The sequence below is a fragment of the Ranitomeya imitator genome, chromosome 8 (genome assembly GCF_032444005.1).
Source record: "Ranitomeya imitator isolate aRanImi1 chromosome 8, aRanImi1.pri, whole genome shotgun sequence".
NCBI classification, from domain to species: Eukaryota; Metazoa; Chordata; class Amphibia; order Anura; family Dendrobatidae; genus Ranitomeya; species Ranitomeya imitator.
The window spans coordinates 203,009,327-203,070,274 of NC_091289.1; the positions used below are offsets into that span (position 1 = coordinate 203,009,327).

The 60,948-nt window shown below is 50.8% G+C and overlaps 2 protein-coding genes across 3 annotated transcripts in view; both read right to left on the reverse strand.

The window, feature by feature from the left end:
- B4GALT2 (beta-1,4-galactosyltransferase 2) overlaps positions 1-9,487 on the reverse strand; it is a 51,872-nt gene extending 42,385 nt beyond the window's left edge. Inside the window, exon 1 of one of the 2 annotated variants that reach the window (XM_069735861.1) lies at positions 9,287-9,487. The gene's annotated coding sequence lies outside the window, so the exon portion shown is untranslated. The remainder of the gene's footprint in view (positions 1-9,286) is intronic. The other variant, XM_069735862.1, reaches the window with a different exon arrangement.
- A 25,403-nt stretch (positions 9,488-34,890) lies between these two features.
- ATP6V0B (ATPase H+ transporting V0 subunit b) lies at positions 34,891-51,381 on the reverse strand. Its single transcript, XM_069735863.1, has 8 exons — positions 51,132-51,381; positions 44,644-44,692; positions 38,632-38,715; positions 38,476-38,553; positions 38,336-38,405; positions 38,079-38,130; positions 37,399-37,589; positions 34,891-35,473 (listed from the first exon to the last, which is right to left on the reverse strand). The coding sequence occupies exons 1-8, from the start codon at positions 51,196-51,198 to the stop codon at positions 35,447-35,449; spliced, it is 618 nt and encodes a 205-aa protein (XP_069591964.1). The 5' UTR covers positions 51,199-51,381; the 3' UTR covers positions 34,891-35,446.
- Between the last annotated feature and the right edge of the window lie 9,567 nt (positions 51,382-60,948).

The following is a 60,948-nucleotide window of genomic DNA, read 5'->3' on the forward strand; positions in this document are numbered from 1 at the left end:
TTTTCTCATTAATGTTCTCTCTGCCCCATCCTGACAGAAATTAAACAGAAATGTAGAAATTTTTCCAAACTTGTTTCAAAAATAAAACCTGAACTCTCCCATGGCCATAAGTCTTCAGCCCCTTTGCTCAGTATTGGGTAGAAGCCCCTTTTGAGCTCGTACAGTCATTAGTCTTCTTGGGAATGATACAAGTTTTTCACCCCTGGATTTGGGGATCCTCGGCCATTCTTCCTTGCAGATCCTCTCCAGTTCCGTCAGGTTGGATGGTGAACGTTGGTGGACGCCATTTTCAGGTCTCCAGAGATGCTCCATTGGGTTTAGGCCAGGGCTCTGGCTGGGCCGGTCAGGAATGGTCACAAAGTTGTTCTGAAGCTGCTCCTTTGTTATTTTAGCTGTGTGCTTAGGGTCATTGTCTTGTTGGAAGGTGAACCTTCGGCCAAGTCTGAGGTCCAGAGCACTCTGGAAGAGGTTTTCATCCAGGATGTCTCTGTACTTGGCCGCATTCATGTTTCCTTCAATGACAACCAGTCGTCCTGTCCCTGCAGCTGAAAAACACTCCCATAGCATGATGCTGCCACCACCATGTTTCACTGTTGGGATTGTATTGGGCAGGTGATGAGCAGTGCCTGGTTTTCTCCACACATACCGCTTAGAATTATCACCAAAAAGATCTATCTTCATCTCATCAGACCAGAGAATCTTATTTCTCATAGTCTGGGAGTCCTTCATGTGTTTTTTTTAGCAAACTCTATGCGGCTTTCATATGTCTTGCAGTGAGGAGAGGCTTCCGTCGGCCACTCTGCCATAAAGGCCCGACTGGTGGAGGCAGCAGTGATAGGTGACTTTGTGGAACTTTCTCCCATCTCCCTACTGCATCTCTGGAGCTCAGCCACAGTGATCTTGGGCTACTTCTTTACCTCTCTCACCAAGGCTCTTCTCCCACGATTGGCCAATTTGGCTGGACGGCCAGGTCTAGTAATACTTCTGGTGGTCCAAAACTTCTTCCATTTAAGGATTATGGAGGCCACTGTGCTCTTAGGAACCTTGAGTCCTGCAGAAATTCTGCTGTAACCTTGGCCAGATCTGTGCCACAATTCTGTCTCTGAGCTCGTTGGCCAGTTCCTTTGACCTCATGATCCTCATTTGGTCTGACGTGAGCTGTGAGGTCTTATATAGACAGGTGTGCGCCTTTCCAAATCAAGTCCTATCAGCTTAATTACACACAGCTGGACTCCAATGAAGGAGGAGAACCATCTCAAGGAGGATCACAAGGAAATGGACGGCATGGGACTTAAATATGAGAGTCTGAGCAAAGGGGCTGAAGACTTATGACCATGGGATATTTCAGGTTTTCTTTTTTAAGAAATTAGCAAAAATTTCTACATTTCTGTTTTTTTTTTCAGACAAGATGGGGAGCAGAGTGAACATTAATGAGAAAAAAATGAGCTTTATAAAATTTACCAAATGTCTGCAATGAAACAAAGTGAAATGTAAAGGGGTCTGAAGACTTTCCGTACTACTGTAGTACCATATACAGTCAAGCACGTGTATGAGAGTGACGGACGATGGAGACTCCATTTTGGATTTATGAATTCAGGCCACATAGATTATCCAGGATCTCCCTCCACTCCTAAATTGGCCCCCACCCTTGGGATAAGCACAAAATTCCCAAAAGAACAGAACTTTTGCCAAATGGCCAGAGAATTAGAAGCCACCTGTTAATGGAGGCAACAAGGAGCAGAGCTGAGACCCCCTGCTGTATTTTGTGCAAGTCTGCTTACTTCAAGGGAAAGCTCCAGACTCTTTAGCACCAACACCTAGAGATGAATTATGAGAGCACCGTGCATCTCAGGGTTAAGTCCAATGTACCACCAGAACCCTGGGAGCCTCCTGTAAGCACCCCAGTGTCTCATATTTCTCTAGCGGTCCCGGATACCGAGCTACAGAGACCAGCTCTTCAGAACCACTGAGCCGACCCGAGTTTGGACTCTCTGTATCAATCCAGCCCAACGAACCCACTGAAACGTCAGTCGTCCCGTTCGGACCTCCTTCTAGGAAGCTATGACCCATCCTACATATTGGAAATTATTTCAGCTAGGAGGTCGAGGACGGAGAATTGAGTCCAACCAAGAGGGGCAGTGGCAAATATGGGAGCGGCGAGCTAGGGGTTATAAGCTAGCTACACACTTTTAGGCTTTGTTCTGCCACGGAAGCCACGTCACGTCACGTGTGGAGACGGACCAGAAACTAAGAAGGTCCCTGTGGATACGAGAGCTTCCCTCCACCCACAAGTGATAAGACACGGTAACGTGACACGTACAGCTAACTGCTGTCCCCAACCTGTACCCTACTTTTATCTGTACCTCTGGCTGTAATCTCTGCATATTTCTCTGTATATATTTGTAGTGTCTAGTGCTTCTTTCAGCAAATAAAATATCAATTAATTTTGGGCTGCTCTTTTATCTCGTAAACCGATTTCTTACATCCGTGAGTCCGTCTAGTACGTATACACTACCTGGGGTTGGTTTCTGACCCGATATAAGCTTAATAACGGACCGGGCTTATATCCAACGAGGAACTGGTGGCACTGTACCGTCCTAGTGTTATTGGGGGATCCTGGCAGTGACGGAACAGGGAATATATATATATATTCCCGGCCTGGGACTGGTGATATACAGTATATTCCACCCTAACCGCAGAGGGCCCGGATAACCAGTACGTGACAGGGCAGCCTCTCCAGTGACTACTTATCCTAGGTGCAGATCTCTGACTGACCTGAGGTTAAGGGGGGGCGCCAGAGAGCTGTGATTGTGCAAGATTCATCACAGATTGGTGACGGCGGGTGATATCCATATCCCCAGGCTTCTACTTTGTGTTTGTTTTCCCTTACAGAGAGGAATCTACATAATACCATACACAGCCAGGTGTGCATATGAGAGGAGTCTATATAATACCGTATACAGTTAGATGTGTGTATGATGAGAGGAGTCTATATAATACCGTATACAGTCAGATGTGTGTATGAGGAGAGGAGTCTATATAATACCGTATACAGTCAGATGTGTGTATGAGGAGAAGAGGCTATATAATACCGTATACAGTCAGCTGTGTGTATGAGGAGAAGAGACTATATAATACCGTATACAGTCAGATGTGTGTATGAGGAGAAGAGACTATATAATACCGTATACAGTCAGATGTGTGTATGATGAGAGGAGTCTATATAATACCGTATACAGTCAGATGTGTGTATGAGGAGAAGAGACTATATAATACCGTATACAGTCAGATGTGTGTATGAGGAGAAGAGACTATATAATACCGTATACAGTCAGATGTGTGTATGATGAGAGGAGTCTATATATTACCGTATACAGTCAGATGTGTGTATGAGGAGAAGAGGCTATATAATACCGTATACAGTCAGATGTGTGTATGAGGAGAGGAGTCTATATTATACCGTATACAGTCAGATGTGTGTATGAGGAGAAGAGACTATATAATACCGTATACAGTCAGATGTGTGTATGAGGAGAAGAGACTATATAATACCGTATACAGTCAGATGTGTGTATGATGAGAGGAGTCTATATAATACCGTATACAGTCAGATGTGTGTATGAGGAGAAGAGACTATATAATACCGTATACAGTCAGCTGTGTGTATGAGGAGCAGAGACTATATAATACCATATACAGTCAGATGTGTGTATGAGGAGAGGAGTCTATATAATACCGTATACAGCCAGGTGTGTGTATGAGGAGAAGAGTCTATATAATACCGTATACAGTCAGATGTGTGTATGAGGAGAAGAGACTATATAATACCGTATACAGTCAGATGTGTGTATGAAAGGAGTCTATATAATACCGTATACAGTCAGATGTGTGTATGAGAAGAGACTATATAATACCGTATACAGTCAGCTGTGTGTATGAGGAGAGGAGTCTATATAATACCGCATACAGTCAGATGTGTGTATGAGGAGAAGAGTCTATATAATACCGTATACAGTCAGATGTGTGTATGAGGAGAAGAGACTATATAATACCGTATACAGTCAGATGTGTGTATGAAAGGAGTCTATATAATACCGTATACAGTCAGATGTGTGTATGAGGAGAGGAGTCTATATAATACCGTATACAGTCAGATGTGTGTATGAGGGGAGGAGTCTATATAATACCGTATACAGTCAGATGTGTGTATGAGGAGAAGAGACTATATAATACCGTATACAGTCAGCTGTGTGTATGAGGAGAAGAGACTATATAATACCGTATACAGTCAGATGTGTGTATGAGGAGAGGAGTCTATATAATACCGTATACAGTCAGATGTGTGTATGAGGAGAGGAGACTATATAATACCGTATACAGTCAGATGTGTGTATGAGGAGAGGAGTCTATATAATACCGTATGCAGTCAGATGTGTGTATGAGGAGAGGAGGCTATATAATACTGTATACAGCCAGGTGTGAGTATGAGGAGAAGAGACTATATAATACCGTATACAGCCAGGTGTGAGTATGAGGAGAAGAAACTATATAATACAGTATACAGTCAGATGTGTGTATGAAAGGAGTCTATATAATACCGTATAAAGTCAGATGTGTGTATGAGGAGAAGAGACTATATAATACCGTATACAGTCAGATGTGTGTATGATGAGAGGAGTCTATATAATACCGTATACAGTCAGCTGTGTGTATGATGAGAGGAGTCTATATAATACCGCATACAGTCAGATGTGTGTATGAGGAGAAGAGTCTATATAATACTGTATACAATCAGATGTGTGTATGAGAAGAGACTATATAATACCGTATACAGTCAGCTGTGTGTATGAGGAGAAGAGACTATATAATACCGTATACAGTCAGATATGTGTATGATGAGAGGAGTCTATATAATACCGCATACAGTCAGATGTGTGTATGAGGAGAAGAGTCTATATAATACCGTATACAGTCAGATGTGTGTATGAGGAGAAGAGACTATATAATACCGTATACAGTCAGATGTGTGTATGAAAGGAGTCTATATAGTACCGTATACAGTCAGATGTGTGTATGAGGAGAAGAGACTATATAATACCGTATACAGTCAGATGTGTGTATGAGGAGAGGAGTCTATATAATACCGTATACAGCCAGGTGTGTGTATGAGGAGAAGAGTCTATATAATACCGTATACAGTCAGATGTATGTATGAGAGGAGACAATATAATACCGTATACAGTCAGCTGTGTGTATGAGGAGAGGAGTCTATATAATACCGTATACAGTCAGCTGTGTGTATGAGGAGAGGAGTCTATATAATACCGTATACAGTCAGCTGTGTGTATGAGGAGAGGAGTCTATATAATACCGTATACAGTCAGATGTGTGTATGAGGAGAAGAGTTTATATAATACCGTATACAGTCAGCTGTGTGTATGAGGAGAAGAGGCTATATAATAACGTATACAGTCAGATGTGTGTATGAGGAGAGGAGTCTATATAATACCGTATACAGTCAGATGTGTGTATGATGAGAGGAGTCTATATAATACCGTAGACAGTCAGCTGTGTGTTATAGGAGAGGAGTCTATATAATACCGTATACAGTCAGCTGTGTGTATGAGGAGAGGAGACTATATAATACCGTATACAGTCAGCTGTGTGTATGAGGAGAAGAGTCTATATAATACCGTATACAGTCAGCTGTGTGTATGAGGAGAGGAGACTATATAATACCGTATACAGTCAGATGTGTGTATGAGGAGAGGAGACTATATAATACCGTATACAGTCAGCTGTGTGTATGAGGAGAGGAGTCTATATAATACCGTATACAGTCAGCTGTGTGTATGAGGAGAGGAGTCTATATAATACCGTATACAGTCAGATGTGTGTATGAGGAGAGGAGTCTATATAATACCGTATACAGTCAGCTGTGTGTATGATGAGAGGAGTCTATATAATACCGTATACAGCCAGGTGTGTATGAGGAGAGGAGTCTATATAATACCGTATACAGTCAGATGTGTGTATGAGGAGAGGAGACTATATAATACCGTATACAGTCAGATGTGTGTATGATGAGAGGAGTCTATATAATACCGTATACAGTCAGATGTGTGTATGATGAGAGGAGTCTCTATAATACCGTATACAGTCAGATGTGTGTATGAGGAGAGGAGACTATATAATACCGTATACAGTCAGATGTGTGTATGATGAGAGGAGTCTATATAATACCGTATACAGTCAGATGTGTGTATGAGGAGAGGAGTCTATATAATACCGTATACAGTCAGATGTGTGTATGAGGAGAGGAGTCTATATAATACCGTATACAGTCAGATGTGTGTATGAGGAGAGGAGTCTATATAATACCGTATACAGTCAGATGTGTGTATGAGGAGAGGAGTCTATATAATACCGTATACAGTCAGATGTGTGTATGAGGAGAGGAGTCTATATAATACCGTATACAGTCAGCTGTGTGTATGATGAGAGGAGTCTATATAATACCGTATACAGCCAGATGTGTGTATGAGGAGAGGAGTCTATATAATACCGTATACAGTCAGATGTGTGTATGAGGAGAGGAGACTATATAATACCGTATACAGTCAGATGTGTGTATGATGAGAGGAGTCTATATAATACCGTATACAGTCAGATGTGTGTATGATGAGAGGAGTCTCTATAATACCGTATACAGTCAGATGTGTGTATGAGGAGAGGAGACTATATAATACCGTATACAGTCAGCTGTGTGTATGAGGAGAGGAGTCTATATAATACCGTATACAGTCAGATGTGTGTATGAGGAGAGGAGTCTATATAATACCGTATACAGTCAGCTGTGTGTATGATGAGAGGAGTCTATATAATACCGTATACAGTCAGATGTGTGTATGATGAGAGGAGTCTATATAATACCGCATACAGTCAGATGTGTGTATGAGGAGAGGAGTCTATATAATACCGTATACAGTCAGATGTGTGTATGAGGAGAGGAGACTATATAATACCGTATACAGTCAGCTGTGTATGAGGAGAAGAGACTATATAATACCGTATACAGTCAGCTGTGTATGAGGAGAAGAGACTATATAATACCGTATACAGTCTGCTGTGTATGAGGAGAGGAGTCTATATAATACCGCATACAGTCAGATGTGTGTGTGTATGAGGAGAGGAGTCTATATAATACCGTATACAGTCAGATGGGTGTATGAGGAGAGGAGACTATATAATACCGTATACAGTCAGATGTGTGTATGAGGAGAGGAGTCTATATAATACCGTATACAGTCAGATGTGTGTATGATGAGAGGAGTCTATATAATACTGTATACAGTCAGATGTGTGTATGAGGAGAAGAGACTATATAATACCGTATACAGTCAGATGTGTGTATGAGGAGAGGAGTCTATATAATACCGTATACAGTCAGATGTGTGTATGAGGAGAGGAGTCTATATAATACCGTATACAGTCAGATGTGTGTATGAGGAGAGGAGTCTATATAATACCGTATACAGTCAGATGTGTGTATGAGGAGAGGAGTCTATATAATACCGTATACAGTCAGATGTGTGTATGAGGAGAGGAGTCTATATAATACCGCATACAGTCAGATGTGTGTATGAGGAGAGGAGTCTATATAATACCGTATACAGTCAGCTGTGTGTATGAGGAGAGGAGTCTATATAATACCGTATACAGTCAGCTGTGTATGAGGAGAAGAGACTATATAATACCGTATACAGTCAGCTGTGTGTATGAGGAGAAGAGACTATATAATACCGTATACAGCCAGATGTGTGTATGAGGAGAGGAGTCTATATAATACCGTATACAGTCAGATGTGTGTATGATGAGAGGAGTCTATATAATACCGTATACAGTCAGATGTGTGTATGAGGAGAGGAGTCTATATAATACCGTATACAGTCAGATGTGTGTATGAGGAGAGGAGTCTATATAATACCGTATACAGTCAGATGTGTGTATGAGGAGAAGAGTCTATATAATACCGTATACAGTCAGATGTGTGTATGATGAGAGGAGTCTATATAATACCGTATACAGTCAGATGTGTGTATGAGGAGAAGAGACTATATAATACCGCATACAGTCAGATGTGTGTATGAGGAGAGGAGTCTATATAATACCGTATACAGTCAGCTGTGTATGAGGAGAAGAGACTATATAATACCGTATACAGTCAGATGTGTGTATGAGGAGAAGAGACTATATAATACCGTATACAGTCAGATGTGTGTATGATGAGAGGAGTCTATATAATACCGTATACCGTTAGCAAATACGGGGGGTCTTGGTACAGATGGGGGGTCTCGGTACAGACGGGGGGGTCTCGGTACGGACGGGGGGGTCTCGGTACGGACGGGGGGGGTCTCGGTACGGACGGGGGGGTCTCGGTACGGACGGGGGGGTCTCGGTACAGACGGGGGGGTCTCGGTACAGACGGGAGGGGGTCTCGGTACAGACGGCGGGGGTCTCGGTACAGACGGGGGGGGTCTCGGTACAGACGGGGGGGTCTCGGTACAGACGGGGGGGTCTCGGTACAGACGGGGGGGTCTCGGTACAGACGGGGGGGTCTCGGTACAGACGGGGGGTCTCGGTACAGACGGGGGGGTCTCGGTACAGACGGGGGGTCTCGGTACAGACGGGGGGGTCTCGTACAGACGGGGGGGGTCTCGGTACAGACGGGGGGGTCTCGGTACAGACGGGGGGGGTCTCGGTACAGACGGGGGGGGTCTCGGTACAGACGGGGGGGTCTCGTACAGACGGGGGGGTCTCGTACAGACGGGGGGTCTCGTACAGACGGGGGGGGGTCTCGGTACAGACGGGGGGGGTCTCGGTACAGACGGGGGGGTTCTCGGTACAGACGGGGGGGTTCTCGGTACAGACGGGGGGGGGTCTCGGTACAGACGGGGGGGTCTCGGTACAGACGGGGGGGTCTCGGTACAGACGGGGGGGTCTCGGTACAGACGGGGGGGGTCTCGGTACAGACGGGGGGGGGTCTCGGTACAGACGGGGGGGGTCTCGGTACAGACGGGGGGGTCTCGGTACAGACGGGGGGGTCTCGGTACAGACGGGGGGGTCTCGGTACAGACGGGGGGGTCTCGGTACAGACGGGGGGGGTCTCGGTACAGACGGGGGGGTCTCGGTACAGACGGGGGGGTCTCGGTACAGACGGGGGGGGGTCTCGGTACAGACGGGGGGTCGGGGGGTCTCGGTACAGACGGGGGGTCTCGGTACTCACCGTCCCCGGTTGCTCACCCTCGGTGGCCGTCACCTCGTCTTCCCGGCTCCGGGCTCCCTCTCTCCAGCCCGGCTCTGGCCGCTCCCCCGGGCCCGGCTCCTCATCTCTCCGGCCGATGCTTTGTGTCTCGCCGCAGTCCGGTCACCGCGAGCCCGAAATCCCCCGAATCCCCCGAATCCCCCAGCATCAACTACGGAAGCCGAGGAGGAGAGAGAAAGACCCCCGGCCCCGGCCCCGGCCCGCCTCCGCCAGCCCGCCCCTCCTGTGTGCGACCGGGGCCCTGACCACAGCGGCTGCAGCATCATCACCCCCCATATATCATCACCCCCCCATATATCATCACATCCCCCCATATATCATCATCACCCCCCATATATCATCATCACCCCCCATATATCATCACCACCCCCCATATATCATCATCACCCCCCATATATCATTATCACCCCCCATATATCATCACCCCCCATATATCATCACCCCCATATATCATCATCACCCCATATATCATCACCCCCCATATATCATCACCCCCCCTATATCATCACCCCCCATATATCATCACCCCCCATATATCATCACCACCCCCCATATATCATCATCACCCCCCATATATCATTATCACCCCCCATATATCATCACCCCCCATATATCATCATCACCCCCCATATATCATCATCACCCCCCATATATCATCACCCCCCATATATCATCACCCCCCCATATATCATCATCACCCCCCATATATCATTATCACCCCCCATATATCATCACCCCCCATATATCATCACCCCCCCCATATATCATCACCCCCCATATATCATCACATCCCCCCATATATCATCATCACCCCCCCATATATCATCATCACCCCCCATATATCATCACCCCCCCATATATCATCACCCCCCATATATCATCACCCCCCCTATATATCATCATCACCCCCCCATATATCATCACCCCCCCATATATCATCACCCCCCCATATATCATCATCACCCCCCATATATCATCCCACCCCCCATATATCATCATCACCCCCCATATATCATCCCACCCCCCATATATCATCACATCCCCCCATATATCATCACCCCCCATATATCATCATCACCCCCATATATCATCACATCCCCCCATATATCATCACCCCCCCATATATCATCACATCCCCCCATATATCATCATCACCCCCCCATATATCATCATCACCCCCCATATATCATCACCCCCCCATATATCATCACCCCCCCATATATCATCACCCCCCCATATATCATCATCACCCCCCATATATCATCCCACCCCCCATATATCATCACATCCCCCCATATATCATCATCACCCCCCATATATCATCCCACCCCCCATATATCATCACATCCCCCCATATATCATCACCCCCCATATATCATCATCACCCCCATATATCATCACATCCCCCCATATATCATCACCCCCCCATATATCATCACATCCCCCCATATATCATCACCCCCCATATATCATCACCCCCCCATATATCATCACATCCCCCCATATATCATCATCACCCCCATATATCATCATCACCCCCCATATATCATCACCCCCCATATATCATCACCCCCCATATATCATCATCACCCCCATATATCATCATCCCCCCATATATCATCATCACCCCCATATATCATCATCCCCCCATATATCATCATCCCCCCTATATCATCACCCCCCCATATATCATCACCCCCCATATATCATCACATCCCCCCATATATCATCACCCCCCATATATCATCATCCCCCCTATATCATCACCCCCCCATATATCATCATCACCCCCATATATCATCATCCCCCCATATATCATCATCCCCCCTATATCATCATCCCCCCATATATCATCACCCCCCCATATATCATCACATCCCCCCATATATCATCACCCCCCATATATCATCATCCCCCCTATATCATCACCCCCCCATATATCATCACCCCCCATATATCATCATCCCCCCTATATCATCACCCCCCCATATATCATCACCCCCATATATCATCACCCCCCCATATATCATCATCACCCATATATCATCACATCCCCCCATATATCATCACCCCCCCATATATCATCACATCCCCCCATATATCATCATCCCCCCTATATCATCACCCCCCCATATATCATCACATCCCCCCATATATCATCATCCCCCCATATATCATCACCCCCCATATATCATCATCCCCCCTATATCATCACCCCCCCATATATCATCACCCCCCATATATCATCATCCCCCCTATATCATCACCCCCCATATATCATCATCACCCCCATATATCATCACATCCCCCCATATATCATCACCCCCCATATATCATCACCCCCCATATATCATCACCCCCCCTATATCATCACCCCCCCTATATCATCACCCCCCCATATATCATCACCCCCCATATATCATCACCCCCCATATATCATCACCCCCCATATATCATCACCCCCCTATATCATCACCCCCCATATATCATCACCCCCCCCCCATATATCATCACCCCCCATATATCATCACCCCCCCTATATCATCACCCCCCCATATATCATCACCCCCCATATATCATCATCACGCCCCATATATCATCATCACCCCCCCATATATCATCACCCCCCCCATATATCATCATCACGCCCCATATATCATCATCACCCCCCATATATCATCACCCCCCATATATCATCATCACGCCCCATATATCATCATCACCCCCCCATATATCATCACCCCCCATATATCATCATCACGCCCCATATATCATCATCACGCCCCATATATCATCATCACGCCCCATATATCATCATCACCCCCCATATATCATCATCACGCCCCATATATCATCATCACCCCCCCATATATCATCACCCCCCATATATCATCACCCCCCATATATCATCATCACCCCCCATATATCATCATCACGCCCCATATATCATCATCACGCCCCATATATCATCATCACCCCCCCATATATCATCACCCCCCCATATATCATCACCCCCCATATATCATCATCACCCCCCATATATCATCATCACGCCCCATATATCATCATCACCCCCCCATATATCATCACCCCCCCATATATCATCACCCCCCATATATCATCATCACCCCCCATATATCATCATCACCCCCCATATATCATCATCACCCCCCATATATCATCACCCCCCCATATATCATCACCCCCCATATATCATCATCACCCCCCATATATCATCATCACGCCCCATATATCATCATCACGCCCCATATATCATCATCACCCCCCCATATATCATCACCCCCCCATATATCATCACCCCCCATATATCATCATCACCCCCCATATATCATCATCACCCCCCATATATCATCATCACCCCCCATATATCATCATCACCCCCCATATATCATCATCACCCCCCATATATCATCATCACGCCCCATATATCATCATCACGCCCCATATATCATCATCACGCCCCATATATCATCATCACCCCCCCATATATCATCACCCCACCATATATCATCACCCCCCATATATCATCATCACCCCCCATATATCATCATCACCCCATATATCATCACATCCCCCCATATATCATCACCCCCCCATATATCATCACATCCCCCCATATATCATCACCCCCCCATATATCATCATCCCCCCTATATCATCACCCCCCATATATCATCATCACCCCCATATATCATCATCCCCCCATATATCATCATCACCCCCATATATCATCATCCCCCCATATATCATCATCCCCCCTATATCATCACCCCCCCATATATCATCACCCCCCATATATCATCACATCCCCCCATATATCATCACCCCCATATATCATCACCCCCCCATATATCATCATCACCCCTATATCATCACATCCCCCCATATATCATCACCCCCCCATATATCATCACATCCCCCCATATATCATCACCCCCCATATATCATCATCCCCCCTATATCATCACCCCCCATATATCATCATCACCCCCAGATATCATCACATCCCCCCATATATCATCACCCCCCATATATCATCACCCCCCATATATCATCACCCCCCATATATCATCACCCCCCCTATATCATCACCCCCCCTATATCATCACCCCCCCTATATCACCCCCCCATATATCATCACCCCCCTATATCATCACCCCCCCATATATCATCACCCCCCATATATCATCACCCCCCATATATCATCACCCCCCATATATCATCACCCCCCCTATATCATCACCCCCCATATATCATCACCCCCCCATATATCATCACCCCCCATATATCATCACCCCCCCTATATCATCACCCCCCCATATATCATCACCCCCCATATATCATCATCACGCCCCATATATCATCATCACCCCCCCATATATCATCACCCCCCCCATATATCATCATCACGCCCCCATATATCATCATCACCCCCCATATATCATCACCCCCCATATATCATCATCACGCCCCATATATCATCATCACCCCCCCATATATCATCACCCCCCATATATCATCATCACGCCCCATATATCATCATCACGCCCCATATATCATCATCACGCCCCATATATCATCATAACCCCCCATATATCATCATCACGCCCCATATATCATCATCACCCCCCCATATATCATCACCCCCCATATATCATCACCCCCCATATATCATCATCACGCCCCATATATCATCATCACGCCCCATATATCATCATCACCCCCCCATATATCATCACCCCCCCATATATCATCACCCCCCATATATCATCATCACCCCCCATATATCATCATCACGCCCCATATATCATCATCACCCCCCCATATATCATCACCCCCCCATATATCATCACCCCCCATATATCATCATCACCCCCCATATATCATCATCACCCCCCATATATCATCATCACCCCCCCATATATCATCACCCCCCATATATCATCACCCCCCATATATCATCATCACCCCCCATATATCATCATCACGCCCCATATATCATCATCACGCCCCATATATCATCATCACCCCCCCATATATCATCACCCCCCATATATCATCATCACCCCCCATATATCATCATCACCCCCCATATATCATCATCACCCCCCATATATCATCATCACCCCCCATATATCATCACCCCCCATATATCATCATCACCCCCCATATATCATCATCACGCCCCATATATCATCATCACGCCCCATATATCATCATCACGCCCCATATATCATCATCACCCCCCCATATATCATCACCCCCCCATATATCATCACCCCCCATATATCATCATCACCCCCCATATATCATCATCACGCCCCATATATCATCATCACCCCCCCATATATCATCACCCCCCCATATATCATCACCCCCCATATATCATCATCACCCCCCATATATCATCATCACCCCCCATATATCATCATCACCCCCCCACATATCATCACCCCCCCATATATCATCACCCCCCATATATCATCATCATCCCCCATATATCATCATCACGCCCCATATATCATCATCACCCCCCCATATATCATCACCCCCCCATATATCATCACCCCCCATATATCATCATCACCCCCCATATATCATCATCACGCCCCATATATCATCATCACCCCCCCATATATCATCACCCCCCATATATCATCATCACCCCCCATATATCATCATCACCCCCCATATATCATCATCACCCCCATATATCATCACCCCCCATATATCATCATCACCCCCCATATATCATCATCACGCCCCATATATCATCATCACCCCCCATATATCATCACCCCCCATATATCATCATCACGCCCCATATATCATCATCACCCCCCCATATATCATCACCCCCCCATATATCATCATCACCCCCCATATATCATCATCACGCCCCATATATCATCATCACGCCCCATATATCATCATCACCCCCCCATATATCATCACCCCCCCATATATCATCACCCCCCATATATCATCATCACCCCCCATATGTCATCATCACGCCCCATATATCATCATCACCCCCCCATATATCATCACCCCCCCATATATCATCACCCCCCATATATCATCATCACCCCCCATATATCATCATCACCCCCCATATATCATCATCACCCCCCATATATCATCATCACCCCCCCATATATCATCACCCCCCATATATCATCATCACCCCCCATATATCATCATCACGCCCCATATATCATCATCACCCCCCATATATCATCACCCCCCATATATCATCATCACGCCCCATATATCATCATCACCCCCCATATATCATCACCCCCCATATATCATCATCACCCCCCATATATCATCATCACCCCCCATATATCATCACCCCCCATATATCATCACCCCCCCATATATCATCATCACCCCCCATATATCATCATCACCCCCCATATATCATCACCCCCCATATATCATCACCCCCCATATATCATCATCACCCCCCATATATCATCATCACCCCCCATATATCATCATCACGCCCCATATATCATCATCACCCCCCATATATCATCATCACCCCCCCCATATATCATCACCCCCCATATATCATCATCACCCCCCATATATCATCACCCCCCATATATCATCACCCCCCATATATCATCACCCCCCATATATCATCACCCCCCCCATATATCATCATCACCCCCCATATATCATCACCCCCCATATATCATCACCCCCCCATATATCATCACCCCCCATATATCATCATCACCCCCCATATATCATCACCCCCCCATATATCATCCCACCCCCCATATATCATCACCCCCCATATATCATCACCCCCCCTATATCATCACCCCCCATATATCATCACCCCCCATATATCATCATCACCCCCCATATATCATCATCACCCCCATATATCATCATCACCCCCCATATATCATCACCCCCCCATATATCATCACCCCCCCATATATCATCATCACCCCCCATATATCATCCCACCCCCCATATATCATCATCACCCCCCATATATCATCACCCCCCATATATCATCACCCCCCCTATATCATCACCCCCCATATATCATCACCCCCCCACCGTACATTCAGCGTCTCCCACTCACACACCTGTCACGCCCGCACATACTTACCCGGCTTCTCCCATCCCTCGGCGCGCTCACGATCCTGTCCCGCGCCGCTCTGCCTCCTCCTTCGCCGGCTCTCGGCGTCTGGTCTCTTCGCGCATGCGCGGTCGCGTCTCCCCCGTCGCTGAGCCTTCTGGGAGGTTGCGACCCGGTGGCTCCGCCCCAACATGGCGGCGCCCATCGGGTATTTCTTCCCGGCGTCTTCCTAGGTAAGACGCCTTTGCTTTGTAGGTGCACTGTCTGCCGTCAGTGTCCCTATGCCCTAGGCTCCCCTGTACCAGTGTCTTTTCTCAGCCCAGTCCTTGCTTTGTCTCTGTATCCTGCCAGTCCGTGTTCCTGTTGTATCCTGCCAGCCCGTGTTCCTGCTGTATTCTGCCAGTCCGTGTTCCTGTTGTATCCTGCCAGTCCGTGTTCCTGTTGTATCCTGCCAGTCCGTGTTCCTGCTGTATCCTGCCAGTCCATGTTCCTGCTGTATTCTGCCAGTCCGTGTTCCTGCTGTATTCTGCCTGTCCGTGTTCCTGCTGTATTCTGCCTGTCCGTGTTCCTGCTGTATTCTGCCAGTCCGTGTTCCTGCTGTATCCCCCCAGTCCATGTTCCTGCTGTATCCTGCCAGTCCGTGTTCCTGCTGTATCCTGCCTGTCCGTGTTCCTGCTGTATCCTGCCTGTCCGTGTTCCTGCTGTATTCTGCCAGTCCGTGTTCCTGCTGTGTCCTGCCAGTCCGTGTTCCTGCTGTATCCCCCCAGTCCGTGTTCCTGCTGTGTCCTGCCAGTCCGTGTTCCTGCTGTATCCTGCCAGTCCGTGTTCCTGCTGTATCCTGCCAGTCCGTGTTCCTGCTGTATCCTGCCAGCCCGTGTTCCTGCTGTATCCTGCCAGCCCGTGTTCCTGCTGTATCCTGCCTGTCCGTGTTCCTGCTGTATCCCGCCAGTCCGTGTTCCTGCTGTATTCTGCCAGTCCGTGTTCCTGCTGTGTCCTGCCAGTCCGTGTTCCTGCTGTATCCCCCCAGTCCATGTTCCTGCTGTGTCCTGCCAGTCCGTGTTCCTGCTGTATCCTGCCAGTCCGTGTTCCTGCTGTATCCTGCCAGTCCGTGTTCCTGCTGTATCCTGCCAGCCCGTGTTCCTGCTGTATCCTGCCAGCCCGTGTTCCTGCTGTATCCTGCCTGTCCGTGTTCCTGCTGTATCCCGCCAGTCCGTGTTCCTGCTGTATTCTGCCGGTCCGTGTTCCTGCTGAGTCCTGCCGTTCCGTGTTCCAGACATTCTTTCAGTTAAGTCTTGTTTTCCTATTATTCCCTGCCATCCTTTTAGCCTGTGGTTTCCTTCTTTATTTTGGGTCGTCCCTTTGGCTCTAGCTGTTGTGTCTCCATTCCCCCGAGGTCCTGCTCCTAACACTCCCTGTGTAGGGGGTGATTCCATCTGGTCCGCTCGACCCCGGGAGCTCTAGAGTCACGACCCAGAGGGTCCACTCTCGGATTTCTGTCCGAATACTTACAGGAAGCAAAGGCCATGGACCCCGCTGGGGCCTCTGCTACGCAAAAAGAGCTACTCTTTTTGCGGGAGAATCAGTCCCGTATGATGTCCTTTATGAAGGCTATGGATTCTCGTTTGTCCACGCTCCAGTCCTCCGATCCTGGCAATGCCGCTCTACTCGTTGGCTTACAGCAAGAGTTGGCTCAGCAGCGTGACACCCAGGCCCATATACTTAGTTATATGTCTTCTATTGACGATCGGCTGCTTTCCATCCAGACAGCCGCTTCTACGTCTGCTCCTGCTTCCCACCCTCCACCCCGCTTGGCTAAACCGCCTCGGTACAATGGGGATCCTAAGTCCTGCCGAGGATTTCTAAACCAATGCCGTCTTCACTTTGAGCTTCTGCCCCAGCATTACCCGACGGATCGGTCCAAAGTTGCGTTTTTGATTTCCCATCTAGAGGGTGACGCCTTGGCATGGGTTAATCCACTCTGGGAGCGAGACGATCCTCTAGTCTCCCGGTTGTCTGAACTTTTGGAGACTTTCCGTCTTGTCTTTGACGAACCTGGACGACTGGCCTCTACAACTGAAGCCCTATTCTCTCTCCATCAGGGATCGTTATCCGTAGGCCAGTACGCTATTCAGTTCCGCACCCTCTCCTCTGACTTGGGCTGGAATAATGAGGCGTTGGTGGGTGCTTTCTGGCGGGGTCTCTCTGGGCGCATAAAGGATGAGTTAGCTGGTCGGGACACCCCTACGGTTTTGGAGGAATTAATTTCCTTAGCGACCCGTATTGACCTTCGGTTCCAAGAACGCGCTCGCGAGCGGAGGTCTCTTCGTCCTTCTTCTGCCACCCGTAAGCCACTCAGTCCACAGCCTAGAACCTCCTCTCAGGCGTCCGCACCGGAACCTATGCAAGTGGACCGTCTTAAAATGTCCGAACAACGTCGTAAAGAGAGGCGCACTCAGGGGTTATGTTTTTACTGCGGAAGTGCTGCTCATTTATTGCGCTCTTGCCCTGAACGTCCGGAAAACTCCTCCGCCTAGGTCAGGTAAGAGAGGCCTCCCTAGGTGTGTGTGATTCCTCTCAACCCCTTACTTTGTCCGTTCTTTTGCATATTGCGGGCAAGGGCATTTCTCTGGATGCGTATGTGGATTCGGGCGCTGCAGGGAATTTTATTAGGTTGGAAGAGGTTTTGAAATTCTCCGTTCCAGTCAGAACCTTAGAGGCTCCTGTGATTCTAGCATCTGTGGATGGTAAACCTTTACAGGAGACCATTACTCAAGTGACACTTGAGGTGGAACTTCAGGTTGGGGCTCTGCACAAGGAGAGAATTGCATTTTACGTTTTAGCGGGTCTGTCTCATCCTATGCTCTTAGGTCTTCCTTGGTTACGGAGCCACGAGCCCATTTTAGATTGGCGCAATGGTAATATCTTGCGCTGGGGTGAGCTTTGTCGGGAACGTTGTCTGCTGCCGGTGCGTCCTGTGGGATATTCCTCTAATTCTTCTCCTTCTTCTTCCTTTCCCGCCTTACCCTCTGTCTACAGCGCTTTTTCTGATGTCTTCAACAAGAAGGAGGCTGAGGAGCTTCCGCCTCACCGTCTCTATGATTGTCCCATAGATCTCGTGCCTGGAACTAACCCGCCCAGGGGCAGAATCTATCCTCTCTCTCCTGCTGAGACTCAAGCTATGTCTGAGTACATTCAAGAAAATCTTGCTAAAGGTTTCATCCGCAAGTCTTCTTCTCCGGCCGGAGCAGGGTTTTTTTTCGTGAAGAAGAAAGACGGTTCCCTCCGTCCCTGCATTGATTATCGAGGCCTAAACAACATCACGGTGAAGAACAAATATCCTCTGCCACTCATTCCGGAACTCTTCGACCGTCTTCGGGGTGCGCAAATCTTTACCAAATTAGATCTACGTGGCGCATACAATCTGGTTCGTATTCGTGCAGGCGATGAGTGGAAGACCGCCTTCAATACGCGTGACGGTCACTACGAATACTTGGTTATGCCGTTTGGTCTCTGCAACGCCCCCGCGGTTTTCCAGGAATTTGTGAACGATGTATTTCGGGATCTTCTCTACTCCTCAGTCGTGGTTTACCTTGACGACATCCTCATCTTCTCTCCGGATCTCTCCACTCACAGGCGAGATGTCCGCCGAGTCCTGCAAAGGCTAAGAGAGAATCATCTGTTCGCTAAGATTGAAAAGTGCGTCTTTGAACAGTCCTCTCTTCCCTTCCTTGGGTATATTGTCTCAAGATCTGGCTTAGAGATGGATCCAGAGAAGGTTTCTGCTGTCCTGAATTGGCCTCGTCCTCTTGGAACAAAAGCAATCCAACGTTTTCTTGGCTTTGCCAACTACTATAGACAATTTATTCCTCATTTTTCTTCCATGACCAAGCCTATCTCTGCCCTAGTTCGCAAGGGAGTCAATTCCAGCGTTTGGACCCCTGAGGCTGAAGAGTATTTTTTGTCCCTTAAACAAAGTTTCGCTACGGCCCCTGTGCTTCATCGTCCTGATGCTAATAGACCGTTTGTCCTTGAGGTCGACGCATCTTCTATTGGAGCTGGAGCAGTACTTTTGCAAAGATCTTCGTCCGGACGTTTGGTGACCTGTGGTTTCTTTTCTAAAACTTTTTCCGCTCCTGAGCGTAACTACTCTATAGGGGATAAGGAGCTATTGGCTATCAAGCTAGCCTTGGAAGAATGGCGTTATCTTCTTGAAGGGTCTCTTCATCCATTCATCATTTACACTGACCACAAGAATCTGGCCTATATTCAGTCTGCCCAAAGACTAAATCCACGACAAGCCAGATGGTCTTTATTCTTCGGACGATTTGAGTTTGAACTTCATTTGGAAATAAGAATGTCAAAGCAGATGCTCTTTCGAGATCCTTTCAACCTCAGGACATGGAGGATTCTCCGGCTCACATCATTGATCCTGCGAGGATCGTCACTCTTGCTCCTCTAAGAGTGATTCCTACTCCTCCTGGCAAGACTCTTGTGGCTAATCAAGACAAGGAGAGAGTTTTACGTTGGGGTCACTCCTCCAAAATTGCAGGACATGTAGGAGTCAAGAAGACACTGTCTCTTATCTCTCGGCACTACTGGTGGCCATCTCTCCGTCAAGACGTCACCTAATTCATCGCTTCTTGTCCTTCTTGTGCTAAAAATAAAGTCCCTAGGCAGCTTCCCTCCGGTCTCCTGCATCCTCTGCCTGTGCCTTCCGTTCCATGGAGTCATATCGCTATGGACTTCATCACTGATCTACCTTCTTCCTTGAATTGCTCTGTCATCTTGGTTGTTGTAGATCGGTTCTCTAAAATGGCTCACTTCATCGCTTTGCCTGGTCTGCCTTCCGCTCCTGAGTTGGCAAAGATCTTTTTACACCAAGTCTTCCGTCTTCATGGTTTTCCACATCATATTGTCTCAGACCGTGGAGTACAATTTACCTCACGTTTTTGGAGAGCTCTCTGCAGTCTATTAAAGGTTAACTTGGACTTCTCTTCCGCCTATCACCCTCAGTCCAACGGACAAGTGGAGCGAGTTAATCAAGTTCTGACTACATATCTGCGACACTTCACCAATGCACACCAAGATGACTGGGTCTCTCTTCTCCCTTGGGCTGAATTCTCTTACAACAATCTTCCCAGCGAGTCTTCCTCCAAATCTCCCTTTTTCGTAGTCTATGGTCAACATCCGAACATTCCTCTTCCTGTTTCTCTTTCCTCGGGGGTACCGGCAGCGGATTTCTTGTCCCGGGAATTCTCTACGATTTGGAATGAGACCAAAGTGGCTCTTGAGAAAGCTAGCCTTAATATGAAAAGGTTTGCTGACAAGAAGCGTTTGGATGCTCCGCCATATTCTCCAGGTGATAAAGTTTGGCTCTCCTCTCGCTATATCAAGCTTAAAATTCCCTCTTACAAACTGGGTCCTTGCTACATTGGTCCTTTTCTTATCTTGAGTCGCATTAATGATGTCTCTTATAAGTTGAAGCTACCTGCCTCTTTGCGCATCCCCAATGCCTTCCATGTGTCTCTTCTTAAACCCGCAGTCTTTAATTGTTTTCACTCCGCTACCTCTTCCTCTCCTCAGCTCTGTACTTCTGATGGAATCTTTAATGTTAAAGACATTCTTGCCAAAAAAGTAGTTAGGGGTAAAACTTATTTTTTGATTGATTGGGAGGGATTTGGCCCTGAGGAGAGGTCCTGGGAGCCCCGAGAGAACATCAACGCTCCCCTTATCATGAAAAGATTCCTTTCTAGCCTTAAAAGGAGGGGGACTAAGGAGGGGGGTACTGTCACGCCCGCACATACTTACCCGGCTTCTCCCATCCCTCGGCGCGCTCACGATCCTGTCCCGCGCCGCTCTGCCTCCTCCTTCGCCGGCTCTTGGCGTCTGGTCTCTTCGCGCATGCGCGGTCGCGTCTCCCCCGTCGCTGAGCCTTCTGGGAGGTCGCGACCCTGTGGCTCCGCCCCAACATGGCGGCGCCCATCGGGTATTTCTTCCCGGCGTCTTCCTAGGTAAGACGCCTTTGCTTTGTAGGTGCACTGTCTGCCGTCAGTGTCCCTATGCCCTAGGCTCCCCTGTACCAGTGTCTTTTCTCAGCCCAGTCCTTGCTTTGTCTCTGTATCCTGCCAGTCCGTGTTCCTGTTGTATCCTGCCAGTCCGTGTTCCTGCTGTATCCTGCCAGTCCGTGTTCCTGCTGTATTCTGCCAGTCCGTGTTCCTGCTGTATTCTGCCAGTCCGTGTTCCTGCTGTATCCTCCCAGTCCGTGTTCCTGCTGTATCCTGCCAGTCCGTGTTCCTGCTGTATTCTGCCAGTCCGTGTTCCTGCTGTATCCTCCCAGTCCGTGTTCCTGCTGTATCCTGCCAGTCCGTGTTCCTGCTGTATCCTGCCAGTCCGTGTTCCTGCTGTATCCTCCCAGTCCGTGTTCCTGCTGTATCCTGCCAGTCCGTGTTCCTGCTGTATCCTGCCAGTCCGTGTTCCTGCTGTATCCTGCCAGTCCGTGTTCCTGCTGTATTCTGCCAGTCCGTGTTCCTGCTGTATTCTGCCAGTCCGTGTTCCTGCTGTATCCTCCCAGTCCGTGTTCCTGCTGTATCCTGCCAGTCCGTGTTCCTGCTGTATCCTGCCTGTCCGTGTTCCTGCTGTATCCCGCCAGTCCGTGTTCCTGTTGTATCCTGCCTGGCCGTGTTCCTGCTGTATCCTGCCGGTCCGTGTTCCTGCTGAGTCCTGCCGTTCCGTGTTCCAGACATTCTTTCAGTTAAGTCTTGTTTTCCTATTATTCCCTGCCATCCTTATAGCCTGTGGTTTCCTTCTTTATTTTGGGTCGTCCCTTTGGCTCTAGCTGTTGTGTCTCCATTCCCCCGAGGTCCTGCTCCTAACACTCCCTGTGTAGGGGGTGATTCCATCTGGTCCGCTCGACCCCGGGGGCTCTAGAGTCACGACCCAGAGGGTCCACTCTCGGATTTCTGTCCGAATACTTACAACACCACCTCCTTACCTCGCCCCCTATCTCTCAGAGTCCCGCAAGGTTCAGTCCTAGGGCCCCTGCTCTTCTCCATTTACACCTTTGGCCTGGGACAGCTCATAGAATCTCATGGCTTTCAGTATCATCTCTATGCTGATGACACACAGATCTACATCTCTGGAGCAGATATCACCTCCCTACTAACCAGAATCCCTCAATGTCTGTCCACTATTTCATCCTTCTTCTCCACTAGATTTCTGAAACTTAACATGGACAAAACAGAATTCATCATCTTTCCATCTCACGCGACCCCCCCAACGAACCTATCCAATACAGTAAATGGCTGCCCACTCTCCCGAGTCCCACAAGCTCGCTGCCTCGGGGTAATTCTTGACACTGATCTCTCCTTCAAACCGCATATCCAAGCCCTTTCCACTTTCTGCCGACTTCAACTCAAAAGTATTTAATGGATCCGTAAATTCCTCAACCAAGAATCTGCAAAAACCCTAGTCCATGCTCTCCCGCCTCGACTACTGCAACCTCCTGCTCTGTGGCCTCCCCTCTAACACTCTCGCACCCCTCCAATCTATTCTAAACTCTGCTGCCCGACTAATCCACCTGTCCCCCCACTATTCCCCGGCCTCTCCCCTCTGTCAATTCCTTCACTAGCTCCCCATTACCCAGAGACTCGAGTACAAAACCCTAACCATGACGTACAAAGCCATCCGCAACCTGTCTCCTCGTCTCCCGGTACTTTCCTGCACGCAACCTCCGATTTTCACAAGATCTCCTCCTCTACTCTCCTCTTATCTCCTCTTCCCACAATCACATACAAGATTTCTCTCGTGCATCACTCCTACTCTGGAACTCTCTACCACAACATATCAGACTCTCACCTACTATTGAAACCTTTAAAAAGAACCTGAAGACCTACCTCTTCCGACAACCTGCCGTAACCACCGATCGACCAAACCACTGCACGATCAGCTCTAACCTCACCTACTGTATTCTCACCCATCCCTTATAGATTGTGAGCCCTCGCGGACAGGGTCCTCTCTCCTCCTGTACCAGTTGTGACTTCAAGATTATTGTACTTGTTTTTATTATGTATACCCCTCCTCATATGTAAAGCGCCATGGAATAAATGACGCTATAATAATAAATAATAATAATATATCATCACATCCCCCATATATCATCACATCCCCCATATATCATCCAAGCCATAGAGACCCTGAAGGACAAGGCCTGCAAAACCTTCTATGCCATCCAAAGGAAACTCTACCATCTGAAGCCACCAGTGAGGGTCTGGCTATATATCTTCGATGTTCCAAAGAACCTGAGACTCTTTACAAAACCATAGCCAGGAACACATTACAGGATAGCTCCCAGGTCATGGCTCCCTCTTTAGGGATAGTTTTGACATTGTGGTGAAATATGTGTGTGTGTATATATATATATATGTGTGTGTGTAGTGACATGTCTAGGGTTATATGTGTGACTAGTGATAATGTAACATCGGTCCTGAAGGCAAGTCGCACCTAGGTGTTAATAGGTACTTCCTATTGCGTCTCCATATCTCACCAGGAGGTCTAGCTAGAGCCAAGAAGAAGGTAACATTTGGCACCTCCTAGGTCTTGGAGGGGAGATGCTAATTGCAGCCTGAGGTGATCTATTCCTGAGAACCTTTTCACATGTGTCTCAAAAGAGAAAATAATATATTCATTAGTAGAGCGGCCGTGGCCAATCAAACAGCCCGCAATTATGATATTAACCTGAGGGGCCGGTCTAGAAACCTGACCTCAGACCAAAGTTATAAATTTAGGCTGCCGACAGAGAATTGTGTTCACATGATGGGGGCAGCCTAAGAAGCTGGTGTGATCCAATCTACATTCTTCCTACCCTAAGGGAGCAGAAAGCAACTACCAGTTACATGATTTTCTGTAAGTTTTCCCCTGTTTATTTTGATACTGTTCTGCATAAGTTGTATGTCTTTTTATTATCATATTTTTATACCTTTTCTTATTGTAAGCACTGACCCTTTTGTGATCAAAGTATAAAACTTTAACAAGTTGAACCTTGAATGTGCTAAAAGAATCCATAGCCTAAAGGTGTGTGAGCCTTATGAGTGATAGACATATTTTTATTAGTATTATTATTTCTGGGACTCATTGCCCGTGTATTCGGTGAGTGGTGGCAGCGCGTATGAGTGGGTGTGTGGCCTGGGTCGGTGTGTGATTTATGCTCCCATTACAGCATAGGACAGAGGTTGAATACTGGACTGACAGTGGGGAGATAGATTAAGGGTACCGTCACACTTAGCGACGCTGCGATACCGACAACGATGTCGATCGCTGCAGCGTCGCTGTTTGGTCGCTGGAGAGCTGTCACACAGACAGCTCTCCAGCGACCAACGATCCCGAAGTCCCCGGTAACCATCGGGTTGCTAAGCGCAACTGTGCTTTCCGACTGGCCGGCGCTGACACAGGATGCAGGAGGAGTGCAGAGAAGCAGAGCGCCGGGGACAAACAGGTGAAGGTAAGTATGTAGTTTGTTTTTTTAACGTTTACGCTGGTAACCAGGGTAAACATTGGGTTACTAAGCGCGGCCCTGCGCTTAGTAACCCGATGTTTACCCTGGTTACCAGTGAAGACATCGCTGGATCGGTGTCACACACGCCGATCCAGCGATGTCAGCGGGAGATCCAGCGACGAAATAAAGTGCTGGACTTTCCTCAGCGACCAACGATCACCCAGCAGGATCCTGATCGTTGGTCGCTGTCACACAACGATTTCCTTAACGATATCGTTGCTACGTCACAAAAAGCAACGATATCGTTAACGATATCGTTATGTGTAACAGTACCTTAACCCTTGCAGGCACAACCCCAAGTCATGTGTGAGAGCGGGCATGTGACGAATTAGTGACACCACGGAGTAGGGATCCGTGACAGACATTATACAAGATACCATCAGAGCACTCCTGTGGATGGTGCCCAAGTAAGATTGGGGTGCCTTATTATGCCCCTGTAAAAAAAAAATCTACCTTGGCATGAGTACTTGCAAACTGAAAATCAGAATTTGCGAACATGTTAGACAGATCGAAAAGGCCAAGACAGCACAGGGAGATGGACATCTAAAGACTGTTCGCAGACATCTAGGCGTTTTCATAATTGTGATTCAGGTAGGTTGCAGGACATGGCCACAGAGGGTCTTTGGGTATGCGTGGTGGGATTTGTCCAGATCCTTGGCCCAAGTTCAGAGCCGCGAGATTTACCAGCTCAACACGGTGACTCCAGTGGGTCTCCACAAAAACTTTGGTTTCAATTCTTTTCTGTAGCAAAGGATCCTTACACGTTTTTTAGGGGTTGGGATGTTTTTGATTGTCTCTTTATTGTGTTATATATATACATTTTTTCTGATTTGAGGTTGTATATTTTTGTGTGTGTGTCTTTATGATACTAATATCGTTTCTTATCTGGCAGGTGCCCTCCTAACCATCTGTGCTATAGAGGTCTTCCTCTGGTCTCATCCTTGTGTGCCCTAGGACATTCTTATAAGGGTCTTTTCAAAGTCTGCACCAAGATGTCTCTTATAATGATCTCCCCTGGATTCTAACGGGTTTCTTCAACGTCTTCTATTTTTGCCGACTGTTTTTAGCTCCTCCGATTGGTCCTGTGGCTCGGACGCCGCTCTGAACAGGATTTCTTATTGATGATTGCAGTAGATCTGACATGATCATCTTCTGGGGGCCCTTTTATCTTCAGGACGATGTTGGACATGATTCCTCTTGCTTCTATTAGTCTATTTGGACTCGACTCCAGATTTGGACTTGCCTTTAAACCGGACATGGTGAAGACAGTTCTGGAGATACCTTAGGTTTGGACAGATGGGTCGCATTATAGTGAAAATTGCAAACTGCTGCTGCAGTCACCAGTACGCTGCAGTCACCAGTACGCTGCAGTCACCAGTACGCTGCAGTCACCAGTACGCTGCAGTCACCAGTACGCTGCAGTCACCAGTACGCTGCAGTCACCAGTACGCTGCAGTCACCAGTACGCTGCAGTCACCAGTACGCTGCAGTCACCAGTACGCTGCAGTCACCAGTACGCTGCAGTAACCAGTACGCTGCTGTCATCAGTACGCTGTAGTAACCAGTACGCTGCTGTCGCCAGTACGCTGTAGTCATCAGTACGCTGCTGTCGCCAGTACGCTGTAGTCATCAGTACGCTGCAGTCGCCAGTACGCTGCAGTCACCAGTACGCTGCAGTCACCAGTACGCTGCAGTCACCAGTACGCTGCAGTCACCAGTACGCTGCAGTCACCAGTACGCTGCAGTCACCAGTACGCTGCAGTCACCAGTACGCTGCAGTCACCAGTACGCTGCAGTCACCAGTACGCTGCAGTCACCAGTACGCTGCAGTCACCAGTACGCTGTAGTAACCAGTACGCTGCAGTCATCAGTACGCTGTAGTAACCAGTACGCTGTAGTCACCAGTACGCTGCAGTAACCAGTACGCTGCAGTCATCAGTACGCTGCAGTCATCAGTACGCTGCAGTCACCAGTACGCTGCAGTCACCAGTACGCTGCAGTCACCAGTACGCTGCAGTCACCAGTACGCTGCAGTCACCAGTACGCTGCAGTCACCAGTACGCTGCAGTCACCAGTACGCTGCAGTCACCAGTACATTATACACAGCCCGTGCTTCTTGAGACCGGCACCCATAAGTAAAGGTACCGTCACACTAGACGATATTGCTAGCGATCCGTGACGTTGCAGCGTCCTCGCTAGCGATATCGTCCAGTGTGACAGGCAGCAGCGATCAGGCCCCTGCTGGGAGATCGCTGGTCGGGGAACAAAGTCCAGAACTTTATTTCGTCGCTGGACTCCCCGTAGACATCGCTGAATCGGCGTGTGTGACACCGATTCAGCGATGTCTTCACTGGTAACCAGGGTAAACATCGGGTAACTAAACGCAGGGCCACGCTTAGTAACCCGATGTTTACCCTGGTTACCAGCATAAAAGTTAAAAAAAACAAACACAGGAGGAGTGCAGAGCACAGCGCTGGAGGACAGACAGCGGTAGGTAACTATGTAGTGTTTGTTTTTTTTTACTTTTAGGATGGTAACCAAGGTAAACATCGGGTTACTAAGCGAGGCCCTGCGCTTAGTTACCCGATGTTTACCCTGGTTACCGGCATCGTTGGTCGCTGGAGAGCGGTCTGTGTGACAGCTCTCCAGCGACCAAACAGCGACGCTGCAGCGATCCGGATCGTTGTCGGTATCGCTGCAGCGTCGCTAAGTGTGACGGTACCTTTAGGTAGGCTCTCATCACTACAGAAATGCCAAACATGTGGGCGCTAAATGTGTTTTAGGCACACTGGGGCTCAGAAGGGAGGGGGCATTTGGATTTGGGAGTGCAGAATTTCCTGAATTTCTTTTGGCGGGGAAGGAATTTCACTTTTCCAGAGCCTTTGTGCTACCAGTAACGTGGAAGCCCCTTATATCTCCGTTAACAGATGACGGACCTGAGTGGGGACTTGCTTTTTTTTGTGGATTGAGTTGAAGCTTTTATTGGGAACATTTTAGCCTACTTTCACACTTCCGTCGTTTGGGCTACATCGTAATGCTTCGTTTTGGAGAAAAAAACGCATCCTGCAAAGTTGCCCACAGGATGCGTTTTTTCTCCATAGACTTGCATTAGCGACGCATTGCCACACGTCGCATCTGTCGTGCAACGGAGGCATCGTGTTTTTGGCGGACACGACGCACAAAAGAAATTCAATGTAACTTTTTTTTGCGACATGTCCGCCATTTTCGACCGCGCATGAGCGGGTGAAACTCCGCCCCCTTCTTCCCACTCATCGCATTGTAAAACTGCATCCGCTGCCCATGTTGTGCTACATTTAGCACACTGTCCCTCGGTACATCAGGCCGACGGATTGCGACGGCCCCGTACCGACGCAAGTGTGAAAGTAGCCTTACATAACATTTGGGATCACATTTATCCTGTGTTCTACGCTGAGCACTTACATCGGGGTTTCCATCTAAATCTCTGAGTGATGTGACAGATGAAACCCCAGAGGGATCCATTCACTATAATGAGGCAGCAGAGGTACTCTGGACTCCGTCTGGCCTCTGCTCAGCGGTCTCCTTTTCAGAAGTCCACAAAACTGTGGCAGATGGCACTTTTTTGCACGCCTACAAAGACAGACAACGCCGGATCACAGGTCCTATGAAGCCCACAGTGCCTCCATCTGCCTCATTATATGGAATCTTCCTCTGGGGGTTCCGTCTGAATCACGTATTTCAGAGATTTATACGGTAACCCCAATGTAAGCGCTCAGCGCAGAGCGCAGGATAAATGTGCACCAAGCCTTACTACGATCTTTGGGAGGCAGAAAAAAAAGACAGCAGGTGAAGAATTGGATTTATTTTTTTACGCCATTCCTCGTGTGGTATGTGATTAGGCGACTTTATTTTTCGGATCGGTGCAATTACAGCGTTACCAGATTTATAGCGGGTTTTTATGTTTGGCTGCTGTCACACTAAAAGATGCTTTTTAGGGTAAGTTCACACATGGCGTTTTTTTTCTGCAGCAAAACCTGATCATCTTGGCAGGAAAGAAGCTGAGTCAAAAATGCAGGTTTAGGTGCTTTTTTTTTCTGTTTGTGCATACCAATAAAGTTGAGTGAACACAGAATAAAAACAAACAAAAAGAAACTAGAACAAATCGATAGATAGAATAGATAGATTACCTGCGGTATCCTCCTCCCCGGCATTTCCCACGGTGCAGAGGTTTCCTCCGATCAGGCAGTGAGCGGGCGCAGGCTCAGTGACGTCACCGCTCATTACTGCGCCTCATCCATTCCCCAGTACTTACAGCCGGGGGTGGTCTCATTAGCAGCTTTATCTCCCCCAGATACTACGTGGGACACTCGGTATATCGGACTACGACGGAGCAGGGAGTATACCGGACTTTGGGATTTTTATTTTATTTTAGAAGATCAATGGCTTCGCCTGGAATGGCAGAATAATTAAAAGATGGTCAAAACCGTGTGGTGTTTTTTTATTTTATTAAAAGACTGTGTCTTCTGCATGTCTGTGTGTTTATTTAACCCTTTAATTACTACAGGACTAGTAATGGATAGGTTCTTATTGACGCCTCTCCATTACTAAGCCGGCTTAATGTCACTTTACAATGGGAAGGTGACATTAACCCCTCATTACCCCACTTGCCACCTCTACAGGGCAAGTAGGAAGAACCAGGCAAAGCACCAGAATTGGCGCAGCTAATAGATGCGCCTTTTCTGGGCAGCTGTTTTTAGGCTCGGGGGCCTATATCAATGGCCCATACCAGCCTGAGAATACCAGCCCACACCTGTGAGTTTTAGCAAGGCTGGTTGTCAAAAATGAGGGGGACCCCACACCGGTTTTTAAATTATTTATTTAAATTAAAAAAAAAGCGTGAGGACCCCTCTATTCTTGATAACCAGCCTTGCTGAAGCTGAGGGTTGCAGCCCCCAGCTGTGAGTTTTGTCTGGCTGGTTATCAAAATTAGGGGGGAACTCACGCCGGGTTTGTTTTTTAATTATTTATAGAGCAGGAGCGGCAGATGAAAACTCCCATCATCCGCTCCTGCTGTCACTGTAATTAGCGGCTGTAGGTGTCGGATGATGGGAGCAGTAGTCCCATCAGCTGACACCAGTGATGAGAGGTGAGTGCTCCTGCTGTCATTTAACAGTGTGGCTCTCTGAAATAATCCTCTCCGATCAGAAGCGGTGTTTGCCGCGCTCATGCATATGACAGCGTGTCAAACACTGTATTGTCGGACCCCCATACAAGTGAATGGGGTCCGCTCTGCTGGATGATGGGCTGTATGAACGCACCATGCAGCCTGCCATCTAGATGCAGCAGAGCCGAGTGTGGCACATCCGGCTGTCCTTAACTTTTCTGCAGCAAATACGCTGCAAAAAATGGTCAACCTGCGTATTTGCAGCGATTTTTCACCATCCATTCAAATCAATGGGTGAAAAACGCTGAAAGAAGTGTCATGCTCTATGTCCAAAAAAACACAGCAAAGCACAAAATCCTGATCACACAAAACCAATTTCTGGAGTCTCATGGGCTCTGCTGGTTCTGTAAAAAGCAGCTGAAAATTAGTATGAAAAACACGCCGACTGTGAACTTCCCCTTATTGTGACCACTAGTTTCTCCATCACCACATTTTGGGAGCCATCATTTTTCCATATTTCGGCCCACAGACTCATGTGAGGTCTTGTTTTTTGCGGGACGAGCTGATATTTTTATTGGTACCATTTTCGGGCACGTGACTTTTTTGATCGCTTTGTATTCAGATTTTTGTGAGGTAGAATGAACAACCGGCAATTCAGGAATAGTTTTTATGTTTTTTTTATACCTTTCCGCGGGTCAGTACGATGACAGCGATTCCTCATTTATATCATTTTTTTTATGTTTTGACGCTTTTACACAAAAAAAAACTATTTTATACAAAAATTAATTGTTTTTGCATTGCTTTGCTCTGAGGAGTATAACTTTTATATTTTTCTGCTGACGGAGCCGTATGGCGGCTCGCTTATTGCGAGACAAGATGCGGTTTTCAGCGGTGCCACGGTTATTTACATGTGAGCTCTTGGTCATTGCACTTTCTTTTTGGCGGTATGATGATAAAACTTCCTTTTTGCCTCACTTTGTCCTTTTCTTTACGCTGCTCACTGAAGGGGTAAAGTAGAGGGACAGTGTTATAGGTCGGGATGTTCTGGACGTGGCAATAGCAAATGTTTGTACTTAGGTTGTTGTTCATAATATTTATTTATGGGCACAACATAGTGCTTTTATTAATTTTAGGATTTAAAAAAAATAAAAAATAAAATCAAAAAAAAAAAAAAATCGGGACGGGTCAATGGAGCGTCCTACGCTTGTCGCTACCTCCTCTCTGTGCATCACAGGTGACCCTGGAAGATGTGAAGTCCCAGCCGCCGATATCTCGGAGGGTCAGAAGGGCGAGACCCTGTAGTGTGCACCATCTGGGGGATGTGTTACAGGAAAGCATTGCCCACTGCTCCCTCACCCTGTGGGGTCCGAGGAGCGGTGTGCCCACGGTAAGAGGGAGAGCGGCCGTTCTGTGGGACGGTCCCTGCTCCATGCTGGTGGACTAAGGTGCCCACGACCCCACCGGATCTCCTCACCAGTCTAGGATCCCCCCATTACCAGGCCCTCGCAGATACCAGTCTTGGGGAGACCCCCGCAGATACTTGTCTAGGGGTATCTCCATCTCTGCCCAGCTCCGCAGATACCAGGGAGAGCCCCCCACAGGTCCCGGCTCCAGAGATCCCCCTACACATACTGCCCGGCCCCCACAGGTACTAGGCTAGGGAGGTCCCCCCTCCCCCCACAGGTGCCAGTCTCGGCACCCCTTCCCCCCCCACAGGTACCAGTCTCGGCACCCCCTCCCCCCACAGGTACCAGTCTCGGCATCCCCTCCCCCCCACAGGTGCCAGTCTCGGGGAGGCCCCCCACAGGTACCAGTCTCTGCACCCCCTCCCCCCACAGGTGCCAGTCTCGGGGAGGCCCCCCACAGGTGCCAGTCTCGGGGAGGCCCCCCACAGGTGCCAGTCTCGGGGAGGCCCCCCACAGGTGCCAGTCTCGGGGAGGCCCCCCACAGGTACCAGTCTCTGCACCCCCTCCCCCCCACAGGTACCAGTCTCTGCACCCCCTCCCCCCCACAGGTACCAGTCTCGGCACCCCCTCCCCTCACAGGTACCAGTCTCGGGGAGGCCCCCCACAGGTACCAGTCTCGGGGAGGCCCCCCCACAGGTACCAGTCTCGGGGAGGCCCCCCCACAGGTACCAGTCTCGGGGAGGCCCCCCCACAGGTGCCAGTCTCGGGGAGGCCCCCCACAGGTACCAGTCTCTGCACCCCCTCCCCCCCACAGGTACCAGTCTCGGGGAGGCCCCCCACAGGTACCAGTCTCGGGGAGGCCCCCCCACAGGTGCCAGTCTCGGGGAGGCCCCCCACAGGTACCAGTCTCTGCACCCCCTCCCCCCCACAGGTACCAGTCTCTGCACCCCCTCCCCCCCACAGGTACCAGTCTCGGCACCCCCTCCCCTCACAGGTACCAGTCTCGGGGAGGCCCCCCACAGGTACCAGTCTCGGGGAGGCCCCCCCACAGGTACCAGTCTCTGCACCCCCTCCCCCCCACAGGTACTAGTCTCTGCACCCCCTCCCCCCCACAGGTACCAGTCTCGGCACCCCCTCCCCTCACAGGTACCAGTCTCGGGGAGGCCCCCCACAGGTACCAGTCTCGGGGAGGCCCCCCCACAGGTACCAGTCTCTGCACCCCCTCCCCCCCCACAGGTACCAGTCTCGGGGAGGCCCCCCACAGGTACCAGTCTCTGCACCCCCTCCCCCCCACAGGTACCAGTCTCTGCACCCCCTCCCCCCCACAGGTACCAGTCTCGGCACCCCCTCCCCTCACAGGTACCAGTCTCGGGGAGGCCCCCCACAGGTGCCAGTCTCGGGGAGGCCCCCCACAGGTACCAGTCTCGGCACCCCTTCCCCTCACAGGTGCCAGTCTCGGGGAGGCCCCCCACAGGTACCAGTCTCGGCACCCCTTCCCCTCACAGGTACCAGTCTCGGGGAGGCCCCCCCACAGGTACCAGTCTCTGCACCCCCTCCCCCCCCACAGGTACCAGTCTCGGGGAGGCCCCCCACAGGTACCAGTCTCTGCACCCCCTCCCCCCCACAGGTACCAGTCTCGGCACCCCCTCCCCTCACAGGTACCAGTCTCGGGGAGGCCCCCCACAGGTACCAGTCTCGGGGAGGCCCCCCACAGGTACCAGTCTCGGCACCCCTTCCCCTCACAGGTACCAGTCTCGGGGAGGCCCCCCACAGGTACCAGTCTCGGGGAGGCTCCCCCACAGGTGCCAGTCTCGGGGAGGCCCCCCACAGGTACCAGTCTCGGGGAGGCCCCCCACAGGTACCAGTCTCGGGGAGGCCCCCCACAGGTACCAGTCTCGGGGAGGCCCCCCACAGGTACCAGTCTCGGCACGGCCCCCCACAGGTACCAGTCTCGGCACCCCCTCCACTCACAGGTACCAGTCTCGGGGAGGCCCCCCACAGGTACCAGTCTCGGGGAGGCCCCCCACAGGTACCAGTCTCGGCACCCCCACAGGTACCAGTCTCGGGGAGGCCCCCCACAGGTACCAGTCTCGGCACCCCCTCCCCTCACAGGTACCAGTCTCGGGGAGGTCCCCCACAGGTACCAGTCTCGGCGAGGCCCCCCACAGGTACCAGTCTCGGCACCCCCACAGGTACCAGTCTCGGGGAGGCCCCCCACAGGTACCAGTCTAGTGGCACCCCCCGTCAGTATACAGAGCCCCTCTGCTGACAGCAGGCCCCGCTGGTGTCCTCGCACAGACCCGCATCCTTCCTGCAGTTAATACACAGCACACAATATACAGGGAGTTCACAGAACATTTAATATCGGGATGAAGACAGAGAGTAATAGCGCGTGCAGACGAGCCGCCCAGAGGGAAACTACAGCTCTAGTGCCACCTGGTGGAGCCATTAAGTCAGTGCTCGCTGCTGCAAGACTTGTCGCATGATCAGAGATAAAAGCCACACTACAGTCTGCTCTGGAGGATGGGGGTTGTTGTCCAGCACATGTATACGTCTGTACAGCAGCTGGTGGTCTCCACAAGGAGAAGCATTTCCGGGGGTCACACACAACAATCACTTGACCATATTATTGCAATACTCTGGGAAGGAGGGGGGGGGGAGGGTCGGTGCCGCCTCTCGAACAGAAGGGACCAATTTTATATTAAATAAATCTCCACACACAAATCTATAGATTTATCATCACAGAAGCTAAAACCGGATAAGATTATATACACCAGGGGACGGCACGTGTGGGGGGCAAATACAACCAGACGGGAGGAAGAGCGGCCACAGGCCACGGAATATTTGTCCTCTCCAGAGACGGAGCGATCAGCAGCGGCGGCCACGCTGCTCTTCAATCTCCCATCTTTACCTTGGATGTCTGAAAATCAATCAGAAAGAAAAAACAAAATGTAAAATACCAACAAGTCAGACAGATCGGAGCAAAACTCACTGAAGGACAGAGGATCTGAGGCACCAACAAGGTAGAATCGAGCCCAAGAAGATGTTAGGTTAGGAAAACATATCTCCATAGAGATCCAAGCTTCAGAGACTGGTAGCTCTGTAGGAACTGTATGGGTAAGAATATAAGGAAAGAAGAGCAGAAAGAACACTATTGTAGGTGTTTACTATTGACTACCTAGACAGACTGAAGCTATGGATGAACTCATCTTACATCAGATGTCTTTGTAGTTAAAAAAAAAAAAAAAAAAGTGTATGCGACATCGTGATCATGGGATATTTTAATTGTCCAGATATTTGTTGGGAATCTCCCCCAGGCAAAACTACCTGGGTTCAAAGAATTTTTATCTTCTCTTGCTGACAACTTTATCTTCCAAAAGGTAGAAGAGAGAAAAAGAGGATCTGCAATCTTTGACTCAATTCTTAGGCCTCTTTCACACTTCAGTCTTTTGGCGTCAGTTTGAATCCGCCGTTTTCGTCAAATAGCGGATCCGCCATTTTTTTTTTGGCGGATCCGCTATTTTCCCATAGACTTGCATTAGCGACGGATTGTCGTCCATTCCATCCGCCATGTGACGGATCCGTCGAAATTTGGCGGACGTTGTCTAGACATTGACGGACATTGCAACGTTTTTTGTCTGCGCCAAAATGGCGGTTCGTGACGGATCCGTCGCGTCCGCCATTTCATAGAATGGCCGCCTATGGGCGACGGATCCATCGCGACCGTCATTTGGCGGATCCGTCGTCCCAATCCGCTTTTTCGATTGAGCATGCTCCAAAAAGTACATACTTTTCCCAGATACACGGATGCGTCAAAAAAACGGATCCGTTAGAACCGTTTGCTCAACAATTTTGACGGATCCGTCACAATGTCGGAACAGACTGACGCCAAACAACTGAAGTGTGAAAGAAGCCTTATCAACAAGGGGGAAATGGTTGAGGAAGTAAAGGTGGCTGGGAATTTGGCAGACGATGCAAAGCTAGGAGGGATAGCCAACACTAGAGACAGAGAAAGGATTCAGAAGGATCTAGATAAGCCTGAACAATGGGCAGCAACTAATAGAGAGGGATTTACCGAGAGAAATGCAAGATTCTACATCTGGGCAAAAAAACAAAAATTACATCTATAGAATGGGAGGAATAGAACTAAGGAAGAACACGTGTGAAAAAGACTTGGGTATACTAATAGATCACAGACTGCACATGAGTCAACAGTGTGATGCAGCAGCAAAAAAGGCAAATACAATTCTGGGATGTATTAACAGAAGCAGAGAGTCTAGCTAGATCACGTGAAGTCATTATCTCCCTCTACTCCTCCTTGGTCAGGCCTCATCTGGATACTGGGTCCAGTTCTGGGCTCCACATTATATAAAAGACATTGAAAAACTGGAGCAAGTTCAGAGAAGAGCGTCCAGAATGGTGAGTGGACTGCAAAGTATGTCCTACGAGGAAAGGTTACAGGATCTGGGAATGTTTAGCTGCAAAAAAGAAGCTTAAGAGGAGACTTAATAGCTGTCTACAAATATCTGAAGGGCTTTCACAGTGTAGAAGGATCATCATTATTCTCATCTGCATATAGAAACACGAGAAGGAATGGGATGAAACAGAAAAGGAGGAGACACAGATTAGATATTAGGAGGGTGACAGTGAGGGTGAGTGGAACATGCGGCCACGAGAGGTGGTGAGTTCTCCATCAATGGAAGTCTTCACACAGAGGCCGGACAGACATCTGTCTGAGATGGTGTAGTGACGCCTGCATTAATCAGGGGGTTGCACACAACAACCCCGAGGGTCTCATCCAACTCTGACATTCTAGGATTCTAAGATGTGAATAAGCGGACGTACCTGCAAGATGGCGACAATCACCCCAAAAAGCCCAATTGCGCTGCCGAAGATCTCCACGATCAGAATCTTCACAAAGAGGCTGGGATTCTGCGCATCAGCGAGAGCCGCTCCGCTGCCCACGATCCCCACACAGATCCCACAGAACAGGTTGGAGAAGCCCACCGTCAGGCCAGCACCGAACATGGAAAACCCTGAAAAGTCACAGGAGGATCAGGGCACGGCGCAGCGGAGCACGACCTCATGGGGAACGTGTCATGTCTAGGACAGGACCTATAGAATACTGCCCCCTGTGATGAAGAAGTAGAATGCAGGACAGGCCGTCCCAGTCTGTGACCAGCCCCAACAATAAATCTATCGTACCATGAGCGGCCAGTCTGGAGGTCACTGCGGGGCAGCGAGACAGGAGCAGGACCCCAAGACGAGCTGCTGAGGACATGCTGCCCTCATAGCCTAGATCAGTGTTCCCCAACTCCGGTCCTCAACAGCCACCAACAGGTCAGGTTTTCAGGATTTCCTTAGTATTGCACAGGTGATGCAATTATCACCTGTGCAATACTAAGGAAATCCTGAAAACATGACCTGTTGGTGGCTGTTGAGGACCGGAGTTGGGGAACACTGGCCTAGATTAGCAGCTGTGCTGCTGGACGCGGAGGAGGAGGAGGGCCATTGTCTGGACTCACCTGCGTGGTAGTTCTTGTTCCCAATCGTCTCGGGAGTATTCGCTTTGAATTGCTGAAACACAAAAAAGCCATGGTTATCCTCCACACTTCATACAGAAGCCTCTGTAGCCTCCACTGCCACCAGTAATGGACTGACCGCCACAATAAATGGACAGGAAGCAGCACGGGCAGTCATGTGAAGCTCCCCCGCTGCGAGGAGCCGCCTGAGCACACCGGCCAGCGTCGTGGTCTGGCCACAATGCGGGAGCCGCTCTTACCTCCACCATGTTGCTGATCACAATCGCCATGATGATCCCATAGATCGCGACCGCCTCGCAGAAAATGATACTAGGAGAAGAAAGCTCAGGTCAAGCGTCGGCAGCAGAGGTCTCCGGTCCAATATTAGCGGACACCTTACCTGACCAAATTCTTAGTTTTAATCCGTGGGGCTTTCACCCCTCCACCCAGGATGCTGGAGCCAGTGATGTAGATCCCCCTAAGACAACAGAGGAGACACATGGAGGCACGCCAGAAAATATGCAGCCAAGACGTCCTGAACACTGCGGTCACTCACCATGCAGCGCCCACCACAGAGAGAGAGATGGCCAGTCCAATGCCCAGGTTGGCCCACATGTACGGAGACGTCTCCGTGAGGAACCTGGGAGAGAAATGGGTCAATTAAGAAAGAGGAGGCACCAACCAGCGCCGTGTCCGCGGGACGGGAGGCACCAACCAGCGCAGTGTCCGCGGGACGGGAGGCACCAACCAGCGCCGTGTCCGCGGGACGGGAGGCACCAACCAGCGCCGTGTCCGCGGGACGGGAGGCACCAACCAGCGCCGTGTCCGCGGGACGGGAGGCACCAACCAGCGCAGTGCCGCGGGGCGGGCGAGAGGCACCAACCAGCGCAGTGCCGCGGGGCGGGCGAGAGGCACCAACCAGCGCAGTGCCGCGGGGCGGGCGAGAGGCAACCAATCAGTGCAGTGCCGCGGGGCGGGCGAGAGGCAACCAACCAGTGCAGTGCCGCGGGGCGGGCGAGAGGCAGCAACCAGCGCCGTGTCCGCGGGGCGGGCGAGAGGCAACCAACCAGTGCAATGCCGCGGGGCGGGCGAGAGGCACCAACCAGTGCAGTGCCGCGGGGCGGGCGAGAGGCAACCAACCAGTGCAGTGCCGCGGGGCGGGCGAGAGGCAACCAACCAGCGCCGTGTCCGCGGGGCGGGCGAGAGGCAACCAACCAGTGCAGTGCCGCGGGGCGGGCGAGAGGCACCAACCAGTGCAGTGCCGCGGGGCGGGCGAGAGGCAGCAACCAGCGCCGTGTCCGCGGGGCGGGCGAGAGGCAACCAACCAGTGCAATGCCGCGGGGCGGGCGAGAGGCACCAACCAGTGCAGTGCCGCGGGGCGGGCGAGAGGCACCAACCAGTGCAGTGCCGCGGGGCGGGCGAGAGGCACCAACCAGCGCCGTGTCCGCGGGACGGGAGGCACCAACCAGCGCCGTGTCCGCGGGACGGGAGGCACCAACCAGCGCCGTGTCCGCGGGACGGGAGGCACCAACCAGCGCAGTGCCGCGGGGCGGGCGAGAGGCACCAACCAGTGCAGTGCCGCGGGGCGGGCGAGAGGCACCAACCAGTGCAGTGCCGCGGGGCGGGCGAGAGGCACCAACCAGCGCCGTGTCCGCGGGACGGGAGGCACCAACCAGCGCCGTGTCCGCGGGACGGGAGGCACCAACCAGCGCCGTGTCCGCGGGACGGGAGGCACCAACCAGCGCAGTGCCGCGGGGCGGGCGAGAGGCACCAACCAGTGCAGTGCCGCGGGGCGGGCGAGAGGCAACCAACCAGTGCAGTGCGAGAGGCCGCGGGGCGGGCGAGAGGCAGCAACCAGCGCCGTGTCCGCGGGGCGGGCGAGAGGCAACCAACCAGTGCAATGCCGCGGGGCGGGCAAGAGGCACCAACCAGTGCAGTGCCGCAGGGCGGGCGAGAGGCAACCAACCAGCGCAGTGCCGCGGGGCGGGCGAGAGGCAACCAACCAGCGCCGTGTCCGCGGGGCGGGCGAGAGGCAACCAACCAGTGCAATGCCGCGGGGCGGGCGAGAGGCACCAACCAGTGCAGTGCCGCGGGGCGGGCGAGAGGCAGCAACCAGCGCCGTGTCCGCGGGGCGGGCGAGAGGCAACCAACCAGTGCAATGCCGCGGGGCGGGCGAGAGGCACCAACCAGTGCAGTGCCGCGGGGCGGGCGAGAGGCAGCAACCAGCGCCGTGTCCGCGGGGCGGGCGAGAGGCAACCAACCAGTGCAATGCCGCGGGGCGGGCGAGAGGCAGCAACCAGTGCAGTGCCGCGGGGCGGGCGAGAGGCAGCAACCAGCGCCGTGTCCGCGGGGCGGGCGAGAGGCAACCAACCAGTGCAATGCCGCGGGGCGGGCGAGAGGCACCAACCAGTGCAGTGCCGCGGGGCGGGCGAGAGGCAGCAACCAGCGCCGTGTCCGCGGGGCGGGCGAGAGGCAACCAACCAGTGCAATGCCGCGGGGCGGGCGAGAGGCACCAACCAGTGCAGTGCCGCGGGGCGGGCGAGAGGCAGCAACCAGCGCCGTGTCCGCGGGGCGGGTGAGAGGCAGCAACCAGGCGGCGGTAAAAACAAAGTTAATTTTTTTTGTCTCCGGCGAAAAACCAGACAGCGCCGGATCCGTTGCCTCTCGACGTTTGCTACAATAGAACCCTATGGTGCCGGATCCATCAAATGACGGAATCTGGCGACAGATTCCATTATTTTTAAACTCAGCATGCTCCATTTTTTTGGGATCTGGTGGAAAAATGGATCCGTTGCATCAGTTTTCACAATCCGCAACAGATCCGTTTTTTTTCAACACTTGACTGATTGTGACTGATGGCAATAAATGAGTGAAAGCACCGAACCCGGCAGACAGCGAGTATTTCCGGTTGGGTGTAATGTACGGGGTGTAAGGACACACGTGGTGGTAGAAACGCGCGGGCGGTGTGACCCCACGCCTCCATATAGAGGCCACGCACTACAATGCCCAGAATTAGAATTTGTTTCAATGACTATTAATAATTTATGTTTCTATTGGACTTTTGTGATCTGGATTTTTCTACTTCCATTACTGCAGCGCTGAGTGTGTGGGGTCGGGCGGCGGCGGCCCACCACAGGGCCCACCACAGGGCCCACCACAGGGCCGATACCAAGGAGCCGCGTGTCACAATGGGGCAGATGTACAGCGCTGCGGCCTCTGCACGGACCAGAAGGGCCACGATTACCGTCGCTGCCCCCCGCATACCTGGGCACAGGGTCCCCTGTAACCTACAATTCCCTGACAGCGAGTCCTGCACCCACCGGTCCCCAGCAGGCGAGAGGCCACATCACAGCCCACAGCAAACACACAGGATCCAGCCGGCACCGGGTGACGCCACCCGCCTGTTGTGTGTAAACAGCAAGGAGCGGACACCGAAAACATGGGGGAGGGGAACACCGACCTCCCCACAAAGTCACCAGCACACAGGAGAGGAAGCTGAGCCAGTGTCACCTCCAGTCCCATCGTGTAATGCTGCGCCCCCGACATCCCTCCTCGCCCCATCACGTAATGCTGCGCCCCCGACATCCCTCCTCGCCCCATCACGTAATGCTGCGCCCCCGACATCCCTCCACCCCCATCACGTAATGCTGCACCCCTGACAGCCCTCCTCCCCCCCCATCGTGTAATGCTGCACCCCCGACATCCCTCCTCGCCCCATCACGTAATGCTGCGCCCCCGACATCCCTCCTCGCCCCATCACGTAATGCTGCGCCCCCGACATCCCTCCTCCCTCATCACGTAATGCTGCGCCCCCGACAGCCCTCCTCGCCCCATCACGTAATGCTGCACCCCTGACAGCCCTCCTCCCCCCCCCATCGTGTAATGCTGCACCCCCGACATCCCTCCTCGCCCCATCACGTAATGCTGCGCCCCCGACATCCCTCCTCGCCCCATCACGTAATGCTGCACCCCCGACATCCCTCCTCCCCCCATCACGTAATGCTGCACCCCAACAGCCCTCCTCCCCCATCACGTAATGCTGCACCCCCGACATCCCTCCTCCCCATCACGTAATGCTGCACCCCCGACATCCCTCCTCCCCCCATCACGTAATGCTGCACCCCCGACAGCCCTCCTCGCCCCATCACGTAATGCTGTACCCCCGACATCCCTCCTCCCCCATCACGTAATGCTGCACCCCCGACATCCCTCCTCCCCATCAGGTAATGCTGCACCCCGACAGCCCTCCTCCCCCCATCATGTAATGCTGCACCCCGACAGCCCTCCTCGCCCCATCACGTAATGCTGCGCCCCCAACATCCCTCCTCCCCATCACGTAATGCTGCACCCCCGACAGCCCTCCTCGCCCCATCACGTAATGCTGCACCCCGACAGCCCTCCTCCCCCCATCACGTAATGCTGTACCCCCGACAGCCCTCCTCCCCCCATCGTGTAATGCTGCACCCCCGACAGCCCTCCTCCCCCTCCCCCATCACGTAATGCTGTACCCCCGACAGCCCTCCTCCCCCCATCACGTAATGCTGCACCCCCGACATCCCTCCTCCCCATCACGTAATGCTGCACCCCCGACAGCCCTCCTCCCCCTCCCCCATCACGTAATGCTGTACCCCCGACAGCCCTCCTCCCCCCATCACGTAATGCTGTACCCCCGACAGCCCTCCTCCCCCCATCACGTAATGCTGTACCCCGACAGCCCTCCTCCCCCCATCACGTAATGCTGCACCCCCGACAGCCCTCCTCCCCCTCCCCCATCACGTAATGCTGTACCCCCGACAGCCCTCCTCCCCCCATCACGTAATGCTGCACCCCCGACAGCCCTCCTCCCCCTCCCCCATCACGTAATGCTGTACCCCCGACAGCCCTCCTCCCCCCATCACGTAATGCTGTACCCCCGACATCCCTCCTCCCCCCATCACGTAATGCTGCACCCCCGACAGCCCCCCTCCCCCATCACGTAATGCTGTACCCCCAACAGCCCTCCTCCCCCCATCACGTAATGCTGCACCCCCCGACAGCCCTCCTCCCCCTCCCCCATCACGTAATGATGTACCCCCGACAGCCCTCCTCCCCCCATCACGTAATGCGGTACCCCCGACAGCCCTCCTCCCCCCATCACGTAATGCTGCACCCCCCCGACAGCCCTCCTCGCCCCATCACGTAATGCTGTACCCCCGACAGCCCTCCTCCCCCCATCACGTAATGCTGTACCCCCGACAGCCCTCCTCGGCCCATCACGTAATGCTGTACCCCCGACATCCCTCCTCCCCCCATCACGTAATGCTGCATCCCCGACAGCCCTCCTCCCCCATCACGTAATGCTGTACCCCCGACAGCCCTCCTCCCCCCATCACGTAATGCTGTACCCCCGACATCCCTCCTCCCCCCATCACGTAATGCTGCACCCCCGACGGCCCTCCTCCCCCATCACGTAATGCTGTACCCCCGACATCCCTCCTCCCCCCATCACGTAATGCTGCACCCCCGACAGCCCTCCTCCCCCCATCACGTAATGCTATACCCCCGACAGCCCTCCTCCCCCCATCACGTAATGCTGTACCCCCGACAGCCCTCCTCGGCCAATCACGTAATGCTACACCCCCGACAGCCCTCCTCCCCCATCACGTAATGCTGTACCCCCGACAGCCCTCCTCCCCCCCATCACGTAATGCTGCACCCCCGACAGCCCTCCTCCCCCCCATCACGTAATGCTGTACCCCAGACAGCCCTCCTCGCCCCATCGTGTAATATCCAGACACACTACCGCAGGCAGACACACACACACACACACACACACACTACCGCAGGCAGACACACACACACACTACCGCAGGCAGACACACACACACACTACCACAGGCAGACACAGGCACACACACACTGCCGCAGGCAGACACAGGCACACACACACTGCCGCAGGCAGACACAGGCACACACACACAGTACCGCAGGCAGACACAGGCACACACACACACAGTACCGCAGGCAGACACAGGCACACACACACTGCCACAGGCAGACACAGCCGCAGGCACAGGCACACACTGCCGCAGGCAGACACAGGCACACACTGTCACAGGCAGACACAGGCACACACAAACTGCCGCAGGCAGACACAGGCACAGACACACACACACACACACTGCCATAGGCAGACACAGGCACACGCACACACTGCCACAGGCAGACACAGGCACACGCACACACTGCCGCAGGCAGACACTGGCACACGCACACTACTACAGGTAGACACATGCGACAGTCGTTAATGGAGACACGTTGTGCTGGCAATAGAACATGGAGGGCGGCTGGGACGGCGTGATGTCACACAGACGTAATGGCAGCATCTTCCCAGGATGCCGAGGAACAACGGTTGTCGGATAAAAAAAAAAAATGTTTTTGCAACTCATGTGCAGAAAATCCTGTAATTACAAAAATTGGATCGGGAAAGTCAGACACCAGAGCCGCTGTGTAACGTGAGGTGGCGACACTGCTCAGCAGACACCACGTCCCCCACAACCAGGCGACCCACAAACATCGCACCACTTACCAGGCGACATCAAAGCGGAAGCCCAGATCAAAGATGGTGTAACAGGTACCTGCGAGGAGACAACACAAGATCAGAGATCCGTCCAGGGGAGATGTACCGGGGGGGAAGGCAGGGAGATGTACCGGGGGGGGGAGGGCGGGGACGGCGGGGAGGTGTACCGGGGGGGGGGGGGGGGGGGGGACGGCGGGGAGGTGTACCGGGGGGGGGGGGGGGGGTACGGCGGGGAGGTGTACCGGGAGCAGCAGCGGGGGGACGGCAGGGATCCGTTCCAGGAGGATGTACTGGGAGCAGCGGGGATCCGTTCTCGGGAGGATCAGTGGGGGACTGAGGGGATCGCAGGGACCGGATTAAGAAATTAGAATCAGTTCAAAGACGACAACTAGATTATTACACGGAGTAACTCAGGATCAGTAATGTAATGTATGTACACAGTGACTGCACCAGCAGAATAGTGAGTGCAGCTCTGGGGTATAATCCAGGATGTAACTCAGGATCAGTAATGTAATGTATGTACACAGTGACTGCACCAGCAGAATAGTGAGTGCAGCTCTGGGGTATAATCCAGGATGTAACTCAGAATCAGTAATGTAATGTATGTACACAGTGACTGCACCAGCAGAATAGTGAGTGCAGCTCTGGGGTATAATACAGGATGTAACTCAGGATCAGTAATGTATGTACACAGTGACTGCACCAGCAGAATAGTGAGTGCAGCTCTGGAGTATAATACAGGATGTAACTCAGGATCAGTAATGTAATGTATGTACACAGTGACTGCACCAGCAGAATAGTGAGTGCAGCTCTGGAGTATAATACATGAGGTAACTCAGGATCAGTAATGTAATGTATGTACACAGTGACTACACCAGCAGAATAGTGAGTGCAGCTCTGGAGTATAATACAGGATGTAACTCAGGATCAGTAATGTAATGTATGTACACAGTGACTGCACCAGCAGAATAGTGAGTGCAGCTCTGGAGTATAATACATGAGGTAACTCAGGATCAGTAATGTAATGTATGTACACAGTGACTACACCAGCAGAATAGTGAGTGCAGCTCTGGAGTATAATACAGGATGTAACTCAGGATCAGTAATGTAATGTATGTATACAGTGACTACACCAGCAGAATAGTGAGTGCAGCTCTGGGGTATAATACAGGATGTAACTCAGGATCAGTAATGTAATGTATGTACACAGTGACTGCACCAGCAGAATAGTGAGTGCAGCTCTGGGGTATAATACAGGATGTAACTCAGGATCAGTAATGTAATGTATGTACACAGTGACTGCACCAGCAGAATAGTGAGTGCAGCTCTGGAGTATAATACAGGATGTAACTCAGGATCAGTAATGTAATGTATGTACACAGTGACTGCACCAGCAGAATAGTGAGTGCAGCTCTGGGGTATAATACAGGATGTAACTCAGGATCAGTAATGTAATGTGTGTACACAGTGACTGCACTAGCAGAATAGTGAGTGCAGCTCTGGGGTATAATACAGGATGTAACTCAGGATCAGTAATGTAATGTATGTACACAGTGACTGCACCAGCAGAATAGTGAGTGCAGCTCTGGAGTATAATACAGGATGTAACTCAGGATCAGTAATGTAATGTATGTACACAGTGACTGCACCAGCAGAATAGTGAGTGCAGCTCTGGGGTATAATACAGGATGTAACTCAGGATCAGTAATGTAATGTGTGTACACAGTGACTGCACCAGCAGAATAGTGAGTGCAGCTCTGGAGTATAATACAGGATGTAACTCAGGATCAGTAATGTAATGTATGTACACAGTGACTGCACCAGCAGAATAGTGAGTGCAGCTCTGGAGTATAATACAGGATGTATCTCAGGATCAGTAATGTAATGTATGTACACAGTGACTGGCACCAGCAGAATAGTGAGTGCAGCTCTGGAGTATAATACAGGATGTAACTCAGGATCAGTAATGTAATGTATGTACACAGTGACTGCACCAGCAGAATAGTGAGTGCAGCTCTGGAGTATAATACAGGATGTAACTCAGGATCAGTAATGTATGTACACAGTGACTGGCACCAGCAGAATAGTGAGTGCAGCTCTGGAGTATTATACAGGATGTATCTCAGGATCAGTAATGTAATGTATGTACATAGTGACTGCACCAGCAGAATAGTGAGTGCAGCTCTGGAGTCGAACACATGATTTGCAGGGAGTTTTTTCTGACCTGAGCAGGGTCGGGGGTGTACAGTGTGCACAGGTCCCGTGGAGTCTGGCAGATAATGTCGCAGCCACGGTGGTGGGGATGTGTGGAAACGCTTGTACTACACACAATTCTATTAATCATTTCTCGATCATCTCCTTGGAAACCACGATACTGACATGTAATGTATGTACAGGACATAATCGCCCCATCCGGGTGGAGAACGTCATCGGTGGATCCGTCTCCAGTGACATTTCTGCTCGGCTGATTCTTGTATCTGTGACGACCCTCGTGGCCGCTGTTGTAGTGTGACCCCTCCGCCCGCTCATCATGTGTAATAAGAGTTTTCATGTCACCTTATAACTCAGCACATCGGACCCTCCCGGGTGGCGTTTACCCCAAACACAGCAGGTGGGTGGGGGCTGTGTTGTGGGTGACCCTGACTGAAGGCTGCAGAGGCGGCTCCGTCACTGCGCAGAGGCTGATCAGCCCCCAGGGGACACAGGGTACTGTGGGAAATGACGGCCGGGCACCGAGCCCCCCGACACACGGATAACATGGGGGACAGAGGCTCACGGCCAGGACACAAAAAGAGGAAGAAGAAAAGCGGAACGAGGGACAGGAAAGAACAAGCCGAGGACTGAGGAGGAAGTCCCCGTGGATTCTACATGAAGTGTGTGTGTGTGTGTGTGTGTGTGTGTGTGTGTGTGTGTGTGTGTGTGTATACGTGTGTGTGTGTATATACATGTGTGTGTGTGTATACGTGTGTGTGTGTATATACATGTGTGTGTGTGTGTGTGTGTGTGTGTATATACACTTGTGTGTGTGTGTGTGTGTGTGTGTATATATACATGTGTGTGTGTGTGTGCGCGTATGTGTGTACATATACACAGCACTCCCTATATACACACTGTATACCCGCACTCCCTGTATACCCGCACTCCCTGTATACCCGCACTCCCTGTATACACACTGTATACCCGCACTCCCTGTATACACTGTATACCCGCACTCTCTATATACACACTGTATACCCGCACTCTCTATATACACTGTATACCCGCACTCTCTATATACACACTGTATACCCGCACTCCCTGTATACACACTGTATACCCGCACTCTCTATATACACACTGTATACCCGCACTCTCTATATACACACTGTATACCCGCACTCTCTATATACACACTGTATACCCGCACTCCCTCTATACACACTGTATACCCGCACTCTCTATATACACACTGTATACCCGCACTCTCTATATACACACTGTATACCCGCACTCTCTATATACACACTGTATACCCGCACTCCCTGTATATACACACTGTATACCCGCACTCCCTGTATACACACTGTATACCCGCACTCTCTATATACACACTGTATACCCGCACTCTCTATATACACACTGTATACCCGCACTCTCTATATACACACTGTATACCCGCACTCTCTATATACACACTGTATACCCGCACTCTCTATATATACACTGTATACCCGCACTCTCTATATACACACTGTATACCCGCACTCCCTGTATACACACTGTATACCCGCACTCTCTATATACACACTGTATACCCGCACTCCCTGTATACACACTGTATACCCGCACTCTCTATATACACACTGTATACCCGCACTCTCTATATACACACTGTATACCCGCACTCTCTATATACACACTGTATACCCGCACTCTATATATACACACTGTATACCCGCACTCTCTATATACACACTGTATACCCGCACTCCCTGTATATACACACTGTATACCCGCACTCCCTGTATACACACTGTATACCCGCACTCTCTATATACACACTGTATACCCGCACTCTCTATATACACACTGTATACCCGCACTCTCTATATACACACTGTATACCCGCACTCTCTATATACACACTGTATACCCGCACTCTCTATATACACACTGTATACCCGCACTCTCTATATACACACTGTATACCCGCACTCTCTATATACACACTGTATACCCGCACTCTCTATATACACACTGTATACCCGCACTCTCTATACACACACTGTATACCCGCACTCTCTATACACACACTGTATACCCGCACTCTCTATACACACACTGTATACCCGCACTCTCTATACACACACTGTATACCCGCACTCTCTATATACACACTGTATACCCGCACTCTCTATATACACACTGTATACCCGCACTCTCTATATACACACTGTATACCCGCACTCTCTATATACACACTGTATACCCGCACTCTCTATATACACACTGTATACCCGCACTCTCTATATACACACTGTATACCCGCACTCTCTATATACACACTGTATACCCGCACTCTCTATATACACACTGTATACCCGCACTCTCTATATACACACTGTATACCCGCACTCTCTATATACACACTGTATACCCGCACTCCCTATATACACTGTATACCCGCACTCTCTATATACACACTGTATACCCGCACTCTCTATATACACACTGTATACCCGCACTCTCTATATACACACTGTATACCCGCACTCTCTATATACACACTGTATACCCGCACTCTCTATATACACACTGTATACCCGCACTCTCTATATACACACTGTATACCCGCACTCTCTATATACACACTGTATACCCGCACTCCCTATATACACTGTATACCCGCACTCTCTATATACACACTGTATACCCGCACTCTCTATATACACACTGTATACCCGCACTCTCTATATACACACTGTATACCCGCACTCTCTATATACACACTGTATACCCGCACTCTCTATATACACACTGTATACCCGCACTCTCTATATACACACTGTATACCCGCACTCTCTATATACACACTGTATACCCGCACTCTCTATATACACACTGTATACCCGCACTCTCTATATATACACTGTATACCCGCACTCCCTATATACACTGTATACCCGCACTCTCTATATATACACTGTATACCCGCACTCTCTATATACACACTGTATACCCGCACTCTCTATATACACACTGTATACCCGCACTCTCTATACACACTGTATACCCGCACTCTCTATACACACTGTATACCCGCACTCTCTATACACACTGTATACCCGCACTCTCTATATACACACTGTATACCCGCACTCCCTATATACACTGTATACCCGCACTCTCTATATACACACTGTATACCCGCACTCTCTATATACACACTGTATACCCGCACTCTCTATATACACACTGTATACCCGCACTCTCTATATATACACTGTATACCCGCACTCCCTATATACACACTGTATACCCGCACTCCCTGTATACACACTGTATACCCGCACTCTCTATATACACACTGTATACCCGCACTCTCTATATACACACTGTATACCCGCACTCTCTATATACACTGTATACCCGCACTCTCTATATACACTGTATACCCGCACTCTCTATATACACACTGTATACCCGCACTCTCTATATATACACTGTATACCCGCACTCTCTATATACACACTGTATACCCGCACTCTCTATATACACTGTATACCCGCACTCTCTATATACACTGTATACCCGCACTCTCTATATACACTGTATACCCGCACTCTATATACACACTGTATACCCGCACTCTCTATATACACTGTATACCCGCACTCTCTATATACACACTGTATACCCGCACTCTCTATATATACACTGTATACCCGCACTCTCTATATACACACTGTATACCCGCACTCTCTATATACACTGTATACCCGCACTCTCTATATACACTGTATACCCGCACTCTCTATATACACACTGTATACCCGCACTCTCTATATACACACTGTATACCCGCACTCTCTATATACACTGTATACCCGCACTCTCTATATACACACTGTATACCCGCACTCTCTATATACACTGTATACCCGCACTCTCTATATACACTGTATACCCGCACTCTCTATATACACTGTATACCCACACTCTCTATATATACACTGTATACCCGCACTCTCTATATATACACTGTATACCCGCACTCTATATATATATATACACTGTATACCCGCACTCTCTATATACACACTGTATACCCGCACTCCCTGTATATATATATATATACCCCTGTATACCTGCTCCCCGTATATATATAATACGCACTACACCCGCGGTTTCGGCGTTACCGTGTGAACAGCAGCTGAGAGCAGGGCCGTGAGAGAACACTGCGGACCCCCGGGGGCCACACACAGGAGCGGTCACACAGCGCATGTGCAGGCTCTTACCTACGAGGAGCAGCGTCGCCCAGAAGGCCGCGGTGACCCCGGAGTACAGCAGCAGGTGACCGCTCATGGTGACGGGAGGCGACACGGACTGCGCCGGGCCAGGACATCAGCTGACCACCTCCAGCCAATCCCCGCCCACCAATCACCTGACTGCGGACACGTGATCACCCCGCCCTCATCGCTCTTGTTCCCTCCGCCCGGTAGACGTAACGTTTTTTACGTCAGCACGCTGCACGCACGGAACCCTCTCAGGGGAGACAAATCGCGGGAGTCCCGCCCACTGCGGGTGGAAGCTAGAGCGCGTGACGGGGGATGGAGGAGCGGGGGGAGGAGGGGGAGGAGGGGAGGAGGGGGAGGAGGGGAGGAGGGGAGGAGGGGGAGGAGGGGAGGAGGGGAGGAGGGGGAGGAGGGGAGGAGGGGGAGGAGGGGAGGAGGGGGAGGAGGGGAGGAGGGGGAGGAGGGGAGGAGGGGAGGAGGGGGAGGAGGGGGAGGAGGGGAGGAGGGGGAGGAGGGGGAGGAGGGGAGGAGGGGGAGGAGGGGAGGAGGGGGAGGAGGGGAGGAGGGGGAGGAGGGGAGGAGGGGGAGGAGGGGAGGAGGGGGAGGAGGGGAGGAGGGGAGGAGGGGGAGGAGGGGGAGGAGGGGAGGAGGGGGAGGAGGGGGAGGAAGGGGAGGAGGGGGAGGAAGGGGAGGAGGGGGAGGAGGGGGAGGAGGGGAGGAGGGGAGGGGGAGGAGGGGAGGAGGGGGAGGAGGGGAGGAGGGGGAGGGGGGGAGGAGGAGGGGGAGGGGGGGGGGGGGAGGGGGAGGGGGGGAGGAGGGAGAGGAGGGGGAGGGGGAGAGGGGGAGAAGGGAGCGGGGAGAGGAGGGGAGCAGGGGAGGGGGAGAAGGGAGCGGGGGAGAGGAGGGGGAGAGGAGGGGGAGCGGGGATGGGGAGAGGAGGAGGGGAGGGGGGAGAGGAGGGGAGCAGGGGATGGAGGGGAGGGGAGCGGGGGATGGAGGAGCTGCGGATGGAGAGCGGGGCTGCTGATGGGGAGCAGGGGATGGAGGAGCGGTGCTGCGGATGGAGAGTGGAGCTGCGGATGGGGGATGGGGAGCGGAGCTGCGAGTGGGGGAGGGAAGCAGAGAGGGGGATGGGGAGCGGGGATGGGGAGCGGAGCTGTGGATGGAGAGCGGGGCTGCGGTTGGAGGAGCGGGGCTGCTGATGGGGAGCAGGGGATGGAGGAGCGGTGCTGCGGATGGGGAGCGGGGCTGCGGATGGAGAGTGGAGCTGTGGATGGAGAGCAGGGCTGCGGATGGGGAACGGGGGATGGGGAGCGGGGCTGCGGATGGGGAGCGGAGCTGCGAGTGGGGGAGGGAAGCAGAGAGGGGGATGGGGAGCGGGGCTGCGGATGGGGAGCGGAGCTGTGGATGGGGAGCGGGGCTGCGGATGGGGAGCGGAGCTGTGGATGGGGAGCGGGGCTGCGGATGGAGAGCGGGGGATAGGGGGCAGGGCTGCGGATGGAGGAGCGAGACTGCGGATGGGGAGCGGGGCTGCGGATGGAGAGCGGGGGATAGGGGGCAGGGCTGCGGATGGGGAGCGGGGCTGCGGATGGAGAGCGGGGCTGCGGATGGAGGAGCGGGGGATGGGGAGCGGGGCTGCGGATGGAGAGCGGGGGATAGGGGGCAGGGCTGCGGATGGGGATCGGGGGATGGGGATCGGGCTGCGGATGAGGAGCGGGCCTGTGGATGGAGAGCGGGGCTGCGGATGGGGAGCGTGGCTGCGGATGGAGAGCGTGGCTGCGGATGGAGGAGCGGGGCTGCGGATGGGGGAGCGGGGCTGCGGATGGATAACGGGGGATGGGGAGCGGGGCTGCGGATGGGGGGCGGGGCTGCGGGTGGAGAGCGGGGCTGCTGAGGGAGAGAGCGGGACGCAAGTGGAGGTTGGGGTAGCCGACCCTGGGAACTCTTGACGTAACATCTGCCATTATGGCTAGGCAGCGGAAGAGTGAGACTAGTGTGCGCCATCTTGTGGGATTTTGCTGGGACTGTTCTGTGTTATCTGCCTGTTTTGTGGTTCAATAAAGCATTGTCACACTGTTTTACTCTCACCCTGTGCTGTCTGAGTAGCGTTATGCCCACGTTAAAAGGAGAGTGGTCATTCAGTGGGATGATCCCTGGTTCATGCGGTTTCGGCTAGTGTACCTCGGTGCCTGCCAACCCCTCTCCCCCCCACAATCGGGGCTGCTGCAGGGGAGAGCTGTGCTGCTGAGGGAATGAGCAGCATAGCAGGTGGAGAGGGGCTGCGGACGGAGGGAGAGAGCAAGATGGTGAGTGGAGAGCGGGCTACTGAGGGAGAGCGGAACGGTGGGGCTAGAGAGGTAGAGAGTGAAACGGCAGGTGGAGAACTGGACTGCTGAGGAAGAGAGCGGGGCTGCAGATGGGAAAAGCGGGACATGGGTGGAGAGCGGAGCTGCGGAGGGAAAGAGCTAGTCGGCTGGTGGAGAGCGGGGCTGTTGGCCTCACTGCAGGATGGTCCGTATCTGCGCATACTGTCTGATCACCTGTCCTCCATGTGCAGCGCCCCAGAGACCTGGTCGTTGCAGTATGACACTCTGCCACTAAGGGGAGTGATGGAATGTCTGATGGCACTAAGGAGTTCTCCTGACCAGGTATCACTAGAACACATTACACTTCACACTCCGGCCACTAGGGGGAGAAAAAGGCTTTATTTATTGGGCCACTCCTCACACTGGTAAAACTAGGGGCTGGGGAGGAAGTTAGTCAGAAGTTGACTGGGTTGGAACCAGGCAACATCCCGTGGCAGGGGGTGTTGCAGGGAGAAGGCACAGGGGGGTCCCTGTCAGGCGTGGGAACCTGGCAGGTGCCTAGCAAACAGAACGTAACGGAACCGCGCCTGCACACCTTGCGGTGGTATCCTAAGAAAGAGACACGAAGGAAAGGATATTGTGGAACCGTGTAAACGAGATCAGCACAAAGGAGAGCCAGTAAGAGTCGTGCCGAGAGAGGAAGGCAACATCTTACTGAGGCGCGTAGTCGGTGGCCGGAACACCACAGGAGTAACTGACTTCAAGCCTTACTTCAAATTCCGCTGGACAGTTAATTATAGGTTGGCTGTCTACCTTCTACACCTACGAAGACATAGGGGGCAACATTGGGAGAGGGGAGTCTCTAGTGTCATGATCCCAATGGCAGGGGATCACAAAAAGACAAGCACACAAAAAACAGAACAAGCTCTAGGGTGATGGAAACTGAGCTGACCGCGATCCTGAACCTAATTCACAACACTAGCAATAGCCGGGGAACGTGCCTACGATGATTCTAGACGTCTCGCGCCAGCCGAAGGACTAGCTTGCCCTATTAGAAGAAACAAAGACCTCTCTTGCCTCCAGAGAATCACCCCGCAGAAATAGCAGCCCCCCACATGTAATGACGGTGAAATGGGAGGAAAGCACATACGTAGTAATGAAAACAGATTCAGCAAAATGAGGCCCGCTAAAACTAGATAGCAGAGGATACAAAAGTGAACTGCGCGGTCAGCGAAAAACCCTACAAAATACCATCCTGAAATTACCTGAACTCGTGCCAACTCATGGAACATGAGGAGTAATATCAGCCCACTAGAGCAACCAGCAACAAGGAATCACATAACTGCAAGCTGGACTAAAACAAAAATAAAGCAAAACGTGGAACAGGAAAATCAAAAACTTAGCTTGTCCTGATGATTACAGAAGCGGAAAGCAGAGGCAACAAGACACACTGATTACATTGATCGCCGGCGAGGAAATGACAAGAAAGCCAGGTTAAATAGGAAACTCCCACATCCTGATAGAACAGGTGGACACCAGAGACCGCAGAGAACACAAGTCACCCAGTACCATCTGTAACCACCAGAGGGAGCCCAAAAACAAAATCCACAACAGTACCCCCCCTTGAGGAGGGGTCACCGAACCCTCACGAGAACCACCAGGGCGACCAGGATGAGCCCTATGAAATGCACGGACCAAATCAGCAGCATGAACATCAGAGGCAACCACCCAAGAATTATCCTCCTGACCATAACCCTTCCACTTGACCAAATACTGAAGTTTCCGTCTGGAAACACGAGAATCCAAGATCTTCTCCACAACATACTCCAATTCTCCCTCCACCAGCACCGGAGCAGGAGGCTCAAGCGAAGGAACAACAGGTACCTCATACTTCCGCAACAACGACCGATGGAACACATTATGAATAGCAAACGATGCCGGGAGATCCAAACGAAACGACACAGGGTTAAGAATTTCCAAGATCCTATAGGGACCGATAAACCGAGGCTTAAACTTAGGAGAAGAGACCTTCATAGGAACAAAACGAGAAGACAACCACACCAAGTCCCCAACACGAAGTCGAGGACCCACGCGGCGACGGCGATTAGCAAACTACTGAGCCCTCTCCTGGGACAACTTCAAATTGTCCACCACATGACTCCAAATCTGATGCAACCTATCCACCACCATGTCCACTCCAGGACAATCAGAAGGCTCCACCTGACCAGAGGAAAAACGAGGATGAAACCCCGAATTACAAAAGAAAGGAGAAACCAAGGTAGCAGAACTAGCCCGATTATTAAGGGCAAATTCTGCAAGCGGCAAAAAGGTAACCCAGTCATCTTGATCAGCAGAAACAAAACACCTTAAATAAGTTTCCAAGGTCTGATTAGTTTGTTCCGTCTGGCCATTCGTCTGAGGATGGAATGCAGACGAAAAGGACAAATCAATGCCCATCTTAGCACAGAACGTCCGCCAAAATCTAGACACAAACTGGGATCCCCTGTCAGAAACAATGTTCTCCGGAATCCCATGCAAACGAACCACGTTCTGAAAAAACAGAGGGACCAACTCAGAGGAGGAAGGCAACTTAGGCAAGGGGACCAGATGAACCATCTTAGAAAAGCGGTCACACACAACCCAGATGACGGACATTTTTTGAGAGACAGGGAGATCCGAAATAAAGTCCATGGAAATGTGCGTCCAAGGCCTCTTCGGGATAGGCAAAGGTGACAACAATCCACTGGCCCGAGAACAGTAAGGCTTAGCCCGAGCGCAAACTTCACAAGACTGCACAAAAGAACGCACATCCCTCGACAAGGAAGGCCACCAAAAAGACCTGGCCACCAAGTCTCTAGTACCAAATATTCCAGGATGACCTGCCAACGCAGAAGAATGGACCTCGGAGATGACTCTACTGGTCCAATTATCCGGAACAAACAGTCTCTCAGGCGGACAACGATCAGGTTTACCCGCCTGAAACTCCTGCAAAGCACGTCGCAAGTCTGGGAAGACAGCCGACAAAATCACCCCATCCCTAAGGATACCAGTGGGCTCAGAATTTCCAGGGGAATCAGGCACAAAACTCCTAGAAAGAGCATCCGCCTTCACATTCTTTGAACCTGGCAGGTATGAAACCACAAAATCGAAACGGGAGAAAAACAGTGACCAACGAGCCTGTCTAGGATTCAGACGCTTGGCAGACTCAAGGTAAATCAGATTTTTGTGATCAGTCAAGACCACCACACGATGTCTAGCACCCTCAAGCCAATGACGCCACTCCTCAAATGCCCACTTCATGGCCAAAAGTTCCCGATTACCCACATCATAATTCCGCTCAGTGGGCGAAAACTTTCTAGAAAAGAACGCACATGGCTTCATCACCGAGCAATCGGAGCTTCTCTGTGACAAAACCGCCCCCGCTCCAATCTCAGAAGCATCAACCTCAACCTGAAAAGGAAGCGAAACATCTGGCTGACGCAACACAGGAGCAGAAGAAAACCGGCGCTTAAGTTCCTGAAAGGCCTCCACAGCTGCAGGAGACCAATCAGCAACATCAGCACCCTTCTTAGTCAGATCCGTCAAAGGCTTAACAACACTAGAAAAATTAGTTATGAAACGACGATAAAAATTAGCAAAGCCCAAGAACTTCTGTAGACTCTTAAGAGATGTAGGCTGCGTCCAGTCACAAATAGCTTGAACCTTGACGGGATCCATCTCAATAGTAGAAGGGGAAAAAATATACCCCAAAAAATAAATCTTCTGGACTCCAAAGAGACACTTTGAACCTTTTACAAACAAAGAATTGGCCCGCAGGACCTGAAACACCTTCCTGACCTGCTGAACATGGGACTCCCAGTCATCAGAAAAAACCAAAACATCATCCAAATACACAATCATAAATTTATCCAGATATTCACGGAAAATATCGTGCATAAAGGACTGGAAGACAGAAGGAGCATTAGAAAGTCCAAAAGGCATCACCAAATACTCAAAATGGCCCTCAGGCGTATTAAATGCGGTTTTCCACTCATCACCCTGCTTAATCCGCACAAGATTATACGCACCCCGAAGATCAATCTTAGTGAACCATTTAGCCCCCTTAATGCGAGCGAACAAATCGGTCAACAATGGCAAAGGATACTGATATTTGACCGTAATCTTATTCAAAAGACGGTAATCTATACAAGGCCTCAAGGAACCATCTTTTTTGGCCACGAAAAAAAAAACCTGCTCCCAAAGGAGATGAAGATGGACGGATATGTCCCTTTTCCAAGGACTCCTTAACATAATCCCGCATAGCAGTATGCTCTGGCACTGACAGATTGAACAAACGACCTTTAGGAAATTTACTGCCAGGAATCAAATCTATAGCACAATCGCAATCCCTGTGAGGAGGAAGCGAATTGAGCTTAGGCTCCTCAAAAACATCCCGATAATCAGACAAAAACACAGGAACCTCAGAAGGAGTAGATGAAGCGATAGAAATCGGAGGTGCATCATCATGAACCCCCTGACATCCCCAGCTTAACACAGACATCGCCTTCCAGTCCAAGACTGGGTTATGAGTTTGTAACCATGGAAGACCAAGCACTAAGACATCAGGTAAATTATACAGTACCAGGAAGCGAATCACCTCCTGATGAACGGGAGTCATACGCATGGTCACGTGTGTCCAGTACTGAGGTTTATTCATAGCCAAAGGTGTAGAGTCAATTCCTTTCAAAGGAATAGGGACTTTCAGAGGCTCCAGACTAAACCCACAGCGGTTGGCAAATGACCAATCCATAAGACTCAGGGCAGCGCCTGAATCCACATAGGCATCGACAGAAATGGCTGATAATGAACAAATCAGAGTCACAGACAGAATGAACTTAGACTGTAAAGTACTAATGGCAACAGACTTATCAACCTTTTTTGTGCGTTTAGAGCATGCTGATATAACATGAGCTGAATCACCACAATAAAAACACAACCCATTTTTCCGCCTATAGTTTTGCCGTTCACTTCTGGACTGAATTCTATCACATTGCATTGTCTCAGGTGCCTGTTCAGAAGACACCGCCAAATGGTGCACAGGTTTGCGCTCCCGTAAACGCCGATCAATCTGAATAGCCATAGTCATAGACTCATTCACACCTGTAGGCGCCGGGAACCCCACCATAACATCTTTAATGGCCTCAGAAAGGCCATCTCTGAATTTTGCAGCCAGAGCACACTCATTCCACTGAGTAAGCACCGACCATTTCCGAAATTTCTGACAATATATTTCTGCTTCATCTTGCCCCTGAGAGAGAGCCAATAAAGCTTTTTCAGCCTGAATCTCTAGGTTAGGTTCCTCATAGAGCAAACCCAATGCCAGAAAAAACGCATCCACATTGAGCAACGCAGGATCCCCTAGTGCCAATGCAAATGCCCAATTCTGAGGGTCACCCCGCAGGAAAGATATTACAATTTTGACTTGCTGAGCAGGGTCTCCAGAGGAGCGAGATTTCAAAGAAAGAAACAACTTGCAATTGTTCCTAAAATTCAGAAAACTAGATCTATCTCCAGAAAAAAACTCTGGGATAGGAATTCTAGGTTCAGACATAGGAGCATGTACAACAAAATCTTGTATATTTTGAACCTTAGCAGCAAGATTATTCAGGCTGGAAGCCAAACTCTGGACGTCCATGATAAACAGCTGAGGTCAGAGCCATTCAAGGATTAAGAGGAGGTAAGACGCAGCCAGGCTGCAGTTAAGGGTAGGCAGCAAACTCTGAGGGAAGGAAAAAAAAAAAAAAAAAACTTCCTCAGACTACTTTTCCTCCTACTTCAGCCAATACGATTACCACTTTTTGGCCGGCGATACTATCATGATCCCAATGGCAGGGGATCACAAAAGGACAAGCACACAATAAACAGAACAAGCTCTAGGGTGATGGAAACTGAGCTGACCGCGATCCTGAACCTAATTCACAACACTAGCAGTAGCCGGGGAACGTGCCTATGATGATTCTAGACGTCTCGCGCCAGCCGAAGGACTAGCTTCCCCTATTAGAAGAAACAAAGACCTCTCTTGCCTCCAGAGAAACACCCCGCAGAAATAGCAGCCCCCCACATGTAATGACGATGAAATGGGAGGAAAGCACATACTTAGTAATGAAAACAGATTCAGCAAAATGGGGCCCGCTAAAACTAGATAGCAGAGGATACAAAAGTGAACTGCGCGGTCAGCGAAAAACCCTACAAAAAACCATCCTGAAATTACCTGAACTCATGTGCCAACTCATGGAACATGAGGAGTAATATCAGCCCACTAGAGCAACCAGCAACAAGGAATCACATAACTGCAAGCTGGACTAAAACAAAAATAAAGCAAAACGTGGAACAGGAAAATCAAAAACTTAGCTTGTCCTGATGATTACAGAAGCGGAAAGCAGAGGCAACAAGACACACTGATTACATTGATCGCCGGCGAGGAAATGACAAGAAAGCCAGGTCAAATAGGAAACTCCCACATCCTGATAGAACAGGTGGATACCAGAGACCGCAGAGAACACAAGTCACCCAGTACCATCTGTAACCACCAGAGGGAGCCCAAAAACAGAATCCACAACACTCTAGGGTCCCGGAAGACCTCCAAGCCTTCCCATCAAACGGGTGGCATCCTATCCATAACATATCTGGGGGACGTTAGAAACTAGTAACATCTGGAACCAAAGAACGAGAGAGAAAGAAAGCTGTAGAGAACGAACGAGAGCAGCAGTTGTGAGGACTATTCCGAATGCTCAGCAGGGTAGGACTACAACACACAGGCGCTAGTGGTGGGCAACGATTTCCATCTGCGAGGGAAACTCTGGATGTGCCCATCGGACCGGCCGGTCTCTGATAACCCGGTTGAACGTGCTCTGGACTGAGTATATTGAAACCTTCAGTAAAAAGGTAAAGAGACTGCAACCTTGTGTCCTCGTTATTGCCTGCACCTCACACCATCTCCATCCACCTTACTGGGAAGCCCTGGGGACATACTTCACCTCTGGGAAGTCATACCATCCAGCTGCCATTCCATCACCCAGCGGACCCCACAGCAGCGTCGGTCACCTGTTGTGAATTCTGTGGCAGAGCTCCCTCCTGTGGTCACAAGTGGTACTTCGGCTGATTCTCTCTGTGAGCTTCCGTTGGTGGAGGAAAGTGGTACTGCGGCTTCTGAGTTTCCTTCCTCAGGTGATGTGGTGAAGTCGTTAGGTGCTGCTCTATTTAACTCCACCTAGTGCTTTGATCCTGGCCTCCAGTCAATGTTCTAGTATTGGACCTGTTTCCTCCTGGATCGTTCCTGTGGCCTGCTGCTCTGCATAGCTAAGTTCTGCTTTGCTATTTTGTTTGCTGTTTTTTTCTGTCCAGCTTGTCTATTTGTTTTTTCCTGCTTGCTGGAAGCTCTGGGACGCAGAGGGTGTACCTCCGTGCCGTTAGTTCGGTACGGAGGGTCTTTTTGCCCCCTTTGCGTGGTTTTTGTAGGGTTTTGTGTTGACCGC

Excerpts from the sequence above, each read along its gene's own strand:
- ATP6V0B (XM_069735863.1), bottom strand. The coding sequence starts at position 51,198 with ATGAGCGGTCACCTGCTGCTGTACTCCGGGGTCACCGCGGCCTTCTGG. Across the intron at positions 44,693-51,131 it reads GGCGACGCTGCTCCTCGTAG|GTACCTGTTACACCATCTTT; the intron begins GTAAGAGCCTGC and ends GTCTCCTCGCAG. Across the intron at positions 38,716-44,643 it reads TTCCGCTTTGATGTCGCCTG|GTTCCTCACGGAGACGTCTC; the intron begins GTAAGTGGTGCG and ends TTTCTCTCCCAG.